Source organism: Aulonocara sp. 'chitande type north' Nkhata Bay, linkage group LG11 (assembly GCF_057382095.1).
Source record: "Aulonocara sp. 'chitande type north' Nkhata Bay isolate Kocher_YH1m ecotype deep benthic linkage group LG11, A_spYH_male_GT1.1, whole genome shotgun sequence".
Taxonomy (NCBI): Eukaryota; Metazoa; Chordata; class Actinopteri; order Cichliformes; family Cichlidae; genus Aulonocara; species Aulonocara sp. 'chitande type north' Nkhata Bay.
Window position 1 is genome coordinate 897,806 of NC_141354.1, and position 72,089 is coordinate 969,894.

Here is a 72,089-nt window from a genome sequence, read left to right on the forward strand (position 1 = left end):
CCACATTAACATTACTGACACTCGCAGACTTTTAATAGTCATTCTATAAATGCTGTTCGTTTAAATGGTAAATGATCTGTATTTATATAGCGCTTTACTAGTCCCTAAGGACCCCAAAGCGCTTTACATATCCAGTCATCCACCCATTCACACACACATTCACACACTGGTGATGGCAAGCTACATTGTAGCCACAGCCACCCTGGGGCGCACTGACAGAGGCGAGGCTGCCGGACACTGGCGCCACCGGGCCCTCTGACCACCACCAGTAGGCAACGGGTGAAGTGTCTTGCCCAAGGACACAACGACCAAGGCTGTCCAAGCCGGGGCTCGAACCGGCAACCTTCCGATTACAAGGCGAACTCCCAACTCTTGAGCCACGATCGCCACCATTTAAATGGTCTTACCTGTACACACTGCATATCCACCGGATTCCAGCCGGAGTGGATTCTGGAGTCTCCCACGCTCCTGTTAGTGATCCTCCATCTGGATGGATGAGAACAACCTTCTGAACAATCTAGCAGGAGATGGCCAATATCTATGGGACTGATTTGTGCTAATAACGCCCATTGTATGGACTGATAACAGCCGAAGTGGGTGAATAAAGTCACCCAGTAGCTAGCTGTGCCATTACCCAGCATACATCACTCCCTCCGTAAATGCAATAAACGATACAAAAGTATCGTTCTACCTGTTTTTCAGGTAGTTGATTACATTATATAATTTATTGTGTTCTGTATACGTCACTACAATGTGATTTGGAAAATGTCTAAATATACCGACAACAGGCACTTCCGCGGCAATCTCTTCAATTGGAGGACCCTTCACGTCAATTCCCGACGCGAGAGGGGTACCCTGTGCGTCCATAAGTGAAGCAGAGGGAGCCTGACCATGCGTCACACGTTTGACAAGTTGGGAGTGAGAACGTGTTGTATTTTCCCAAACCACCCGGAGCCGCAGTATAAGGACAAAAGGGCCGCATGCGGCTCCAGAGCCGCAGGTTGCTGACCCCTGGCATAGGGGTTCACAGCGAAAGACTGCATATTTGCTGTTTGGTCTCTGAAGCTGGTTTTTGCCCTGTTACGACTGTGATGTCTCTATACATAGAATTTTGTGTGTCAAAGCATGGTAGCCACAAGCATAATTTCAGAAACTAGAATATGTTACCCTTTCAGATTAGCTTTTTGTTTTTAATCTGTAATTGTAATTTCAGCTTTTCTGTGATTATGTGAAAGATTTCCACATCTTCAATTTGGGCACGCCAAATTAAAGATGTAAGTGTTATATCCGAAGCTAAACATGTAAGTGGCAACCTGATGGAGTTTAACCAGAAGCACCACTCTTGAGATATAATTTATTTACCTCCTTGGATTCTTGGCAAATTGTTGTTGGTTTTTTTTTTTGGGTGCTGTGCCTTTATTTCACAGTATTGCCCACACTCTGTCTCTGCTCCACCACAGCCTAACTTGTTTGGAAATGTTCCCATTTGACTTCATCTCTGAAGAGTTCCTCAACACTTAAGAACTGTGTGCAGTGAAGTGTTGGACCTCTCTCCACAAGGACAAATAATACAATATGTTTATCACAGATAAAGCAGAAAAAACACAAATTCAGCGACTCTCTTCTGGAACAAAGAAAATGTGCTTTTCTCTGCCATTAAGGTTTTTTGTAGCACTCTGTGTGTTTTGAGCCTGAAATGGGTCTGGGCACAATTCCAGCCAGCGGGCAAAAGCAAAGAAAGGGAAAAGGTTCCTTTGAGCTCTGTGTAATGAATGACTTCCGTGAACTTAAATTCTTGGAGTAGTTGTTTATAGAGGAAACATAATGTTCCATAAATTCCTCCAACTCTTTTATAGCTTTAAGATAACATTTTATCCAATTTGACGGTGGTCCCTGTGCTGATTAAAAACCACTTTCAGGCAAACTGTTTTAAACTCTCTCTCTCTCTCTTCCATTCTTACAATGCCTCATCTTCTTCCTACTGACATTACTACCTCCCCTTCTCCTGGTTGATCATTCATATCTCTTGTATTATTTCCCATCTGTCTTTTCATCCCACTTGGTTGCTTTTAATTTCTATACACAAGAAAGGAGCCTCGGGGCTACTTTTGTGTGTAAAGGTTCCAAATAGATAAATGCAGTTCCTTTCTTTAAAAAATAAAAATAAAAAAAATAGAACATCCTTTTAGATGGCACATATATCTTTAATTTTCTTACCCCTTGTTCAGAGATGTGACCAAAAAGATCTGATATATATGCATTGTGAAACCCACTTGCCTATAGCACACATTTATTGTTTTATGCAGCCTCTGCAGCTGTTCCTCTGCAGCCAGCTCACTGTTATATTTCAGTCTGATGAGTATAGCCAGTTGCAGTAGGACACAATCAGTGTGAGGAGAGAAAGTGAGAAACACAAAACAAATTAAAATACAGAATTGATACATCACAGAATAGATCTTTAATAAAGAGTTTGTTTTAAAGAAATGAAGAGGATAAAAAAAATCCGAAAAGGAGCCCGAGAGCCAGTAAAATCAGCAACCAAGCTAATCTACGTATGTAAGACTGCTTTCTTCCATTTGCGCAACATCTCTAAAATTAGAAATATCCTGTCTCAGAGTGACGCTGAAAAACTAGTTCATGCATTTATTACTTCTAGGCTGGACGACTGTAATTCATTATTATCAGGATGTCCTAAAAATTCCCTGAAAAGCCTTCAGTTAATCTAAAATGCTGCAGCAAGAGTCCTGACAGGGACTAGAAAGAGAGAGCATATTTCTCCTGTATTGGCTTCCCTTCATTGGCTTCCTGGTAAATCCAGAATTTAATTTAAAATTCTGGTCCTCACATACAAGGTCTTAAATAATCAGGCCCCATCTTATCTTAATGACCTTGTAGTACCATATCACCCTATTAGAGCACTTCGATCTCGCACTGCAGGCTTACTTGTTGTTCTTAGAGAATTTAAAAGCAGAATGGGAGGGAGAGCCTTCAGTTTTCTATGGAACCAGCTTCCAGTTTGGATTCGGGAGACAGACACTATCTCTACTTTTAAGATTAGGCTTAAAACTTTCCTTTTTGCTAAAGCATATAGTTAGGGCTGGACCAGGTGACCCTGAATCCTCCCTTAGTCATGCTGCAATAGACGTAGGCTGTCGGGGAATTCCCATGATGCATTGAGTTTTTCCTTTCCAGTCACCTTTCTCACTCACTATGTGTTAATAGACCTCTCTGCATCGAATCATACCTGCTATTTTTTTATTTATGTTTTTTTCCGCCTGTCCCATTTGGTTCTTTTGCCATCAGAATTATTGTCTAAAGGCAAAGAAAGATACCTGTCAAAAGAAAATTGTACATAGTGTGATCAGCTACATGAAATGTGTTTTCATTGATCACTAAGCAATCCACATGTCTACGTGACTTTTTACATGAAATCTTGTGTGATAAACAACTAACAGCTTCCTCTTTTCTAAGAACATACAGATTTAGAAAAGGGGAACCTTAGCTCTGAGTTCTTAGAATAACTTTGTTATCTTTGTACACACACAAGCTTGTATAAATAAAGAACGCAGAGAGTGACAGAGCGCGAGTCCGTGAGTGCCTCTTGTGAGTGAGCGCTCTGTGACTTGCCCTCGAGAGTAAAGACAACTGCAGTGTTTGTGTTTTCTAACTCAGGTGTCTCAGCTGAAGAATTGTGGGGTGATTCTTAGAAATCCCCTGTCAATGCAAAACGGATTTACTTTACCAAATGGACCACCATGGAGCGCCAGGACTGCCATAATGAATTAATTAAATACACCATTAAATAATTAATTAAATGTGGCAATAATTAATTAAAATTGGAATTAATTAATTAAATAAATAGTTATGACACATGTAATTAATTAATTATTGACACATTTAATTAATTATTTATGTATTTCACATTTTAATTAATTATTGACACATTTAATTAATTATTTAATGATGTATTTATTTATTTCATTTTGGCAGTCCTGGCGCCTGGCTCTCATCTTGAAATAATTTTATCTGTCAGCCTCACCCATCAAACTCAGGGGGCGGGGTTAATGCTGCCCATGCAGCTTCTCTAACATTTGATTGGTTGCCATGCAAAGTAAGTCAAAACAGGTCGATCCTAGATAATCGATTGCTTGTGTAGACTTGGGGCAGCCAGGTATCCCAGAATGCAGATCAAATCACAGGCAGCAATGGTGGTGGTGTAGTTTTAAAATACCCTGTTTTTCTGTCACCAACTACACTTTTAACAGTGTTTTAGCCGCGAATGTCGCGCCGTATGTCTGGTCAGGTTGTCAACATAGAACATGTTTGCAAAAGTGCTTAGATGTTTTCAGAGATTTCACTAGCTCTGCTAACAATTAGCATGCAGAGTGCACCGAGGGGGTTACGTTAACCGGTTTGTTTACATATTCCACTCTCCGTGTTCCACATGTTGCATTCGCAGATTCTCATTTTCACCGAACGATCGTCTCTTTCCGCCAGGTCTTGTGTCTCTGTGCTTCTGTAACATAAAGAACGAGCTGACATTTTTCTCACGAAACCAGCGATCAGCTCAACAGACCCTCAGTTTACCTGCATGCATCCTCCTCCTCATCTGTCAGCTGTTTAACACCTGCTGCTAATTCAAGAAACACGCCTAGGTTACCTGGTGATAGTCACAGTTTAATTGGGCAGCCGGTGCTCGATATAAAGCAATGTCAGCGCATTTTTCTGCACAAGATAAGTAAATATAGTGTTTTCCCCGAGCGCAGAGCTGCTGGAGCTTGTTTCCTTACAGAGCACTTTATAGGCGAACCAGCTTCATCAGCGGCTGATGTCCAATCACCGGCACACAGCTTTGAAACCTCACCTTAGTTTTAGCTCTCAGTGGTTAAACGCTGGACTTCATTCACTCAGGTTCTGTCTGTCGGGTCACGTTTACTTCGCTGTTTTATTTACAACTGAGCAAATCGGTTTGGCTGAGGTTAAAGTTACGTCTCATAACTGCATAGTTTCACAGACGTTTAATGGTTCACTGGCACATGTGTTAGACTGAACTATTCGCTTTTCTTTATCTGGTGTGTTTTGGATTTAACAGTGAATTTTGAGATTAAACTGACTTTTAAAATGTTTTTATACAAAGAGGAAAGAGAAGGCGCATTTCCACCGAGAGAAGCAGAGTTTGCGACAGCGTTTCATCATGAAGTCTGCAACCTGGACAGAAATATTATATCATCTGTTTTTTAATAGTTATTCAACTGTATTCTAAGCACCAGCTGTCTGTTAGAATGTGATTTTTTTTCTCTCTCTGTTGGTATAAAAAATGCGCAGGAAAATCTGACGTGCATGGCAAACTTCACCGACGATATTTAGGGATGAATAAACACACATCAAACATAAATGAACCATTTGCCTGTCTCCATAATTGAGAGCATTTTCTCTTCTTATGTCAACACTCTCTCTCTCTTTTTTTTTTGCTTTTTCGGTCATGTTATGTTTACCTGTCAAAGGCTTGTTACAAACTATGAAACACATCGTGCAGACTTATGGATGTTAGAAGAAAACTAATACTGCTCATGAAGGAGACTAAAGGCAGGAAGGTGTCCTTTAAAACTAAACATGTTAATAGAACCTCCCTATTTATATCATAGTTTATGATATAGCACGTGTATTTCAGTAATAGCCTGCTGATTTCAGTGTAGTGGTGAACAGTCGCACAGCTCACGTAGGCGTTATCTGTGATACTCCTTAACTATAATTTATCCAAGTTAACTTCAGTTAACCATTCAGACAGTTCTTTTGCAATGAAAAACATAAACACCCATGCTGCCGGTAGGTTTCCTCAGTGCCAGCTGTTAACATTATAGCTGCTTATGCAGTAACCATGGAAACCACGGACTCTGAGTGGCTGGATCGACGGAGGTCAGACAACAATTTTACATGTATGATCTTAAAACAGGACACAGCCACTATATGTGCTGGCCTCATATCAAATGTGAAGGCAGACTGAGTCTATGTTTGACGTTTTTTATATCTAATCTTCCTTTTCAAACATTTAAACAGCAGCGAGTCTGCAGCTGAGGGAATACAAACTCAAATTGTCGGAACAGGTTTGATCGTTTCTTGGATTCATTTGGTGATTTATTAAATGTATAACTGTTATTCTAATCGGCTGCTGGGTCTCTTACACTTTTCTTTATGCTGTATATTTTCACGTCTCTGGAATAGTTGGCAGTTAGATAGTCAGCTGGGAAACTCTGTGTTAACTCATGGAGCTGAGGATATCGTGGATATGCTGACCTCGCTCCGTGGTGTACAGGGCCGTTTACCCTCATGATTAATATTCACTATACAAATATTAGCCGAACATCACAAAGTCTGTATGTGTTTCATAGTGTCGAACAACCTTTGTGCAGTTAAAGCCATCAGTTACTACATGACAGAAACACCAACGTTATCTTAGACAAAGGAGCTTGCAAAGAAAAGCGTCTGGACTTCTTTAAGTTGCTTGAAGACGTTTCACCTCTCATCCGAGAAGCTTCTTCAGTTCTAAGGTCAAATGGTGGAGAGTCCCAGATATAAACCTAGTGGGAGTTTCCCCCCACAGAGGGACAAATTGACCCCCTGATGATCCTCTAATCGCCTGAGCCAAGGTGTGAAACTGGGCGTGGGTCCAAATCAGCCAGAGTTTCGGGTGTGTTCATTGTGAAACCTGGCCCCACCTTATCATGCGAATTCCTGAGGTCAGATGGCCCAGGATGTGAGTGGGCGTTAAGGCGTCTGGGAAGGGATCTCAAAACTGGATTATAGATGGCAGAGAGTTGGTGTCGTAAACCCCCGCCTCTGTTCAAAGATGGTCGCTCACAATGGACATAGATGGCTTCTTTCACTCCTCTTTCAAACCATCTGTCCTCTCTGTCCAAAATGTGAACATTGGCATCCTCAAAAGAGTGTCCTTTATCTTTAAGATGCAGATGGACTGCTGAGTCTTGTCCTGTGGAGGTGGCTCTTCTGTGTTGTGCCATGCGCTTGTGAAGTGGCTGTTTGGTCTCTCCAATGTAGAGGTCTGAGCATTCCTCGCTGCACTGTACAGCATACACCACATTGTTAAGTTTGTGTCTTGGCGTTTTGTCTTTCGGGTGAACCAGTTTCTGTCTGAGCGTGTTGCTGGGTCTGAAATACACTGGGATGTCATGCTTGGAGAAAACTCTCCTGAGTTTCTCTGATACACCGGCTACATAGGGGATGACAATGTTGTTGCGTCTGTCCTTCTTATCCTCCCTCACTGGTGTCTGGTCTTCTTTTCTGTGCCTCTTTGCTGACTTTAAGAATGCCCATTTAGGATAGCCGCACGTTTTGAGTGCTTCCTTTACATGTGTGTGTTCCTTCTTTTTTCCTTCAGGCTTAGAGGGAACATGTTCTGCCCGGTGGTGTAAGGTCCTAATTACTCCAAGTTTGTGTTCCAAAGGGTGATGGGAGTCAAAGAGGAGGTACTGGTCCGTGTGTGTTGGCTTCCGGTAAACTTCGATGTTGAGTTTGCCGTTCTCTTCAATGTGCACGGCGCAGTCCAGGAACGGCAAACAGTTGTCCTTTGTGTCTTCCCTGGTGAACTTGATGTTTTTATCCACAGCGTTAATGTGCGCAGTGAAGGATTCCACTTCTTGTGTCTTGATTTTGACCCAGGTGTCGTCCACATATCTGTACCAGTGGCTTGGTACTCTTCCTTTGAAAGAGCCAAGAGCCTTCCTTTCCACTTCCTCCATGTAAAGGTTGGCTACAATAGGTGACACGGGGGAGCCCATGGCACAGCCATGTTTCTGTCTGTAAAAGCCTTCGTTGTACTTGAAATATGTAGTGGTGAGGCAGAGGTCTAACAGTGTGCAGATCTGATCGGGTGTGAAGTTGGTCCTGTCCTCCAAGGAGCTGTCTTCTTGTAGTCGTTTTCTGACAGTCTCCACGGCCTCCGTGGTGGGTATGCAAGTGAAACGAGAGACTACATCAAAGGACACCATGGTTTCATCTGGATCCAGGGTAAGTTTCTGGACCTTGTCGGTGAAGTCGGTGGAGTTCTTGATGTGGTGTGGGGTGTTCCCCACGAGAGGCGCAAGGATGGTAGCAAGGTGTTTAGCAATGTTGTAAGTGGCTGAGTTTATGCTACTGACTATGGGTCTGAGTGGGACAGCTTCCTTGTGGATCTTAGGAAGTCCATAGATGCAGGGTATGGCATCCCCTGGGTAAAGGTGATATGTAAGGCGGTCAATAATTTTGTCCTTTTCAAAGTCCTGAAGGCAAGCTATAACTTTCTTTTTGTAGCTGCTTGTGGGGTCTCGCTTCAGGGCTTCGTAGGTATTGTTGTCACTGAGGAGGGTAGTGATCTTTGTATGGTAATCTGTAGTGTTTAGGACCACGGTGCATCTTCCCTTATCAGCTGGTAAAACAGTGATGTTGTGGTCTTTGCTCAGGGAAGCGACGGCCTTCTTTTCCTGTATTGTGAGGTTGGATGGAGGGACTTTGGCACTGGAGAGCGTGGCTGAGACTTTCATCCTGATTTGCTCTGCTGTCTGTGATAATTTATTAATCCGTATGGCAGATTCTGTGGCTGTGATGAGGTCCACTATGGGCAACTGTTGTGGAGAAATGGCAAAATTGAGTCCTTTGGCTAATACTCTCTTTTCAGGTTCAGTGAGAATCCTGTCTGAAAAGTTCTTGTCTTCTGAAAAGTTCCTGTCTTCAAGCAACTTAAAGAAGTCCAGACGCTTTTCTTTGCAAGCTCCTTTGACTACGATGACCTGGATGACTGAGAACCTTCACAGACACCAACGTTATCTCTTTTATGCGTTTATACACAGCGTGACGCTGATTACTGAACAAAAACCCAAAGATCAGATGTTAAACAGATTTATTTGCTCTCTCTCCTCTTTAAACATGTTTTTAATGTTAGTTATAATTCAGAATTGGCGACTGAAACACATAGGACACATAAGAACATCAGGAAATAAAACACCGATAAATATAACCTCAGTAAAAGAAGTCAGCGGGGGTTACTACAGCTGTGTACCGGGGCCTGCGCTTTGTCGGTGGGATTGCTTGCGAGGCGAGCGGGTCTATCCCACGCTTTGCCGTGAGACTGGGCAGACATCTCCGAAATCATCGAAGCACTTTTGCAAAGAGGCTGTATCTTGACAAACCGACCAGACACATGAAGATTAAACCACTACATTCTCGGCTAAAAAAATATTAAAACGGTATTTGGTGACACACAAACAGGGTTTTTCAAAGTTCAGTTCTGTTAGCTTCCACATGCCGGTTGTTGTGTGCTAGAAACAATGGCCACCAGGCCAAAGCAATGGTTTTGACTCGATCAGCATTAACCCCGCCCCCTGAGTTTGATGGGTGAGGCTGACAGATAAAATTATTTCGAGATGAGAGCCAGGCGCCAGGACTGCCAAAATGAAATAAATAAATATATCATTAAATAATTAATTAAATGTGTCAATAATTAATTAAAATGTGAAATACATAAATAATTAATTAAATGTGTCAATAATTAATTAATTACATGTGTCATAACTATTTATTTAATTAATTAATTCCAATTTTAATTAATTATTGCCACATTTAATTAATTATTTAATGGTGTATTTAATTAATTCATTATGGCAGTCCTGGCGCTCCATACCCGGCCTTGCCGTATTGGTCTACTTGATTCACCTTTACTCTTATTGTTTATTTTATTTTGCTTTCACTTGCTACACACGGGACAGACATGACTGGGGGAAAGAAAAGGGAGACAGAAAGAAGGAAAGAAAAACAGCGGGAAAGAAGGACGGTGGTAAAGGGCAAAAAACAAAAACCAACAAAACAACAAACAGACAACCTGTATCACCTGTAGCACCTATTAAAAAAGAAAAAAGAGAAAACAAGCAAAAAAAGAGAGCAATATAATAAACAACATCATCGCGATGATCTATGTGATTATAACAGTAAACACAAAATTTTGAATATTAGTGTGCAGCACGTGGGATCGACAGCGCACAGTGTACTTTGAGGTAGGAGCCAAAAAGGGTGTAGTTTGTGTCTGTCAGCACCCGTGTGTACACCTGTGAGCATGAGCGCGCTTGTATTTAAAAGGTTCCTTCATGTAATGATCTGCTAGAGGGTGTGGGGGACCATAGCCCCGTCCTCCAGGGCATGAAGCAGATATGGAGGAGAGCCAGGCTCCACACATCCAGAGACCCTCAGAGCACAAGAGACTAAGGAAGACCAACGGAGGGACAACCGTGCACTCTCCCGGAAAGAGCTGAGGAGAGCCCCAGATGAGGGGTCACTCAGCAGCCGCGGAGCAGAAGCCAGGGGGGTTGCAGTGATGTGCCCATGAGCTCCGCCGGCAGCCAGCTGTGCCAGAGTAACTGAGCCCCAGGCCAAGAGGCTGAGGGCACCCCACCCCCGAAGGGGTCAGAGCAAGCCCCAGGCTTCAGGCCCTGACAAGCAGCCACCAGGAGTGAGCCAGTGCGTACCTGGACGCCCATCCCCGGACACAAAGAACCACCAATGCACCGATGTCTGAGGGCGTCTGCTACTGGCAGGGGGAGAGGTCCGGGGAGATAGGCCTCCATACCTTGGAGGGCCTGAGATGTCCCTCGAGAGGTGGCGTCTGATACCAGACCTGACATATAGACACAGACATACAGGCACACACAGATACAAACATCCATTCCCACCCTCATGCTCTAATATGCGATTACTCAGCACTCACCCAAAGTGGAGACAGACATAAATAGACACTGTACACACAATCACACTCCCCAAGCGTACTCTATACCCCAGGTCTAGGTACCCTTGCCCTTGGACGGGGAAACTGCACCCAGACCCAGGTAGTGTTACCCTCTTCCCTGGGGTGGAGAGAAGCAGACCGCCCGACTCTGCAGCAGCAGGGAGGCCTCACATATCAGACCCCAATCGGACGGCCAACTCCTCCTCCCAGCCCCCCCGCCCCAACAGGCAACAGAGAACGGGGGTGTATGAAGACTCTAAACCTCCCTCCGCCCGCTCATTGTAGAGTTGATGCATGTGTGTTCTAAGGTGCATTTAAAACCCAGGAGGCCATGGAGCTACCTGCCAAAGAGCAGCAGGTAAGCACATAGCCCCTCCTGATAGCCCTCAATGTATACGTGTATTTAAAATTGAGAGGTGGGCAACGACGCCAGGGGTGAGGTTGTACACCCTGATGGTCCTCTGGATGCCATGTAGCGTGCCCACCCCCAAGATCCTATATGTATGTGTTATGAAAGTGTGAGTAATGTGAATGTCTGAGATAAAATTGAGGCACAGGCAGCCAGAAGGGGACAGAGGGGGGATGCCTCCCCTGCACCCTGGTGACACACCTTTACCCCAAGGCCCTTCATGTTTGGGTGATTGTGGTGGAGCGGGAAGAGGGAGCCAGCTGGAGATGGGGAGGAAAGGAATGGAGGGGCAAGTGTCCCCCTCCCTGGGGCCAGCTTCCTCGCTGACCCCAGTAGGCACCCCCATACTCTGCAACCCACCAGGGCAAGGGGGCCCAGGCCGGATGGAGCTGCTGTCTTGTCTTGTGTCATCTTTTATTTTCGTGGGACTGTTTTTATTAAGTGGGCTTGCCTTTTCCTTTTGGTTCGCCTGGTTTTATTCGATTTTATTCTGGACTGCTGCTTGCACCCACGCGTCTGTGATCGGGCTAGAGCGATCCTCTTCCCGAGTGTTGTGCTGGGAAGTTTAAACCACCTCAGTTGCCGGTTCCAGTCTGTGGGGAGCCAGACGGGCCTGTGATCGATGCTTGGACAATTACAACCAGTGAACGTAGGACGTGTCAGGGACCCTGAGAACCAAATAGAGTTGATATAATTGTCCGGTGTATTGGTTTGACAGTGTGAGCAGTTGTTGGTAGACTTATAACCCATCTTGAACATCCGATGACCTGTATAGTGCACTCTATGTAGTATTTTGTATTGAATTAATTGAAGACTGGGATTTCTAATTAAATGAAAGGTTTTTATGCATATCTGAGACCAGAAGTTTTGGTCTAAGTTAACTGATAAATCCGCTTCCCATTTTGCAATAGGAAGTGATATTGATTCATCTGTTTTAGAAAGCATTCTGTATATTTTGGAAAATAATTTTGGGGTTTTAAGAGTAAGAAATTGTACCACACTTGATGGTGTTTGTAGTTCAACTTGACCGAGTTTAAATTTCTTTTTTACTATGGATTTAATTTGTTGATATTCTAAAGATCTTTTCTTGTTGATCCCATATTGTGTAACTAGTCTGTCAAATGGAATAAATTCTGTTCCTTCTAATATATGTTCTAAGTATTTGATTCCTTTACAACTCCAATCTGGAAAGTTTATCATATTATTGTTTTTTAATATGTCAGGGTTGTTCCAGAAAGGTGTACGTTTGCATGGGATTAATGATGAATCCATCAATTTTAGAAATTTCCACCATGCTGTCAGAGAAGAGCTGATACTGACTCTTTTAAAGCATTCATGTCGTTGGATGTTTGAGCTGATAAATGGTAAGTCTGAAATCTCTAGATTATTACAAAGTGCTTGTTCTACATCTAGCCAAGGTTCGTCTAAGAAGGTATGTTTTAGCCATCCTGAGATAAATTGAAGCCTGTTGGCTAAGAAGTAGTGCTGAAAGTTAGGCAGTTCTAATCCTCCTTTATCCTTGGTCTTTTGTAGTGTTTTTAAGCTTATACATGGGGGTTTGTCTTTCCAAAGGAATTTGGACATATATGAATCTAGAGAGCTGAACCAATGTTTTGGCGGTTTAGTTGGGATCATTGAAAATAAATAATTTATTTTTGGTAAGACCATCATTTTTATAGCGGCAACCCTTCCCATGATTTATATGGGTAAACATTTCTGGGCGCTGATGAAGTGTCGGCGATTGCGTCTCAGGAGTTGACCATCACCTGTTTTGTGTATCACCATGTGATAGCTGCGTGGGGTCTCTGCTGGTTTGACAATAGTGGCTGGCTGCCATGTCCCATCTTCTTGTTGATAGCGTATTAGTGCGCCAGCCTGCGGTGTCGGCAGGGGTCGGGCGGATGTGTCATAATGTCTTTTCTGACGGAGTTGACATTCCTCCCGTCTTTCTTGCACAAGGCTTTGTGGGGTGACCTGAGGGCGGAGCTGTGTAGTTGTTGAGGGCAAAATGGAGCGCAATCTACGGCTCATGAGAATTTGGGCTGGGGATTTAAGGCCATCAACAGGTGTGTTCCTGTACTCCAGCAAGCTCAAGTAGGGATCCATCTTGTCCTGTTTTGCTTTTGTCAGAATACGTTTTGCAGTTTGGACAGTCTTTTCAGCTAAGCCGTTGTTCTGGGGGTAACGTGGGCTTGATGTAATATGCTGAGAATCCCCAGTACTCTGCAAAACGTCTGAACTCTTGTGAGCTGTAACATGGTCTGTTGTCGCTTATGACTTTCTTCGGAATGCCATGTCTGGAGAATGTGGCTTTCATCTTGTGAATCACAGCTGCTGTGGTGATGTTTGGCAGGCGCTCGAGTTCAAAGTATCTGCTTAAGTAGTCACAAATGACAATGTAGTTTTCAGAGTTCCATGAGAACAAATCGGTCCCCACAGTTTGCCATGGGTTCTCTGGGATTTCTTGAGACAGCATGGGCTCTTTTTGGTTCGAGCTGCGATGCGTTTGGCAGATGTCACATTTCATAACTGTCTGTTCAATCTGTTTGCTCATGCCTGGCCAGAACATTATGTCTCGTGCCCTGTGTTTGCTGTTTTCGACTCCAAAATGTCCAGTGTGTATTCGTTGCAGCATGTCTTTTCTCAGTGAGTGCGGAATTATTATTCTTTCACCTTTCAGGAGAAGTCCATCTACCTCAGGGATTTCATCACGATGGTTCCAGTACTCACTGACAAGTTCTGGGCACTTTTTGCGTGTCTCTGGCCAGCCTGACCGGATGATGCGTTTGAGGGTGGAGAGTTGTTCATCTTGGGCTGTGGCAGTTTTGATGCATTCCAGTTTCTCTGTGCTCACTGGTGCTGTCCGGATGATTGTGTGCACTTGTGTTTCCATTTCCTCACTTAGTGAGCTGTCACTGTCGTCTATTGACTTTCTTGATAGCGTGTCTGCTACTGGGATCTCTTTTCCAGGCCTGTGGACAAGTGTTATGCTGTACTTCTGAAGAGCAAGCAGCATACGTTGTAGTCGAGGCGGTGCCAAGGCTAGCGGTTTGCGTAGTATACTTTCCAGTGGCTTGTGATCCGACTCAACTGTAATATGATGTCCGTAGATGTAGTCATGAAATCTTTTACAGCCATAGAGGACGGCGTAGTTTTGCTCTGTTTTGTTAAGCAGTTTTGAAGCGTATGTGACCGGCCTTCCTTCTTGCATGACTGTTGCACCTAGTCCATTTTTAGATGCGTCTAATTGTAGAGTTACTTCCTTTTGAGGGTTGAAATATGCAAGCACTGGCCCTGGTTCGGCAGTAAGGGTGTCTTTGATTTGCTGGAAAGCACGCGCATGTTCTTCTTCCCATTTGAACGGCATGTCTTGGTGCAGCAGCAGTCTGAGTGGTGCGCTCATTTCTGCCAAGTTTGGGGCGAATCTGGCGAGATAATTCACCATGCCAAGGATTGTTTCCAGCTCTGCAGCATTTTCTGGAGGTTTCATGTTTTTGATGGCTTTTACCTTGAGTGGGTCTGGTTTCAGCCCGTTGGTTGTGAGCTTATGTCCGAAAAAACTCAACTCTGTAACACAGATGCGGCACTTTTCTGGATTGAGTTTTAAACCTTTCTCTCTTGTGCGGTTGAGCATGGCTTTGAGGTTCTTGTCGTGTTTCTCTTTTGTTTTTCCGAACACAATGATGTCGTCAACGATGCCTGCCACACCTTCCAGGCCTTCATATGTCTCATCAATCCTCCTCTGGAACTCATCTTGAGCAGACACAATGCCAAAGGGGAGTCTGAGGAAACGGTATCTGCCGAAGATTGTGTTGAAAGTAGTCAAAAAGGATGACTCTTCACTTAGCTTGATGGCCCAATAGCCGGAACGTGCGTCGAGGATGCTGAAAAAGTTTGCACCTGTAAGCTTGTGTGTCACATCCTCAAGAGTGGGGAGTGGATAATGTGGTCTCATTATGGCTTTATTTAGAGGTCTTGGGTCCAGGCTCAGCCGGAGTTTGGGTCTTTTCGGGTTCTCACAGATTACCAGAGCATTGACCCATTTGGTGGGCTCTGTGACTTTTTCGATAATCTTGTCTCTTTCCATATTGTCCAGATCTGAATTGACCCGATCTTCGAGGGCAAAGGGCACTCTTCTTGGTGGGCACACAACTGGTGCGACAGTCGGGTCCACGGTGAAATTGCACTCACCTTGGAATTCCCCAATGCCTTTGAAAACATCAGAATATTCGCTCATGATGTCTGGTGCTTCGGTGGGCTGCCCTGCTTCCATGCTCTCCGTTACTGCGTACACAACCTTAATGAGTCCGAGGGCTTTGCATGCTCTGAAGCCTAATATTGGTGGGCCGGTGCAGTCAACAACATGAAACGTCTGTTCTGATTTTCGGTCTTTGTATCTGCTAATCAACTCACAGTGTCCGTTGACTTTGAGTGGGTGGCCCCCATAGCCAAACAGTTTGTCCTTGTCCTCCCTGAGTGGAGTTTGTAGCATTTGGAAAGTGTTGGCTGGTATGATGTTCGCTTGTGCTCCAGTGTCCAACTTGAACGTGAGTTTTATCTTATTTGGTCCCAGTAGTATGTCTGCAAACAGACTGTCTCCATTATCCTCTGCAGCTATGGTGTCTATGAACAGCTCTGGCTCTGAATCGTTAGCCTCTAGTACAGTGTGCACCTCTCTGTGTCCTGTTTTTCTTTCCACGTTGCTCTTAGATCTGCATACTTTTGCAAAGTGGTTGAATTTATTGCATTTCAGACACTGCTTTCCTTTGGCTGGGCAATCAGTTCGTTTGTCGTGATTCCTCCCACATGCCATGCAGGCTTTGTTTTGGTGTCTGAAACTTTCACTTGCTTTGCTGGTTCGTGGTAAGTTTTGTGGTTTTGCGCCTTTGCGACGTATGGCATGCACTTCATGGTTGTCGTTAGTCATAGCTTTTAGCTGTGACTGTGCTAGCTCATAGGAACGGGCTATGTCTATAGCTTTCTCTAGCGTAAGAGTCCGTCCTTGGCTAAGTAGCTTCTCTCTGACGTGAGGAGAGTTGGTTCCAAAAACTATTCTGTCTCTGACCATTTCTTCACTTTTTTCATAATCACAGTCTTTAACAAGGAGTTTTAGCTCTGTGACGAAGTGCTCAAAAGACTCACCGCTGTCTTGCATTTTTTCGTGGAATTTGTATCTGGCGAATATAGGGTTAGCTTTCGGCGTGAGGTACGTTGTGAAGCCGTTGTAATACGTTAGCTTAGCTTCGTCTTCTGTTAGGTTCCACGTATTACTTATATCTCGTCCTTTGTCTCCGATCCACAAAAGTAGAAAGCTGCACTTTTGTTCCTCTGACTTGTCTTTGAGTGGTCCAGAAAACATTAGCTCCACATGCTGTTTGAAGCGGCGCCAGGCGTCGGGTAGATTGGACGAGTCCCAGTCCATTCTCGGGGCTGGTACACCATAGGCTTCCATTTTCTTCCTCTTTTTTATTTATATATTTGTTTTTTCGAGTGGGTCCGCTGAGGAGTTACTCACTCTGACACCATGTTGTGTCTTCACTGCTTATGAAGAAATCGCCTCGGAACTGTCATACAGGTTCTTTTATTCCGTAGATATAGAAAAACGTATCCACACACTGTAAACTGCTAAGCTAGCACATGAACACACAACCGGCGTACCTATCTACTTCAGGTGATTTTCAAAATAAGAGTTCGAACATTACAGAGTTTATCAATGCAATTACACCAGAGAGATTGGTTTGAGTTTTGGAGAAAAAGTAACACATCATCCGCATAAAGGCTGATTTTATGTTCCATGTTCTTGCATTTTATGCCCTTAATTACTGTATTCTGTCTAATTGCTGCTGCTAGTGGTTCAATAAAAATTGCAAACAGTGTAGGGGAAAGTGGGCATCCCTGCCTGGTGCCCCTCAGGAGACAGAAGCTGGAGGATGTTTGGTCATTTGTTTTGACGCAAACTGTTGGGGAATTGTATAATATTTTTAACCAGTTAATGAAAGAGGTTCCAAAACCAAATTTGTGTAACGTTGCAAATAGAAATTTCCAGTTAACTCTGTCAAATGCTTTTTCTGCATTTAAAGAAAATATTGTAGCTTCTTTGTTTTTACTGTATGAGTAGTCTATCAAATTAAGTAATCTACGTGTATTTGTTGATGAGTGCCTACCTTTTATGAAACCAGTTTGGTCAGGATGAATTAAGAGGGGGGTTATTTTCTCCAGTCTCTTTGAGAGAGCTTTGCAGATTATTTTAAGGTCTACATTTATAAGGACTAATGGACGATAGCTTGAGGGATATAGAAGGTCTTTGCCTGGTTTTAGCAGGAGATTAATGTTTGCAGAATTCATATTTGGTGGAAGTCTGCCCTTTTCTTTGATTTTCTACAATGTTCTGTAAAAGCTGGTGCTTTTGTTGTCCAGAATTCTTTGTAGAATGTTTCTGCAGGAAAGCCGTCTGGACCTGGAGCCTTATTATTGGGCATACTTATCGGGGCTTCCTGGAGTTCACCTGGCGTCAGTGGCAAATCCAGCGGCATTACTTGAGTGTCTAATAATTTTGGAACAGTTATGTTGTCCAAAAACTGATCATTTTCATTTTTAGATGGGTTTATTTGTGGTGAAAACAACGTTTTATAGAAATCCCTGAAAATGTTGTTTATTTTTTTCGGGTCATATATTGTGTTCCCAGATAAATCTTGAACAGCACATATAGTTGTTTTTTATTTATTTTTTCTTAGCTGGTTCGCTAGAAATTGACTGGATTTATTACCATATTCATAATTTTGTAAGCGTAGTCTTTGTACTAAGAATTTTGTTTTTTTTAATTAATTATCTCATTTAATTCTAGTTTTGTTTTGTGTATTTTGCTCTATGTTTCCTGATCTTGGTGTGACACATAGCCTTCTTCTAGGGATTTAAAGTTTTTTTTTTTAAATCCTGAATATTTTTGTTTTCTTCTTTCTTTTTATGTGATGAGAAAGAAATTATTTTACCTCTCATCACAGCTTTCCCTGCTTCCCATAGAACAGAAGCTGATGTTCCGGGAGTGTCATTAACGTTTAAATATAGAGTCCATTCTTTTTTTTAAATATTTAGTCTATATATATATATAGACTAAATGACATTTTTGCCCTGAAAGAAAGTGATGTTGGCTTGACACACTTGGTAGAGCACGTCATTGAGACCAGGGATGCCCAGCCTATTAAAGTGCGCCCCCGCCGCCTGCCCCTGGCTCATCAGGAGGCTGCTGACAGAGAGTTGTGTGAAATGATGAAGGCGGGCATCATAGAGCCATCCGATAGCCTGTGGGCCTCCGCTGTGGTGATGGTGCCTAAGAAAAAAAGCCCAAGGATGCGTTTCTGTGTGGACTACAGACCACTCAACAAAGTGACGAAAAAGGACTCTTACCCCCTTCCCAGGATTGATGAGTCTCTCGATTTAGTAGCCGGATCCTCCTGGTTCTCCACCCTGGACCTGCGGAGTGGCTACTGGCAGGTGCCACTGTCCCCTGAATCCAGACCGAAGACAGCCTTCTGCACTAACAGGGGACTATGGCAGTTCAAAGTCCTGAGCTTTGGTCTTTGCAACGCTCCTGCTACCTTCGAGAGGCTTATGGACAGTGTGCTGGCTGGCGTCCCACGGCAACGGTGTCTGGTTTACCTGGATGATCTTCTAGTACACGGGAGCTCCTTTGATGCTGCCCTGGATGCCCTGAGACAAGTGTTGGGGAGGGTGGCGGCTGCAGGCCTGAAGCTGCACCCCAACAAGTGCCACTTCATGAGGAGGGAAGTGGAGTTTCTGGGCCACAAGCTGGGTCATGAGGGCATCAGCACTTTGGAGGAAAAAATTCACACCATTACTGAGTGGCCCACACCAGCGGACCAGAAACAGCTCAAAAGCTTCCTAGGACTGGCGTCTTATTACAGGAGGTTTGTGAAGGGCTTTTCCTCTATAGCTGCACCACTCTTCCGCCTACTGCAGAAGGACCGTGACTTCATCTGGACCCAGGACTGTCAGCAGGCATTCAACACCCTCCGCAGATCGCTGACAGAGTCCCCAGTCCTCGCCCCCCCTGACCCCTCCCTGCCTTTTGTCCTGGACACTGACACAAGTAATGTGGGGCTGGGAGCTGTGTTGTCGCAGGTTGGGCCGGAAGGTGAGAAGGTGGTGGCGTACTTCAGCCGGGTCCTGAAAAGGAGTGAGCGGCGCTATTGTGTCACACGACGAGAGCTGCTGGCCGTGGTGGCAGGGGTGAGACACTTTAAGTACTACCTGTGTGGCACATCATTTGTTATCAGAACTGATCATGCTGCCCTCCAGTGGCTGATGTCTTTCAGGGAGCCAGAGGGACAGGTGGCTCGCTGGCTGAGGAGCTCCAAGCCTTCAATTTCACTGTGGAGCACAGAGCAGGGACGCACCATTCTAATGCAGACGCCTTCTCTCGCCGCCCATGTGCTGCAGCTGGCTGCCGTTACTGTGAGAAGCGAGAGGAGATAGAGCGGGAACTCACAACAATAGACAGAGTAACACAGCTCGCCTGCAGGGCTCGTCTGGTGGTGGATGCAGCGGAGTGGAGGGCACGGCAGGAACAAGACACTGACCTGCTGCCAGTCCTGCAGTGGCTGGAGAGGGAGGAGCAACCCCTTTGGGATGAGGTCACTGGGTTTTCCATCTGTACCAGGGGGCTGTGGGCCAAGTTTGCCGCTCTCAGGCTGAAGGAGGGGGTGTTGGAGCGTGCCTGGAAGGATCCTGCCACAGGGGATGAGAGGTGGCAGGTTGTGGTGCCAAGGTCGCTGAGGTCAGCTGTGCTGGAAGCCTGCCATGGGAGCACTGGCTCCGGCCACTTTGGGGTCTCCAAGACCCTCCGCCGCCTCTGCCAGGGCTACTACTGGGGTCAGCAGTGGAGGGATGTGGAGGACTTTTGCCGCAGCTGTGATGCATGTTCCTCGCACAAAGGGCCACAGGACCAGTCCCGGGCTCAGCTTCAGCAGCAACCAGCAGGAGCTCCAATGGAGCGAGTAGCTGTGGACGTCATGGGCCCATTTCCTCATACAGACAGAGGAAACCGCTATGTTCTTGTGGCCATGGACTATTTTACCAAGTGGCCGGAAGCATATGCCATCCCAGATCAGGAGGCTGAGACTGTCGCTGATGTATTAGTGGAGGGGATGTTCAGCCGCTTTGGAACAGCAGAGACCCTCCACAGTGACCAGGGGCGTAACTTTGAGTCCAAGGTATTTGCTGCCATGTGTGAACGCCTTGGGATTAAGAAGACCCGCACCACCCCACTTCACCCCCAAAGCGATGGACTGGTGGAAACGTTTAACAGGACGCTGGCCCAGCAGCTAGCCATCCTTACCTCAGAACACCAACGGGACTGGGACTACCATCTTCCCCTTATCCTCATGGCCTACAGGTCGGCAGTGCAAGACTCCACCCAATGCACGCCTGCCCTGCTCATGTTAGGGAGAGAGCTGAGAACTCCTGCAGAGTTGGCTTTTGGGAAGCCCCCGGACGCGCCAGTGGCACCACCAGGCCGGGACTACGCAAGGAAGCTGCAGGACCGGCTGGATTCTGCACATTCCTACGCCCGGGAGCAGCTGGCAAAGGCAGGCCTGTGCCAAAAGAGGAATTATGACATCACCACTAAGGGGAGGCACTTCCATGCTGGGGAGCTGGTGTGGGTCTACAGCCCAAAGAGAAAGAAGGGACGGTGTCCTAAACTGGATAGCAGCTGGGTGGGGCCCTGCAGCGTCCTGGAGCGAGTGGGGGAAGTTGTTTACAGGGTGCAGTTGCCTCCTAGAGGGAGGAAAGTGGCAGTCCCTCCCCTCCTTCCCTGAGGGACGTGTACAGAGCTCCCATGACCCTGCACAGAGGGAGCCCCGGCCGGACCTGCGTTCCCCTCCCTCGGACTTTTCACCTCAAAGCCCCGAAGCTCCGTGTACACCACAGGAGGTCAAGGAGGGAACGTAGGCTACCACCCCGCCTCAGAGACAGTGTTGTTCCCTCGGGGACAAGGAACTTATTGCTGGGGGGGGCAGTGTAACGATGGTTAAATGTTATTTTACAGTGACATGTTGGTTATCTCTGCACACTGTTGTTATTTCTTTAAGATACATGTTTGGTTGTGCTGCAGGAAATAGGGAGTTAATGTGTGCAGGAAGGGGAGGGGGGTTCTGGTTGTGGTGGTTGTTGTGTGACTGTGCGGGGCCGAAGTGAAGTGTTGTACGAGGGCTCTCTCCCCAGAGTTAACGGCCCGTTTGCCTGTGTTGCCGAATAAACGGACAGACTGAGATCCAACCGTCTGGTTCTTGTGAATGTTACAATATTTTTAAAAAGTGTATTCCAAGTGTTACAGAGCCTATTTGCATGGCTTTTGAAGATGAAAAAGCTTTATCCCTTTGACCTGTCAATCCATCTGGAGCGTCAGTCACACACACAGGAATAGCATCAATGTGCATGCCTCATCCAGTAAGCAAAAGATTGAGAGAGCAGAGGGGAACACATAAAGATTCCTGCTGAGCTTTTCATGGTGCAATGAGGATTAAGCTGGAGAGAAAGGAGTACTGAGGGTTGTATACTGTATGTGTGAAAAAATATGTATGTTTATACCATACACAAGGTGTATCATAATTACAATTAAACATGATAATCACAGGGGGAAAATATATTGATTATTAAGATTATACACCTGTATTAGAATACAAACTAATCCACAATTCTTTTTAGAGGTATGTGAGAAGCTCTGTCGCTTTAGCTGATTACATCAGGGGTAAAGAAGTTCCCTCAGTGTCACCTGCTGCAGCTCCAGAGTTAATTTTTTTCTGTCTGTCTAAAGGACTGCAGTATTGCTCCTCTGAAGTGTGGATGGTGTTTTGGTTGCCTGCAGCTACTAAGTCGGCCATCTCTGAAGTGTGAAAGCCAGTCTTTAAAAGCACAGGATTGGAATTTTCTTTGGAGTTTTCCAAAGACTGCCACAGACTACAGGATTATGATAGCTAAAGGGTTGTTTTGCTACACTCTGACATAATGAAACAAGCTAAACAGCCACAGGCAAGGCACAGCACTGTGGTAAATCGAGCCAACTCCCCGCATGAAAACAGCTTGTATTTTGAGGTAACACTGCTGCAAAATCTGTTCTAAACTAGATTTTATTTGCAAAAGTACATTCTTCTGTTTAGTTTCACACCATCAGTTATAATGTACCTGTCTTATCAACACAACTCTACAGCTCTACAGCCCTATTTAAAAAAAAAACAAAAACAAAAAAACGTGTAAAGTATAATTAAGCAGAATTCAGTGACCTGGACAGAAGTCATGTAAAAGCTTGGATATAAAAGCTGAAACTGATAAATCTTTTTTTCTTTTTCTTTTTTAATATACGAATCAATTTGGCATTATCTTAGTTAGTCGGAAAACCTTTGTAATGCAACTAAATCGCATGGCAGGATGCTGTAAACGGACCAAACGTCAGAAGTCAGGAGAACAACTGAGAATACAACCATACAACCCAAAAAAAAGAAGAAAATAATAAATACCCCTTAAAACCCAAGTGTACATATTTAACCCAGTGTGACTCCAATGCAATAAGACAATCCTTAGCAATAATGTTCGTAGAAATTCAGACAAAGACCTGAGAAACATGACAAAATACAACAATGCAACCCATTCAATATTATTGTACTGTGAGATATGATATCAGATATGATAGTTATCTATTTAAGAAAGAGGGGGGGGGGGGGGCAGGAGGGGGAAGAGAATAAAGATATGATGCACCAATGCAGACCAGTTCATTGCTATTAAGAAGTTGGATATGGTTATTGTCCGTGAGAGGGGGGCAGAGAGTTCAGGAGCCTCACAGCCTGTGGATACAGGCTGTTGGCCAGTCTGGATGTTCTGGCCTGTATAGACCTGTACCTTCTCCCTGAGGGCAGCAGATGGAAAAGGTGGCGCGCAGGGTGATGTTGGTCCCGCAGGATACTGTGCACCCTCCTCAGACAGCGAGTGGGGAAGATATTACTGATCTCTGGCAGACTTGTTCCAATAATTCTGCCAGCTTCTTTCACCACCCGCTGGAGTGCTTGCTGATCGGCCTTGGTGCAGCTGGGGAACCACACTAGAAATCCATACGTCAGAACGCTGCTGATGGCACAGTTGTAGAAGTTCAACATCAGAGATCTGGGAATGTGTGCGCTCCGCAGTCTCCTCAGGTAGTAGAGGCGCTGTTGGGCCTTCCGTACAACTGAGGTGATATGGTTGCCCCAGGACAGGTCCTCGGTCACAGTTACCCCCAAGAATTTAAAACTGCTCACCCTCTCCACCGCCTCACTGCCAATGAAGAGAGGCAGATGGTTGTTATGACCCCTCTTCCGGAAATCTACAATGATCTCCTTGGTCTTTTTGGTGTTTAAGACCAAGTTATTGTCGTGGCACCATGACTCTAGTTATTGCACCTCTGTCCTATAGTTTGTCTCATCATTGTTGGATATAAGTCCGAGCACTGTAGTGTCATCTGCAAACTTAACAATGAGATTGGACGCGCAGGAGGAAATACAGTCATGGGTGAAGAGAGTGTATAGCAGAGGGCTCAGAACACACCCCTGAGGGGCACCGGTGTTGACCACAAGGGTGGAAGAGGTGTTCTTACCCACTCTGACACTCTGTCTACGGTTAGTGAGGAAGTCCACAATCCAGTTGCACAGAGAGGAGTTAAGTCCCAGTTGGTGGAGTTTGGGACGGAGTTTGTATGGCCGGATGGTATTAAAAGCCGAGCTGTAGTCTACAAAGAGGAGCCGTGCATAGGTGTCCCTGTGTTCCAAGTGCTTCAGTAATGTGTGCAGCACTGTGGCGATCGCATCCTCGGTTGACCGGTTCTCCCTGTATGCAAACTGGTGCGAGTCCAGGGATGGTGGAAAAGCAGCTCTGATGTGTTTAATGACCAGTCTCTCCAGGCATTTGGCGGGAATGGGGGTGAGTGCCACAGGTCTGAAATCGTTCAGACATGTGACATTTGACTGTTTTGGGATGGGAACGATGGTTGCTGCTTTGAAACAGGATGGTACCAGTGAACAGGACAACGAGGTGTTATATATAGAGGTGAAGACGTCCGCCAGGTCCGCAGCACAGTCTTTTAGCACCCGGCCCAGCACTCCATCCGGCCCGGCCGCCTTCCTGGTGTTAATGCTCCGGAACACACGCCTCAGCTCATGAGTGCTCAGGACCGGAGCAGGGTCGGTTGAGGGGAGAGGGGACAGGACAGGGTCGGTGTTCTCCCTGTCAAAACGGGCATAAAAGAGATTTAGATCCTCAGCCAGAGTAGAACTGTCGGCTGAGGGTGATGGTGTTCTTCTTTTGTAGTCCGTGATAGCCCTGATGCCCTCCCAGACCTGCCTTGGGTTTGTGTTGTTCTCAAACCTGGCCTCGATACGCCTCCTGTGCTGCTGCTTGGCAGTCTTGATGCCTCTTCTCAGGTTGGCCCTGGCAGCACTGTATGCCTCCTGGTCCCCGGATTTGAAAGCGTTGTTCCTTGTTCGAATAAGTTGTTGAACTCCGTGTGTCATCCAGGGTAGATTATTAGGGAACACACGGAATCGTTTCCAAGTTGTTACATTGTCCACACAGAAACAGATGTAGTCCAAGACAGTGGCGGTGTAACTGTCCAATGCGACACGATTGTCAGTGTCCTGCACCTTGAATACATCCCAGTCTGTGCAGTGGAAACAGTCCTGAAGCATCGGAATAGCGTCCTGCGGCCATGTTCTCACGGTTTTGGTTGTAATCCCAGTGCTCTTGATCTTTTGTGTGTATATTGGGTGTAGCAGAAGGGAGAGATGGTCTGACAGACCCAGGTGGGGATAAGCCTGGGCTCTGTACGCATTCGCCATGTTGGTGTACACCTGGTCCAACGTTCTATCTCCTCTGGTAGCACACTTCACATTACGGTGGAAATTGTGAAGTACAGATTTCAGGTCCGCGTGGTTAAAATCCCCAGCCGCAATAAAGACACTGTCCGGGTGTGCTACCAGGCTGTTATTGATGCTGCTGCTCAATTGTGCTAACGCTAGCTTAGCATTAGCATCTGGTGGAATGTAAACAGCGCAGATGTAAACGGCAGAAAATTCCCGAGGGAGATAGAATGGACGGCACTTTAACACCAACAGTTCTACCTCTGTACTGCACAGTTTTTCCGTTACCGTGACGTTCGTGCACCAAAGGTTGTTAATATAGATGCACAGCCCCCCGCCAGTCTTCTTACCCGAGTCCGCAGACCTGTCGGCTCGATAGGCGGTGCGGCCTGCTAGATCGATAGCCGCATCGGGAATGGCGCTGTCCAGCCAGGTTTCAGTGAAAATCATGCACGAACAGTTATTAAAAGTCCGTCGAGTGGCGATCTGCAGTCGTATTTCATTAATATACTGCAACAACATGGGAATATATCAGCTGTGATAGAATACAGCATTAATGAATCAATGGTATGGAAGTGGAGGAAGCAAGAAGAATGAGTTGAATAAAGTTTGATTTATCTAACTGCTTTGTTTTGCTTTGTTTTGTGCCTTATAATCCCGTGCACCTTATGGTCCAAAAAATACGTATTTTAATTTTTTTATTTGGCACACTGTAGTTTAATGTTGCAAAGCACCTCTGTTAGATTTTGTATTGTTGATTGTCATTTATGCTTAGAAATATTTAACCATATATGCTTAGAGGTGTATAATCAATTGTGTAGTGATAGGACTGATCTTTAGCAGGCTGTAAAGGCTTGGTGTGTATTCCACACTAGAATGCACACCCACAGTCTAGGAACATCAGAGAGGTCCTATCTTCTCTTTGTTGATATATGGTATAGCAAACACGCGTATATCTCTTTAAGTATAAGAGCCTTTTGTTTAGATAGATCTGCTAGACGCCTGGCACCAGCTTTGGGGAGTCTTCACAGGGTCACATCTTGACCTCACACAAATCACACCACACACACAGACACACACAGGCAAGGTACTCTTTGTGTGTATGTAGACGTCATATGTTAATGAACCTATGCATATTCATGTAACCTCAATAAAAGAACAGTGTTACGGGAGAACGAACTAGAGCAACTGGGGTCAAGCGAAGGAACGGCGGTTGTCCGGTTCTCTCCCGTGCACGAGAAACATGAAGAACTTTGCCTACTCGTGTCTTGCTTTGCTGTGTAATTATATTGTCTTCAACGTTCCAGCGGATAGGTTCAAGCTACAAACCTATCAACCTCTTTTTAACTTTAGTGGATACACAGCAAATTCAAAAGTGTTAAATGTTTTGGTGTTAATAGTCTTCTTGCAAAAGTAGAGTTAATTTTACTCTAAGCAGAGTCACATTCTTTTAATGTAACTCTGAGGTGTAAAATGATAGTAGTTAAAATCGAGTGTTAAAAATGAGTGTTTCTCTGTCAAATCTGGAGGTGTTACAATGGAAACATTAACTCTTGACCTCTTAACTCTGAACTCCTAGAGGGGCTATGACACCAACAGAGTAAATTCACAGACTCCGCCCCCAGCACGGCTCCAATCGAAGCTGAAGTGAAGCCGTTTCAGAACATTTTGCTCTACATATTTGAGTTGTTTGCCATGCTTGGTAAGTCATTTTTTCAAAGATTGTTTCAATTATTTCTATTAGCTTTTACTTCTGTGGCTCTTTGGAGTTGAGACAAAGCTGTGTGAAAGGCATTAGCCATGTTGCTCGCTGATAGCATAATATTCTGTTTTAGCTAGCTGAAAGGTATTGTTTGCGGGCAAATACCACAGCCTTGGGAAAAAAAGGCTTGCATGTGAATTTTCAGTCAAACTTTTGGTCAAATACTCCTAAAACAATGTTTAGAATGTGAAATGTTGGTATAATGGTGCTGCTTGAAGCCTGAAAACGATCGCCCATAAAAAAACAAAAAAACAAAAACAAGAGCAAACACCTGTTGCCTGTGTCTTTGTCTTTTGGGAAAATACTTTACACAAGTAATGGCTCAAAGAGGATTCCTTTTTTTTTTTTTTTTTTTAATGTGCTGCAATTGTTTACTGGATTATTTGTGCCATTAATTAGTGTCAACTAATTCTTATTCGATCTCCACACAGGATATGCTTGTGAAGATGGAATATGGGGGAGAGCAGAAGTGCGTTGAAGTTCCACAAAGGGATGAATGAAGGACATGCATATTGTATTGAAGAAATAAGTGATGAGAATGCTGTTATTTGCATTTACCAGCTCACCTATGTCAGACCTTTTGATAAACAAAATTCTAATGAAAGTGAGAACATGTATACTGTTACATATTTCAGAAAATGTTTTGAAATTGTGGTGCACAGTTCAGAATAAATGTTTTTCAAAAACCATTGCATCTTTTTAGTAAATGTTTATTTCCAAAAGAAATTTCTAGAAGTTCAGAACAGTAAAATTCCCGCTTTTTAGAATGAATTAGAAGACAACTCTTACGTAGTTAAACTAAAATACTCTTTGAGAGTTAATATATAAACTCTTTAACATTTAACACCAAGTGTTAAATTATCAACTCCAGACAGATTTGGTGTTTAACACTAAATCAGAGTTAACGTACCAACTCTCCAAAAAGAGTTAAATTAACACTCTCTGGTGTGGACCCATATAGACACTTTAATAGTGTTGAAATCAAATCCGACAGTGTTAATTTGGACATGCTGGATTTGCTGTGTATTATACATGGTTATTATGGGCAGAAATCTGTGCCATCAGAAACTGAATTTGAATAAGTTAAATTTGAATTTGAATTGCTCAGATTGAATCTGAATTGTAACTTGAATAAATGCTTTTGAAAACTGAATTTGAATTAGTCTAATTTGAAATTGCATTTATGGTTTGAAAATGATCATCACTAAAGTGAAATTGCATTTTATATTTTGAAAATGAATAGATTTGCTTTGAAACTGCATTTTATCCTTTAAAAATTCAGCTCTCGAATAATTTCAGTTTCACTTCTCACCATTCAGTTTCAGTTCTACAATTCAATTTCAGTTCCAAAATTCAGTTTTTTGGAACTTACATCCGGTTCCGGTTCAAGCGCAGATTAATATAACTACGTTTTACTAGTGGACCGAAAGTGTTACTGACGGGAATCTACAGCGTCTTGAGCTGAATTACGACTTCAGAAGTCATTCGTCATGTCGAATGACCAGCGGATAAACTCTCAGGTTGGTAATAAATGTACTACATGTATAAGAACAAGTGTCATGTTAACAAATGATAGCCGTAAGGTAACTTTTATGCTTATTGCAGCTGCTAGCTAAAAACGCTAATTTAGCGTAGTTTGCCCTGAATTCAGCTTTGACAAACAAATATGATCGACTGTTTCTAGTAGAATTCCAAAGTTGTCATCTTGTACCCTCTCAGAGTACCCCTTTGTATGCTTGCAGAGACCCCTACAGTAGGGAAACATGCAAAACGGTGCCCAAACCTTTGTATTTTAGCTTTATTTATGCCTTACACAGCATCCAACTCTTTAGCTAACTTAATAACTTTAGCTAACATGAATAGTTAGTCTAATTCATTAGTGCAGCATCAACTCTAGATCTTTTATCTGCTTAATTTGTTACTGAAAAACAAAGACCTGGTTATGAAACTGCTTGACAGTCAGTTGTCCAAATACTTTTGAGCCTCTGAAACTGCCAGACAGTGTATAAAAATTATAAAAATAGCTACAATTCTTAAACAGTTAATGCCTTTTGTTTTGTTAAAACAATTTGATAAAATCTTAAATTATGGTCCTTCAATCACATGTTTTATTTGTGGTGTATACAGGCAAAATTATATAAAAAAATGTTTTTGTTCAAACCCTCAATGGCCTATGTTTAATTTATCATAAGCATAAAACATAAAGCCACTGGGACTTAGAAATTATTATCTTACAAACAGATCATATGGCCTAGCAGTATTGAGTCAAGTATAACTGGCAGTGAGTAAAACTCTGCAGTTAATAGTGAGACTTCCCATAACATTATTTTAGTGGTAATATTTGAAAGTTATTTTGTCCACCACTTCCCCTGCCAGTGGCGGACTCCCTCAGACATCGGTGCATTGGTGGTTCTTTGTGTCTGGGGATGGGCGTCCAGGTACACACCGGCTCACTCCTTGGCGGCCGCTTATCGGGGCCTGGAGCCTGGGGCTCGCTCGGGCCACTGTGGGTGGTCGGTGGTCGGGACCGGTGGGGTCCCCCCAGCCTCTCGGCCTGGGGCTCGGTCACTCAGGCACAGCTGGCTGCCGGCGGAGCTCACGGGCGCGTCACTGCAACTCCCCCTGGCTTCTGCTCCGCGGCTGCTGAGTGAGCCCTCGTCTGGGACTCTCCTCAGCTCTTTCTGGGACAGTGCGGCTGCCCCTCTGTTAGTCTTCCTTGGTCTCTTGTGTTCTGAGGGCCTCTGGATGTCTGGAGTATTGATCTCCTCCATACCTGCTTCATGCCCTGGAGGACGGGGCTGTGGCCCCCCCACACCCTCTAGCAGATCATTACATGAAGGAACCTTTTAAAAAAACAAGCGCGTCCATGCTCACAGGTGTACACACGGGTGCTCACACACACAAACTACACCTTTTTTGGCTCCTACCTCAAAGCACACTGTGTGCTGTTGATCTTATGTGCTGCACAATAATGTATAATATTTAGTATTTACTGTCATATTCCCATATATCATTGTGATGTTGTTTATTCTATTACTCTTGTTCTCTTCTGCTTGTTTTCTTTTTTCTTTCTCAACAGGTGATCCAGGTGATCGATATATGCTTTTTCTTTTTCTTTTGTTTTTCCTGCCCATTCTGTTGGTTTTTGTCTTTTGCTCTTCTCCCCCATCCCTCTTCTCAGCTGTTTCTCTTTCCCTCTTTCTTTCTCCCGTTCTTTCCCCCAGTCAAGTCTGTCCCGTATTCAGCAAGTGAAAATAAAATAAACAATGAAAGATGAATCAAATGGACCATTATGGCAAAGCTGGGATGGTCAATTTGGTAAAGTAAATCCGTTGGGCATCTTTCTTTGCCTTTAGACAATAATTCTGATGGCAAAAGAGCCAAACGGGACAGGGAAAAAAAAAAAGAAAAAAAAAAGAAAGTTATTTTGTCAAATTTTAGCATGTTTCTTTTCAGTTTGATCTGCCATTACAATCAAACAAAGATGTATAAAGAAGGGATTGTTGGGAATACACTTAGACATCATATTTTTAGGAAGAAGTTCTCCTTCTATTCTGAACAGCACATTAACAACTCTGTGCCTAATGGATGTATGCTGCCTCCCCATGCCGTTAGTTTGCTTAAGAAGCAAATGGCTGTTTTCTCACAAAGGAAATTTCCTGTAGAAGATCTGTTGAGGGAGCTGGAGTTGCAAGTCACCAAGGGGCAGCCAAGAAAATTAAAGAATTTAGAGAGTTCCTGTAAAGAGCAGTGAGCCAAAGTCCCTCCTGAGATGCAAACCTGGTGACCAACATCTCACTGGTGTGCTTGTCAGCAAGGGTTTCTCCATCAATTAATAATAATACTTAAATACTTATTTTACCCGGTGACATGCAAATGAATGTGAATGAATGATTAAATACATTTTTTTTATGGATTTGTGGTTGATATTCAGTCTCTCTACATCAGATAAAGCTACCATAAAATTCGAGATTGTTCATTTCTTTGTAAATTCAGCAGAGGCTCAAATTATTATTTCACTCACTATACAAATAAACTTAGCACAAAAAGTAAGGAAATCTTCGTTTGGTCAGTTATTTATTTTTTTAACAATGCTTCTTCCTAATAAAACTTGTCCTGCTGGAGAGCATTTTGATTTCCCTTTTCATGTGTAAATGGTGCTATATTTGATATAAATAAAAATGTATTTGTGGGTTAAGCAGCAGAGTTCAGGACGTGAGTGGTACCGCCTTATTTGGCCATCGTTTCTGGTAAATCAACGGTGACAAGGAGTACCTGCAAGCATAGACCCTGCTCCAAGCCTGCAAGGTTTGACCGTTTTGGATATGGCCCTATCTATATGGCAACTGGTGTTTAACAAAATCGACTTGCAACATTTTTGTAGTGAGCCCCATGCCTAGGGACAGGTTCCACATCATGGGGGATGTCCAAGAAAGTGAAGGAGAAGACCCCACAAGAAGACCATTCACTCAACCTCTCAGTACTTTTGCAGGACAATATGGCACATGGCTCTCTACCCAAACAATCCAGAACAGACTGCACACAGCAATCTCCAGTCTCATAAGGCTAGAGATTGCCGTCAAAGCCTATGAGACTGGCCTTCTCTTTCAGACCCGTTTGCACAGGTGTCTGCAACATGTGCACTAGAACCTGAACGTTTGGAGGGACGTCATGTTCAGTGATGAGTCTATATTCTGTGTACAACAGGTGGATTGTAGGGTCAAAGTGTGGAGAAGATACCATAAAGTAACAGCTTTTGATGATGATAGTATAGGGCAGCATGTCCCTTGCTGGAAAAATAAGGCTTGTCATCACTGGAAGCCTGACCTCAACCCAGCAGAACACTTGTGGGATCAGCTTGTGTGTGCTGTTTGTGCCAGAGTTCTTCCACATGCTACTGAAGCTCCTGTTTGTTAAATGAAAGAACTGATGACTTGCCAAAATGTCTTGGTTTTTACAGATTTCAATAATCCAGTGCAATAAGCGACACCAAACAAGAGTCAAAAACAACATACGCTTTTTGGCACTGTCAGAGTTTTTTTAATGGTGGGATGGTTGAGTATGTGGGTTAATGAAATACTCAATTTTACTGCTCAACTCATAAATACATCTCCCTTAAAAATGGAGCAAATAAATAGGCTTTCCAGTGATATAAGATTTAAAGCCAAGAAATGTTACAACAAAGAAATAATTCACTAAAGTCCTTTTTCTGATTATTATATATATATTTGTGAGTGTCCTGCTTTTGTTCCTACTACTAGTTTTCTAGTTATTGGTGCTTTCAATTTTAAGTCAGTGGGTGCCTGTTAAACTGACTTGTTCCATTAACCAAACTCTGGTGAAATATCAGATAGACACAGAGCAGTGTGGGAAAATTCTCATAGACATCATATACTTGAACAGATTAAAAAACAAATTAAATCAGAATCAGAATTAGCATACTTTATTTTTCCCTAAGGAAATTAAATGGGTTACAGTTGCTCCAGTACAGTAACAGAAACAGACTAGACTATTTAACAATACAATATATTACAGGTTTAAGAAATAGCACATTATATACAAATCACTGAATAATAAATATCAAGGATTGACAGAGGTGAAACTGTAACAGGCTGCATGCTGGTTGATGCATGTGCACTGGAAGTGTGAGTGGAAATGACATTTGGGCGTCTGTTAGTATAGCATGCTCAAGTCTGTGCATTAAACACTGAAGTCCATTAGTAATGGCTTATATGAATAGAAGTCCTGCTGTACATGCTTATAGCAATACTTTAAAAAAATAACAGCGTCAGCTTTGATCTGCAGTTGCTAAGGGAGTCCAAGTCTGCTCCTGTTAACCAAGAAAATGCACCCAGAGAGGATGTTGCTTATTCATGTGCCTCAACAATAAGTCTGAATAATAAGAGCGCGCCTCTCCCCTGTCTCCACAGCAGACCTGTCACTCCTGCTTCACTGGGCTCATTTATATGTGACAATGTGTATTTGCATGGCTGTGGTATCTGTTCCTGAGTCAGACCTTTAGTACAAACAAGGAAGGAAATAAATGGGGTTAGAACAAGCTGTGGATGCACACACACTAAGGTAGAAGAGCAAGCTGGAATCAATAGCCTAATACATGAAAAGCCACTGACTCTGTTGCTGATGCAGAAAGGGAGACGTAACAGAGATTATCTTGGCTTGATAATGACAACACGATCTTACTAAAATCAATGGAGCATATGACACTGCTGCAGCTTAACTAGGCGGAAATGTGCTTTGCACTTACCAAAGCTCATTTTGAATCAATACACATTATAAGTCTCTCTCTAACCGGAGGTCTGGCAACAGTTTTTGATTATACAAATCTGCAATAAAGGGTCAAAACAGATGGGAGAAAGAAAAACAGGAGCTGGAAGATGAGTTCCTCACTACTCAATTCAGCCGGTCACGTCAATTAAGATGTGAACTTGTACAATTCCAGCAGTTCACATTCAAAGTCCCCTTTTCCACGGCTTTGAAGTTTTTCTAAGCCACTCAAATAGTTCCATTCGCAGAATGTGGAAGCTAAAGGAAGCTTTGATTTTTGGAGTCGGCTTTGCCTGTCACTTTGTGTTACATGCTGGCTGATCTTAAGGCTAAAATGGAGCGACATTACCATGCTGTCAGCCTTTTCTCACCACTCAGTTTCAGTCACTGATTTACCCATTATTGACTGCTACACAACTCAAGTGATTGGCAAACACTGTAGAGGATGGTATTGCACAGGGAAATTAGACTTTGTGCTGCTTATGCATTATTGTTTGATGTTATGTTTTTTTTTGGACAGCCACTAGTTCTAAATGTAATTTTTAGTTTTAATGACATGCAGGAATTCAAAAGCATAGGGACGTATTTCACAAAGTTAGATTAGCTCTTCTTAGGAGCTAGAAAATACAAATGTGGGTAAGAATCAAAGGAGGCCTACACCAATTTATTTGTTGGGCACTGGAGAGTACTACTGCATAGGTGAAAAATTTCCCCTTTACTTCTTAAAAACCAGCTGGCTATTAGCAGCATCTAGGAATAGGCTTACACAAATCAGTCCAGCTGTGATCATTCAATGTATGCAATGAAAACTGAAGGAATTTCAATTACAGCAAAATTTAGTGTCACAAAGTATTCAACCAAATTGAACTTGAAAATTGAATGATTTTGATGAAATCATGAACTATTAGACATTGGTGTGATGTTATTAAGATCATCCTTGATTAGAAATTAACATTATTGTCAAATGCAGTATTCTGAATACTTTGGATTACTTAATATATTGTCATCCATTTTACAACTACATGAATGTACTATTGCTGTGTAATTTATTACTATTACTGAAAGCTACTCGCCATACAAATACCAACTAGATTTTTAAATCTTAAAAAGAACCCCAGTTATTAAGACATGTTAAGACAAATATGCCAGATGTTTTCCTTTTAAGCACATTTTATATAAAACCGATTTACTAGTAGTTATTTACCTAGCACTGCACTCTGCGTAGTAACATCATACGGTTGCACCGCATCATGTTTACAGTAAGCAGCACATGTCGATGGCTTCTGTTCAACCTTTCCAGTTTGAACCAGAGCAAACCGAGAAAGAGGATGAAAATAGTCATCCAGTACTTAGTTTAGATGAAGATGAAAACAATTGTGGGCTTCAGATCCTGGCTTTAACCAAAGCTTGCATCTCTGGACTGTGTCATCAAGGGGGTTATGGGCACATTGGTGATAATATTTGTAGATAAAGTCTGCTACTGTTATTGTTTACCATCATCCAGGAAATTGTCTAGCATCTGTTTGTCTTTGCATTTCTTAGCGTGGTGGCACGGTCACCTTATGGGGAAAAATTGTCGAGACTGCATTTGGTTTCAGTCTTCGCTTATAACCAGATGCACATGTGACCTCTTTTAGCAACTGTGGTCGACTAAATGCCTTGAACGCATCAGGGCTAAAATGACGAGCCTTGGGTCTTGTGGGAGTTGTACTCTACCGCAAGCATCCTCCCATTGCTTTCTTCTTTTTTTCTCATGAGGAAAGCTGTGCAGACTTACATCTGTTCCTTTGTTGCCTTTCAACAGGAAATTACAACAAAAAGCTGCATAATGTGGCATGGCAGTTCCTCTCCTGCAATAACAGGTTAGCAGAATGAAAGCGCCTATACTGCCGACAACCTATATATGTCATCGTCCCAGAATGCACGGAGTGCGCAAAAACATGACCGCTCTCACGGCTCCAAAATAGTTTCAAACAACAAAGATTTAATGAATAACAAAAACACTGTAGTTATTCTCAAGTATGTTTTTATGTAGTGGAGATAATTTGTAATATATTTAGAGTAACTTGTCATAATAGTCGGGGTTCCTGTTAATATAAAATGAGTAACAGTAGGGTGGACATTAGGTAAGGCTGCACTTTTTTGCAGTGATCTCGTATGGAAAACTATTTCTGTAGCAGTAATATGTTTTCTTTTTGTCTGTTAATAATCATGTGGATGATTATTGATTATTTGCAGCTACTAGGTTGTTAATGCTATCCATCATGTCTAAAAATAGCATGTTAATACGTGGAGATCCCGAAGGCTGCTCTAAAAATGATCAGATTATATTTTAAATATTTGTTCAATTCAAATTAGTTTCAATTATCTTGTATAATTTTTTTTAATCCATCCATCCATTCGCTTCCGCTTCTCAGGGTCGCGGGGGGCGCTGGAGCCTATCCCAGCTGTCATAGGGCGAGAGGCAGGGTACACCCTGGACAGGTCGCCAGTCTGTCGCAGGGCCAACACACAGGGACAGACAACCATTCGCGCTCATATTCACTCGCACATTCACACCTAATGGCAATTTGGATTTTCCAATTAACCTATCCCCACAAGCTGCATGTCTTTGGACAGTGGGAGGAAAGCGGAGTACCCGGAGGGAACCCACACAAACACGGGGAGAACATGCAAACTCCACACAGAAAGACCCTGGCCTGATGTTGGAATTGAACTCAGGACCTTCTTGCTGTGCGGCAACAGTGCTAACCACCGTGCCACCATGTTGCCTTAATTTAAAACTTGTTTCATTCAAGCTGAGCAAAGAAATGGTCCTTCTCCAAAGACTCCAGCATCTGAACATCATTAAGCTGAAGGAGGAAGAGAAGGAGAGGCCGAAAGAGTCACAGTCAATCTGGAGCAGGGGAACCCTCTCCAGATGATCCAGCTGCCCCAGAGCCCCTGGGTGGACAGATTCAGAGTGTGTCTGGACCTGGTCCGGCTCCTCCACTTCCTCTCTCAGTCGCCTCTGGGCTCCGTGGCCCTTTGGACTTCCAGCCTCGGCAGTTTGTCACAGTGTCCGGCTCGCTGAAGCTCACGGACCTGGATGATGCCAGCGCGGAGGAGACCACCTGTCACACAGACGCAGACTGTACTCTCCAGTTTCCACACAGAAACTTTACTCTGCCCTGCTCAGCTTGGGGTGTGTGTGAGGGGCTAAACGAGAAGAGGAACATTTACAACGCCTACAGGTATTTTTTCACCTACCTGCTGCCTCACCAGGCCCCGCCCGGCCTCACACACCTGGTAGACCGCATCATGAACGCCACAGGGGAGCTGAAAGCTGACATCAATCAGACACTGGAGGCCTTTGAACACATCCTCCACCTCTATAAGTCTGACCTACACCTGGAGAACCTGTCTCCATCAATAATCAAAGATCACACTGTGATGCGAGGGATGGGCACTTCTGGGAACGTGGAGTACCGCTGCTGGCCATCCTACAGCCAGCAGAGCTGCGTGCTGTCAGTCCACAGTGCCCGAGAGGCAGCGTGCATCTGTAACTCCCACTCTTAGTGCAACAGCTTCACTCTGACGGGGCAGAAGACTTGGACGGGCCGCCTCCTAGCCTCTTTCAGGAGTGGCTTCAGTCACCTGGTGCCTGATGGGACATCAGAAGTTTATGTAAAGAAGACAAAAGTGGGGGAAAGGCAGACGAGAGGGAGCGAGAGAGCATGTGGGAGTACAAGGGAGAGAGGAGACATGACAAACTGGGGGGAACATAGAATGAAACATGAGGACGGAAACAATACACAAGCACTCATACAACATATATAAACACACACACACACACACACACACACACATAAACACAGAGTAAAACGACACATGAGGTAATCTACTAATCAAGAAGGTAAACAGAACATCCTCGTTGATACAGAATAAACTCAAGACTAACAAAGTGAACTTAAACATAAACAATAATACAAAATGACATCAAAATACAAGAAAATTCAAAACACTGGGTCTAATTACCCAGGACCATGACATATCAAGGCTAGGTGTAGCTCAGCGCCCAGATTACATCCTTTGTTGTACTATTACATAAAGATCTGGTGGGAAGCTTTTAGAACATTATTTGAATCATTAGGTAGAAAAAACAGCACGCTTTGCCAGCCTATCGATAAAAATCATGTGCATGATAAGAGATAAAAGGCAGTCTTGATTTCTTCCGTGATATTAACACTTTGCTCTTAATTATGGTGATTTGAGATGACTAGTGGAAATAATTGGGTGGATGAAAATTTCTTAATCAGCTTACCTCTGGACATAATTCACTTCTCTTTTTTTGTCCTCTCCTCTCCAGCAACTTTTGCAGTCAGAATAATCTGAGTGCACTGTTGTGAGAAACATGTTTTACTTTTCCAAGATCAGCTGTATAAATTCACTACAGGCTCCTCTTGTTCAGGATTTATCTGTTTATTTCTTCATTTCTATTAGTGTTATTTCAGTTAATACATTGTCATATATAATGTCTAAGGCAGGACAGGCAGAAATACATACATAAATACTAGGGGTGCAACAATACACAAAATTCACGGTTCGGTTTGGTTCGATACTTTGGTATCACGGTTCAATATTTTTTCGATACAAAAAAATGTTCATGCTTTTTTAATTTGTCATTTATTAAAATTATAAATATATATTTTAACTCAAATGTACAGTTTTTGAATTTAATGTTGCTGAAACAACAAAGGGATAAAATAATAAATCTATCTGATTGAGAAATCACTCATCTTTGGAAAATGGTAAATGGCCTGTATTTACAGTATATAGCGCTTCTAATAGTCCCTAAGGACCCCAAAACGCTTTGCATATCCAGTCATCCACCCATTCACACACTGGTGATGGCAAGCTACATTATAGCCACAGCCACCCTGGGGCGCACTGACAGAGGCGAGGCTGCCGGACACTGACGCCACCGGGCCCTCTGACCACCACCAGTAGGCAAAGGGTAAAGTGTCTTGCCCAAGGACACAACGACCGAGACTGTCCAAGCTGGGGCTCGAACCGGCAACCTTCCGATTACAGGGCAAACTCCTAACTCTTGAGCCACGATCACCCCGGAAAACAGAGTTTATTACAGAGAAATGGCTCTTTCTAAATTAAAAGCTATACTATACGCTTCTTCTGGGCTATATTCTCAGCAGCATATTAAACATATCAGGTCCCCATAAGGAGAATCATGTGCTAACGGCTGTCTAAACGACTCGGGTAAAGTTTGTAGCATGCGTGCTTGTTGCTTTTGCCTGCTTCCACTTGTCTTTGCACTAGGATGATGTCAGTGTACATGTGCAGTCATATTCGTTGTGTTCCCACTAGTGCTGTCAGCGTTAATCTCGTTGAAATGACATTAACGCCACAACACGGCAAATCTCCGTTAACGAGATAATGTCATGGTCCCCGTGCCTGCTCGGCTGGCCCTGTGTGGCTACATGTTATGTTTTGTCTTTTCTCTCTCTCCTCTCTCTCTGCTCGCTACCTGGGCGGAGCTCATTGTGAGCTCCCGGCCTCCACCACCTGTAGGCAATCACCTGTGGCTCCTCACCTTGTTTGCTCCCGCTACTTAAGGCAGTGACTGAGAGCACCTCGCCGCTGGACTATTGAATAACGCTCGTCAGTGCTACTTTAGCCTCAGCCAGTTTTGAGCTCTGTCCGTGAAAGTTCCGTGCTAACCCTTGTTCTCTGTATGCAGATTTCTCGTGTTTGGTTTGGAGACTCTGGACGCTTTTCCCAACCCCGCTCTGCACCCCTGGGAACCCTGGCCCCCTTCTCCTTCACCTGTATATAGTGCACCTGGAGTGTGTAAATAAACCTGTTTTTCTGAGATTTCAGTCTGTGCCGAGTCCTCCCTGCTCCTCCATGACAGAATAGTCCAGCCAACCATGGACTCAGCGGACTCTGCTTCCTCGGCCCCGGCCCCGATTACCTTGGAGGAGCTACTACACCGGCACGAGCAGATGTTAGTCTGGCTCAGTGGAGAGGTGGCCGCCTTGGCTCTGGCCGTCGCCCAATGAACACCACTAGAGGCGAGCCCCCCCGAGACGAGCCCCCCGGAGCGCCCAGCCTCTGCCTCATCTCCTCAGGTAACATCAGGCTTTGCTGCAAGCGCTGCTGCACCACCTCTCTCCTCTGTGTCTTTGGATAAGCTGTTGCCCACACCTGAGGCATTCACGGGGGAGCTGGGGAAGTGCGCGGGGTTTTTGATGCAGTGCGCTATGCATTTTCGCCAATTGCCACATGTCTTTTCTAGCGATGAGGTCAAGATCGCCTATTTCGTTCAGCTGTTACGTGACCGTGCTTTGACCTGGGCGCAGGCTCAACTTCAAGCAAACCCTGTAATTACGTATGCTGACTTCCTTTCCAAGTTTAAGGCTGTGTTTGATAAGGGCTCCAGCACAGAAGCTGCCGGTCACCGCTTACTCAACCTTAAACAAGGTAAGCGCAGCATGGCTGATTATTCTGTTGATTTTTGGACCCTGGCAGCGCAAACAAAGTGGGGGCAGGAGGCATTAAGGACCACGTTACTAAATAACATCAACGACGACCTAAAGGACGAATTAATGATGCGTGAACTCCCTCAATCTCTGGAGGCTGTTACGTCGCTGTGTATTCAGGTGGATGATCGGCTGCGTGCGCGCCGGAGCGTGCGGAGGCACGCATCGTCGGAGCCACGGGCAACAAGAGACCCTTCCCCCGAGTCACGAGGAGCCCGTGAGTACAGCGGGGGCGAGGAAGGAGAGCAGCCGATGCAGATAGGTCGCTCCCGCCTTTCACCCGCGGAACGTCAGCGTCGGTTCTCCGCTGGTGAGTGCCTGTATTGCGGCCGTAAGGGTCACTTTATCTCCACCTGCCCGGCTCTGGCAAAAGAGCGCGCCCACCAGTAATGGAGAGGGTACTGGTGGGCGACCTGTATGGTAAACACTCCCATCCACGTTTAACATTGCCCGCAAAGCTCACGATACAGACAGCGATTCACCCTCTTTCTGCATTAATAGACTCTGGTGCTGAGCAGAGCTTCATTGATATCTCACTAGCCACAAAGCTGAACGTTGCTACCACAGCTTTGCCTAATCCTGTCACGGTTTGCGGGGCAAGCCGTGTGGATTTGTAGTAGGACCAAAAGGACGGCAGTTCTGGTGCAGGTGGGTGTTTATTTATGATAGTGGGTCGATACAAACAGCAAGGGTGGCAAAACATGAAACTAGAAACCTAAACTGGGTAAACTAATAAGACAAACCAGAAACGAAGATGCAGGGAGGTCCGGGGAAATACATACGGGGAGACGCAGGGAGACCGAGGGGAAACAATACAGACGAACCAGCAATTACTATGACAGAAGACACAACTTAAATACACTCAGAGAACACAGGGAGATTACATACAGGTGGGAACACAGCTGGGAGTGATCACGTGACGAGAGTAGGGAGACAAACTGAAACACTCACATAAGACGCAGACCTTCACAATAAAACAGGAAACACATACACGCAATGACATAACACACCAACTTAACACAGACTGGGGGACACAGAACATAGGAACATGAACCATGAAACAGAAGAGTAAAAACACCCAAGGTAACCAAAACCACAGAATACTAATAAACTAAACAAACACGGAGTCGCAGACTCCGGATCATGACAAATCCGCTCCGTGTGTCTGCCTTATCAGGCCAACGTTTGCCAGACATCACTCATATTACTGAACCCTTGTCTCTCACACTCTCCGGTAACCATACTGAAAGGATTAGCTTCTTCGTGTTCAAGACACCGTTTGCACCACTTGTGTTAGGTTACCCTTGGTTGGTGCAACATAACCCCCAGATAGACTGGAAGAAAGAGCGTGTTACGGGGTGGAGTGTGGAATGCCACATGAACTGTCTTAAAACTGCCACCCCCCCGGTCACTCAGCTAACCACAGTTGAGCCCACAGAGGAGTGCGATTTGTCCGCTGTTCCCTTTGTCTATCACGACCTGGCAGCAGTATTCAGCAAGGACAAAGCAAAAATGCTCCCCCCCCCACAGGCCCTACGACTGTGCCATTGACCTCCTCCCGGGGGCGCCGCTTCCCTCTGGCCACTTGTATAGTCTCACCCAACCTGAGAGAGAGACAATGGAGAAATACATCACCGACTCGCTGGCCGCGGGCATTATGTGGTCCTCTTCTTCTCCTGTGGGTGCGGGGTTTTTTTTCGTCAGCAAGAAAGACAAAACCCTCCGGCCGTGTATAGACTATGGCCTCAACAGAATCACGATCAAAAACAAATACCCGCTGCCCCTTCTCTCCTCTGCCTTTGAACTACTTCAAGGGGCTACAGTGTTCACCAAACTCGATCTGAGAAACGCTTACCACCTAGTGAGGATTCGAAAGGGAGACGAGTGGAAGACGGCATTCAATACACATCTTGGTCATTTTGAGTATTTGGTAATGCCCTTCGGTCTGACGAACGCCCCTGCTGTTCCAAGCGCTAGTCAATGATGTCCTCAGGGATTTTATTAACCGCTGTGCTTTTGTCTACCTTGATGACATTCTTGTTTTTTCAAAGACTGTGAAGGAGCACGAAGTCCATGTGAGACAGATTCTCCAGCGCCTGTTGGAGAACAGACTCTTTGTGAAGGCGGAGAAATGTGACTTCCACGTAGACTCAGTGGCGTTCTTGGGGTACATCATCGCTCAAGGTAATCTGAAGCCTGACCCGGCAAAGGTCCAAACAGTCCTAGACTGGCCCAAGCCCCCAAATCGCCTGCAGCTCCAGCGTTTTTTGGGCTTTGCCAATTTCTACAGGCGCTTCATTAAAGATTATAGTAAGATCGCATTGCCTCTCACAAGACTTACTTCCCCGAAGGTGTCGTTTCAGTGGGACCCGCCAGCCCAGGAGGCGTTCGCCTGCCTAAAGGAAAGGTTTGCCACCGCTCCTATCCTTCAACAGCCTGACCTCAACCAACAGTTCGTGGTGGAGGTGGATGCGTCGGAGACGGGGGTTGGGGCAGTCCTGTCTCAGCGCTTTAAAGGTAAACTCCACCCGTGTGCCTTCTTCTCTCGCCGCCTCACACCAGCGGAGCGGAATTATGACATTGGGGACCGAGAGCTGCTGGCTGTGAAACTCTCACTAGAGGAATGGAGGCACTGGCTAGAGGGCGCTGAGCATCCCTTTATTGTATGGACAGACCACAAAAACCTGGAGTACATCCGGTCAGCGAAGCGTCTCAACTCCCGGCAGGCCAGGTGGGCTCTGTTTTTCTCACGGTTTGACTTTTCTCTCACCTACAGGCCCGGGTCACGAAACGTAAAACCTGACGCCCTTTCCCGGCTGTTCACCGTTACGGAGAAAGACCCTGACCCTAAGCCCATCCTCCCCTCCTCCTGCGTGTTCGGAGCAGTCACTTGGACGATTGAATCCCAAATCCTCGAGGCGCAAGTCACCGAACCCGACCCAGGGACGGGCCCACCAGGGCGGCTTTATGTTCCCACATCCGTCAGGTCACGTGTTCTCCAGTGGGGTCACACCGCCCGCTTTTCCTGCCACCCTGGACTTCATCGCACGATCTCCTTCTTGCAACGTTACTTCTGGTGGCCCTCCCTGATAAAAGACACTAGAGACTATGTGACCGCCTGTCCCACGTGCGCTCAAAACAAGTGTCCCAACCAACCGCCGTCCGGGTTGCTCCAGCCTCTCCCCACTCCTGGCCGGCCCTGGTCCCACATCGCCCTGGACTTCGTCACGGGGCTGCCGTCCTCTTCAGGTAACACAGTAATACTAACCATTGTGGACCGTTTTTCTAAGGCTGCACATTTTGTTGCCCTCACAAAGCTCCCGACCGCACTGGAGACTGCTCAACTGCTCACGGCACATGTGTTTAGGCTGCACGGCATCCCTGACGACATCGTTTCCGACAGAGGCCCTCAGTTCACCTCGCGGGTTTGGAAAGAGTTCTGCATGACCCTGGGTGCAAAGGTTAGTCTTTCATCTGGTTTTCACCCTCAGACCAACGGACAGACGGAGCGTGCCAACCAGGAGCTGGAAGCTGCCCTTCGCTGTGTTGTCTCCCACAATCAAGGCACCTGGAGCGACCAGTTACCGTGGATTGAGTACGCTCATAACAGCCTCACGTCGTCCGCCACGGGAATGTCGCCGTTCAAGGCTTCTCTGGGGTACCAACCGCCGCTGTTTCCTGCTCTTGAAGGCGAGCATGCGGTCCCCTCTCTGCAACACCACCTCCGAAGGTGCCGTCGGGCCTGGCGTACTACCAGAGCGGCCCTGCTCCGAACTAAGGAGCGAAACAAGGCCCTCGCTGATCGCCGTCGGACCCCTGCCCCTGCATACGCCGCGGGTCAGAAGGTATGGCTGTCCACTCGCTTTGTGCTTATTCGCGCTGAGTCCTAGAAACTGGCGCCCACCTTCCTTGGGCCTTTTGAAATTGACTCTGTTGTCAACCCGGTGTCTGTTCGCCTGAAGCTGCCGCGCAATATGCGCATACACAACATCTTCCACGTCTCTCAGGTCAAGCCCGTGCTCTCCAGCCCGCTGTGCCCCCCTCTTAGGGCCCCTCCGCCCGCCCAGCTTGTGGATGGTCAGGAGGTGTACGCCATCACTCGTATTATGGACTCTCGGCGCCGGGGACGGGGTTTCCAGTACCTGGTGGATTGGGAGGGCTACGGGCCAGAGGAACGATCCTGGGTGCCCCGGTCGGCTGTCCTGGCCAAGGAGTTGATCCGGGACTTCCATCGTCGGTATCCGGGTAAGCCTGGTGGGTCGCCGGGAGGCTCCCGTTGAGGGGGGGGGTACTGTCATGGTCCCCGTGCCTGCTCAGCTGGCCCCCTGGCTACATGTTATGTTTTGTCTTTTCTCTCTCTCCTCTCTCTCTGCTCGCTGCCTGGGCGGAGCTCATTGTGAGCTCCCGGCCTCCACCACCTGTAGGCAATCACCTGTGGCTCCTCACCTTGTTTGCTCCCGCTACTTAAGGCAGTGACTGAGAGCACCTCGCCGCTGGACTATTGAATAATGCTCGTCAGTGCTACTTTAGCCTCAGCCAGTTTTGAGCTCTGTCCGTGAAAGTTCCGTGCTAACCCTTGTTCTCTGTATGCAGATTTCTCGTGTTTGGTTTGGAGACTCTGGACGCTTTTCCCGACCCCGCTCTGCACCCCTGGGAACCCTGGCCCCCTTCTCCTTCACCTGTATATAGTGCACCTGGAGTGTGTAAATAAACCTGTTTTTCTAAGATTTCAGTCTGCGCCGAGTCCTCCCTGCTCCTCCGTGACAGATAACTGCGCTAACGCACTAGTTCCCACCAATGTAATTGAGCATTGGGTGGCACATCCGACATACTGTTTTACTTTTGTCCATGACGCGCTTACCTTCAGGGTCATACGTCACATGAAAACCAAAATAGTTCCAAACGCCAGATCTGAATGAGGGTGGGGGAGGTTCAATTTGCCATGTTGCAAGGAGAGCTTAACTTCTGTCTCGCTAACTTGCCCTGAGCTCAGTGATTCTGGGTTCGATCCACTGAGCACTCAACACAGACAGCATCGTCAGAAGGAAAGTTGATAAAATAAATTTAAAAATTTTGTATTGTTCAATACATATGCGTACTGAACCGAAAGCACTGTATCAAACGGTTCAATATCGATACGAGTATCGTTGCACCCCTAATAAATAATAAACTGTTTGCTGCTACAACTACACGTTTCTTTTCCAACTATTTATTTATGAGTGACGTATGTATGTATGTATATATATGTATATATTGTACTATTCTTAGTTAGTGTATTGTCTGTCTTGTCTTAATGTTGGTTTAAAATGGAGCACTGTAACAAAAAATAATTTCCCCCAGGGATCAATAAAGTATTCTGATTCTGATTCTGAAATACCTACATAAATCAACAATCCTCTTGTGGTGTGTGTTTGTCTTTGTTATGAAGTGTACTTGTCAATGAGGATGGGAAGCTGCAATAACATCCCCCACGAGCCAGAGGCAGGCAGAGATAGATCTGGTGAAACCAGGCCATCTGCAGCCCCCAAGAGTACTGAAGACCTAAGAGGACAGGCAGCCAATCCCGCTGGAGACCAGGCTCCTCAGTGCAAGCTGAGGTCAGGGTCCCAGGGGCTCCAGGTGCCCAGAAAAGCTGGCAGTATCTGCCCCCCGCTTTCAGACAGTTGACTTACTTGTGGTTCATAGGGTTTTTAAAAGTACAATGTGAGGCAAAGTACTCTGTTAGGGTCATGAGGTCTTTAAGATAAGATGGGGCCTGAATATACAAAACCTTGTATGTGAAAATTCTGGATTTAACAGGGACCAATGAAGAGAAGCCAATAGGGGAGACATCTATTCTATACATCTAATACTGTATAGACCTCATAATGCTAAATTATATTCAGTTTTAAATTTTACAGAGTTATATCGTGAATGTTTGATGTGGAAGAAAGAGTCGGGTACAGTGCTCAGATTCTGCACTGAGTGGAATTAGCAGAAGTGAAAACCTCTACTATTTTTTTCAGGGAAGCCATACACTATGATGACTGTTTGCCATTATGTTGCCTTTCAAAATTGTGGTATTCTCTTAATGATGAATGCAGCTTCATCCATAAACGAGGAAGGGACCATCAAAAATGCAAGACTTACTAAATAATTTTATTTCCTGTATGTTAGCTGTAAGGTGATCCAGCATGGTACTGTGCCACTCTCTGACTACCACTTAGCCTGCTTTTGGAGGAGATTTTAGATATGATTGACAAAAATTTGGATGTATTTGATATGCATCATTCTGGTTGAAACACTGCGAATGTCTTCTTAGGTTCCAAGAGAAATGTTTCTGGCAGAGCTCCTTCCGTGCAACACACAGCTTGGGCAGACAGAGTTATGGGCAGCCAGCTAAACCCAGACACCCAGAGTAAATAGCATTTGTGATGGGATATTAGCCTGAGCTGTTCTCTCATTTGGAGTGTCTGTCTCATTTCATGCTGACATCTAAGAGCTCAGGAGGTGTATTTTCAGGCAGTAAGCATCCACTTTAAACCGCTGGATCTGATCACTTCTGGCATCTGTCAGTCACACTCTGATAATGTGTAATGGCATCTGGTGTGAATATGCAGGTAATGGCCTCAGTAAATGAATGCAAGGTAACCTTTACCCCACTGGAGAGCCACAAAAAGCAATCAGAGGTGGCATGGAGGACTTGCTAATGATATTTGCGGCTACTCAAACAGACACAGTAATGGGCTCTTTATATGCTCTGACAGAAACTGGCACAAAATGTGGATGAGCCCTCTGTGGTTCCTTGTCACAGCTAATGTCAGAGGTTGGAATTTATGTATGAATATTTAAGGACAAACATGTAGACAATAAACAATGAACAAGAAGTCTGTAAGGAATGTTCCATTTTTTTTTTACTCCAAAGCTCAAAGTAAGGCAAGTAAGTATTTTTCAGGGCAAATCCAACCTAAAATTGAATCCATATAAAGTATGTGTTTATAGAATCCATATAGAATTTTAAATCACTTCATTTTAGTATGTCATTTATACATTTTTTTAAATAAATTGTTATTTAGTAGCTGTTATTGGTTCATGGTATCATTTTGAAAATTTAGTTTCAATGTAATGTTTTAATTGAATTTTATATAAATGATATCAAATCACAACAACAATCACCTCACAACTGTATACTGTAAGGTAAAGACCCTAAAATAATAGAGGGAAACTATCAAACAACCCCCTTTCACCAAGATTTAACAGACAGTGGGAAGGAAAAACTTCCGTTTAACAGGAAAAATCGTAAGCAGAACCAGGCTCAGGGTGGGGCAGCCATCTGCTCCGACTGGTTGGGGGTGATTTGAGAAAGACACATTGTGTAAGAGATCAATATTAAATAATTATTAAATGCAGAGTAGTGTATAAACACATAGTGAATGAATCATGGGAAGACCCCAGCATACTAGACATAAGGAAAGGGAGGTTTGAACCTGATCATGCCCCAGACTGTGTAAATGATTCATCTTTAGCTACTACAAAGCTTTTCCCCTCCCCCACCTCGGCGCCTCAGACCATATCACTGTCATGCTAATGCCTGCTTACAGACCGCTCGTTAAAGTCACCAAACCGGTTCGTAAGCGGATAAAAGTGTGGCCAGAAGGGTCTTCAGAGGCTTTACAGGACTGCTTCAACACCACAGACTGGAACATGTTTAAGCAGGCTGCCACCTATAACAACACCACTGACCTCCAGGAGTACGCAGAGACTGTTACTGCCTACATCAACAAGTGTATTGAGGATGTAACAGTCACGAAAACCATAACTGTCCGGGCCAATCAAAAACCATGGATGACAGGAGAGGTCTACAGGCTGCTGAAAGCTCGGAATGTTGCCTTCAGAGATGGAGACGAGGCAAGCCTGAGGACAGCTAGGGCCAACCTTTCCCGTGGCATCAGAGAGGCTAAGAGACAGTACTCCAGGAAAATATCTCATCACTTCAAAGACAGCAGAGACTCACGGAGCCTGTGGCGGGGCATTCAGACCATCACAGATTACAAGCCCCCACCACAGACCTGTGATAGCACTATCCCCCTGCTGAACGAGCTGAACACTTTCTTTGCTCGCTTTGAAGTCCAAAACAGCACCACTGCACAGAAGACCCCACCCCCTCCTGGTGACCAGGTGATGACTCTGTCCCCGGACAGCGTGAGGAGATCCCTCAGCAGGATCAATGCACGTAAAGCTCCGGGTCCTGACAACATTCCTGGTCGTGTACTGAGAGACTGTGCAGTGGAACTCACTGATGTCATCACAGACATCTTCAACATATCACTCATCCAGGCTGTCGTCCCCACATGTTTTAAAGCCACCACAATCATTCCGGTTCCAAAAAAGTCATCTCCCTCCTGCTTTAATGACTACCGTCCTGTTGCACTTACTCCCATCCTGATGAAGTGCTTCGAACGACTAGTCATGCAACACATCAAGACTGTCCTGCCCCCCTCCCTGGATCCCTTCCAGTTTGCGTATCGGCCAAACCGCTCAACCGATGATGCCATCTCCACTGCACTCCACTCGGCACTCACACACCTGGACAAAAAAGACTCATATGTTCGAATGCTGTTCATAGATTTCAGTTCAGCATTCAACACTATAATCCCCCAACAGCTCACTCAAAAACTGGTCCAGCTGGGGCTCAACACCTCACTGTGCAACTGGCTGTTGGATTTCCTCACCGGAAGACCTCAAGCAGTACAGGTCGGCAGTAATACATCCAGCACCATCATTCTAAACACGGGGGCCCCGCAGGGATGTGTGCTGAGCCCCCTCCTCTTCACTCTGCTGACCCATGACTGCACTCCATCATACAGCTCCAACCTCTTCATCAAGTTTGCGGATGACACAACGGTGGTGGGTCTCATTAGCAACAAGGATGAGACCGACTACAGAAGTGAGGTGAGACGCCTGGCCACGTGGTGTGCTGACAACAATCTCTCTCTGAATGTGGAGAAGACGAAGGAGATTGTTGTGGACTTCAGGAGAATGCACACCCAACATGCTCCTCTGACCATTGACGGAGCGTCTGTGGAGAGAGTGAGCAGCACCAAGTTCTTGGGTGTGCACATCACAGAGGATCTCTCCTGGACGTACAACACCACAGCACTGGCCAAGAAATCACAGCAGCGTCTCTTCTTTCTCCGCAAACTAAGAAGAGCAGGAGCACCAGCCCCCATCATGTACACTTTCTACAGAGGCACCATCGAGAGCATCCTGTCGAGCTGCATCACTGTGTGGTTTGGAGCCTGCAATGCGTCCTGTCATAGAACCCTCCAACGCATAGTGAGAGCTGCAGAGAGGATCATTGGTGTCTCTCTCCCCTCCCTCCAGGACATTTACAGCACCCGTCTCACTAAAAAAGCCCTTTGCATAGCGGCTGATCCCACGCACCCAATGCAAAGCTTCTTCAAGCTGCTGCCGTCGGGGAGGAGACTGCGAAGTCTCCAGGCCAGGACCAGCAGACTGAAGGACAGCTTCATCCATCAGGCTGTCAGGAAGCTTAACTCCCTCCCGATTCTGCCCCCTCTCCCCTCTCTCCTCCACGGTCTCACTGAACTCTGTCACACACACACACACACACTCTGACTCACTCACTGGCCTGCACCAGTTACCAGTCACTTTGTGGAGCATTGGACTGCCATTACCTCATAAGACTCTGTTGTTACACTACCACTTACCGTACATTACTAAATCTCCATTTGCACTATTTGCCTATTTGCACTACTCTGCCTGGTTTACACCCAATGTCATTTACCCATTATATTGTATATTGTATAGCTTTCTTGTTATATGTAAAATTGTATTGTATTTATTTAAATTTTTACTTTTTAATTATTTTACCTGCATTTTTTAATCACTCTTATATTTAAATGTTCATTTACTATTTTATCTAGGGATTGAGAGTAACGTAGTTTCTATTCTCTGTATGTCCTGTACATGTGGCAGAATTGACAATAAAGTTGACTTTGACTTTGACTTTGACTATTGCATATTTCTGCCTTAACCTGAATGGCAATTTTTTTTCATGTCACATTTTACTTAAAGCTACACTATATTGCCATATGTCTTTGCTTGAACTCAAGAAACAAAGTCAAGAATTTAAACTAAAGTTTTAAAATAGGCATTAACAGTTTAATATGATAGATACTTTGTTTGTGGTTGTACTTGTTTGTGAAGTTGTCTGAAATACTCACTACTGTTTTTAGAACATTGTTTGATTTTTAATCTTTGTTATTTTTTTCATGATGACATTTCAGTATACACCGCTCAAAAAAATTAAAGGCACACTTCGAAAAGATCTCAGTGGGGAAAACAATCATGCCGGGCATCTATACCAATATGAACTAGGTAATGTGTTAGGAATAAAAGGATGCCACGTCATTTTGATGCACAGGTTGAGGGCCAAATTCAAAAACACCCCAAAATTCACAGTGAAAAAAGGATGCACAGGCTAGTCCAATTTCATGCCAACAACTCAAAATGCTACTCAGAGTTGCCTGACTGTAGAGGTCTATGCTTCCCCACACCATCACTGACCCCCCCCCCCCCCCCCCCACCAAACCAGTCATACTGAACAATGTTACAGGGAGTATCATGCTTTCCACAGCTTTTTTAGACTCTTTCAGATCTGTCATGTTCTCGGGGTGAACCTGCTTTCATCTGTGAAAAGCACAGGGCACCAGTGGTGGACCTGCTAATTCTGTGCACTGTAGAAGTAGCAGATACAGGTCCTGCCGATGGGTTAAGGATCTTCTACGGCCCGATCCAGCTCTCCAAGAGTAACTACCTGTCTCCTGGAATCTCCTGAATGCTCCTGAGACTATGCTGGAAGACACAGCAAACTTTCAGACAATGTCACGTATTGATTTGGCATCCTGGAGGAGTTGGACTACTTGTGGAATCTCTGCAGTTATCACTTCATGCTATCAGTTGTGACACTGATTCTAGCCAAATGTAGAACTAGTGAAACTGATTAACAACCCCATATGCTACTTAACTGACCAGATCAATGTCTCACAAGTTTAACAGACTTGATGCCAGTCTTATGTCCCATGAATTTTTTTTTGAGCAGTATATTTAAGTTAAAGTACCCTGTGGCTCCAATCGCTCACTGTGACGCTTTCTCTTTTAAACCCTTGTAAAATTCACACTCTAGTTCTGCACCTATTCAGTTATGTTTATGTCTTGCAATACATATTTATATGTTCTGCATCATTTTGTTCTTTGTCTCTTCCCTTCTTTTACTGTAAAGATAGCTGAAACTTGTTCGAGTCTCAAAGTTCTGGTGGCATTTTAGTTTCCTTTTGTAAATGCTTTGTAGGATATAGATGATTCTCATTTTTAATAAAGCCACAGAAAAAAGTGAACTAACAACTAGTTACCATCTAAATTAACCACAAATTAGAATATGAAATAGTTATAAAACCTTTATTAATACAACTAGCTCATTTCAAATGTGCCTTTAAATGCTTTATTAATCATTTACATAGACTTTTTAAAATTATATCATGAACCGTTAACAACTCCCAAATAAATTCTACAAAACTATTTGGTAGCATTTTATTGTAATGTCACACCATTAAACATTAGTGAGGTATCAGCGAGGGCTCCTCCTTAGTATGCCATTTATAAATACAGATATGTTTTTCCATCTGTTACTGTTACACTATATACAGATATCACTGCAATTACATCACTACTAGTAATAATCATATTCATAATAATATATCTTTATTTATAAATGGCAAACTAGGGATGATTAATGCTATATAAATGATGAATTCAGCACTTGCTAATACTTTATTAATACCTTAATAATGCTTAATAGTGTGAAATTACTATGAAATACAAAGCAACTATTTACATCAATGTTTCTAAATGACAAGCTAAAAGGGAGTATTGGTTTTTAAAAGATGAATTAAGTTTTAACTAATACCTTAATGATGTTCAATACTGGGTGGGTATTATAAAGTGTCACCCAACATGGATTTGTTTTGGGTTTTTACTGTAATGTCTGAAAACTCCCTTACTTCTTTAGGCAACTTTTTGTGTATAAATCTTGTTTTTGCTGTGCTCTTGATGGTCAGTATATATTTTTACATTGATGTTATGTTAAACATATAGTTCTCATCATCCTCTCACTTTTCAAGTACCTAAAAAAGTTGGAATTTCAACAAACCTCTATGTTAGACAAAATTTGGAAAGACCCTGAACATGGTGACACTGCAAAAATATTTTTATGAGATGTAATAGGTGATATATATGTGAATTAATAAAGCAAAATCAGGCAAGCTGTAAATGATTATGATTAAGGTTAGTTATTCATTTGGAATAAAAATGGTTTTGGGTGCCACATTCAAAGTCAGTATTTCTCCACTATTCCATTCTCTTTTTCCTCCATTCTCTCTCCTTGCCTCCTGAAATTCACAACTGCTCCTACTGGGATTATCAATCCTTAATCAGCCCTCCCCACTGCATTCATGAGACAACTCAATCGGGCTAAGATATGCTAATCTTATTCCTCAGATGATTATGCCATGGAGTCAACATTGATCTTCCATGACCTCAGAAAAACACAGGCCCCCCAGTCAAAAAGACTGATGGTGATGTGTGTGTGTGTGTGGTGTGTAGTGGGAATAATCTTCTGCTGTGAATCAGTGAAATTTTTGAGGACTCCTGAACTGCTGTGATCGATTTCAGACCAATGAGACAATGGAGTGGCGCAAAGAACTGATAAATGCTTTGTGCTGTACAACAGTGTGGGATTTCTGATGTATTGCACTAATATATAAAAAGATTAAACTGGGAAATTTCATGGCAAACTGATTCAGTAAGGGTGAAGAAACATTTAGGTTGCCATGGGACCAGTGTTGGGTAAGTTACTTTAAAATAGTAACTTAGTTACATTACTAGTTACTTCTCTCAAAAGTAACTCAGTTACTTCAAGTTACTCATTACTTTCAAAGTAACTAGTTACTAGGGAAAGTAACTTTGGTTTTACTCAGAATTCTCTTGTTAATGTGTTTCTTCCATAACTTTGCCAGTCTTCTAGTTTGCTTACTTGCCACAAGTGCACTGTGCCACCTACCAATAGAAAGGAAAAGATAATGTGCATATTTCCACGAGAGAAATCCCACGCCTGGACCGTCATTGACTGCTGCCATGATTCTAGCCTACGTCACAGCGTCATGTGCGCCTTTTACATCCAACACAAAAACTGCAGTCGTGGTGCTTTCGATTGTACTCAGAACTCAGAAATTCTGCCTTCTGAACAGGAAGATGTAGGCAACACCAGACTGCAGATGAGCTACATACATGGCTGGACTGGGACAGAAAATTGGCCCGGGCATTTTGACTAGAGACTGGCCCACCATTATAGGAAAAATCATAAAGCCTTTGAATGAAAATAAACACTGTTGTGACAGTGATGTACACTGTTTTGATGGTATATACAGTGGGGCAAAAAAGTATTTAGTCAGCCACCGATTGTGCAAGTTCCCCCACTTAAAATGATGACAGAGGTCAGTAATTTGCACCAGAGGTACACTTCAACTGTGAGAGACAGAATGTGAAAAAAAAATCCATGAATTCACATGGTAGGATTTGTAAAGAATTTATTCATAAATCAGGGTGGAAAATAAGTATTTGGTCACCTCAAACAAGGAAAATCTCTGGCTCTCACAGACCTGTAACGTCCTCTGTAAGAAGCTTTTCTGTCCCCCACTCATTACCTGTATGAATGGCACCTGTTTGAACTCATCATCTGTATAAAAGACACCTGTCCACAGCCTCAAACAGTCAGACTCCAAACTCCGCCATGGCCAAGACCAAAGAGCTTTCGAAGGACACCAGGAAAAGTATTGTAGACCTGCACCAGACTGGGAAGAGTGAATCTACAATAGGCAAGCAGCTTGGTGTGAAAAAATCAACTGTGGGAGCAATCATCAGAAAATGGAAGACATACAAGACCACTGATAATCTCCCTCCATCTGGGGCTCCACGCAAGATCTCATCCCGTGGGGTCAAAATGATCATGAGAACGGTGAGCAAAGATCCCAGAACCACACGGGGGGACCTGGTGAATGACCTGCAGAGAGCTGGGACCAAAGTAACAAAGGTCACCATCAGTAACACACTACAACGGCAGGGAATCAAATCCCGCTGTCAGGGTCCTGGGTCTGAGCGACCCAGGATCCCTGAGCAGTTATGAATTATATTATTAGTATTATTATATGTATTTTGGTGTTGCTTCCCTTCTCTGTGCTTGTGTGTATGTATATATATATGTGTGTGTGTGGCTGAGCACCTGTTTATAGGCGGCGTCAGGCCTGGAGGGTGTGGTCCTGCAAGGGGACTGGCCACACCCGAAGCCACACACCTGCTGCTGATCAGGCCTCGTCGGGGGAGCTACTTAAGAGAGTCTTGGAGCTCCCACCGACGCGGGATCATTCCATGAGACTCCACGTTAGTCTTCTGCTTAGTTAAAGTCTGAGTGTATGCCTACTGGAATTAAGTGTCTTGACGGCTGCCTCTGTCATTTTCCCCTCAGGAGGAGCGTGGAACATCGGAGGGCAGCAGGCACGGGGTGTGTGTGGACACACGAGAGTGGAGAACACGGAGCACGGACTTTTTGGGAAGACACGACACGGGAGTCACGGGAGAGCACGGGGATTTACTGTTATTGTTTCCATCACTGTAAATAAACGCACTGTTTATACACAGAGTACCGCGCCTGGGTCCTCCTTCCCCACTCCTTCCACGGTGTGCCATGCCGCACCGTGACACCCGCAGTGCCAGACGTGTTCCGCTGCTGAAGCCAGTGCATGTCCAGGCCCGTCTGAAGTTTGCCAGAGAGCACATGGATGATACAGCAGAGGATTGGGAGAATGTCATGTGGTCAGATGAAACCAAAGTAGAACTTTTTGGTATAAACTCAACTCGTCGTGTTTGGAGGAAGAAGAATACTGAGTCGCATCCCAAGAACACCATACCTACTGTGAAGCATGGGGGTGGAAACATCATGCTATGGGGCTGTTTTTCTGCCAAGGGGACAGGACGACTGATCCGTGTTAAGGACAGAATGAATGGGGCCATGTATCGTGAGATTTTGAGCCAAAACCTCCTTCCATCAGTGAGAACTTTGAAGATGAAACGAGGCTGGGTCTTCCAACATGACAATGATTCAAAACACACCGCCCGGGCAACAAAGGAGTGGCTCCGTAAGAAGCATTTGAAAGTCCTGGAGTGGCCTAGCCAGTCTCCAGACCTCAACCCCATAGAAAATCTGTGGCGGGAGTTGAAAGTCCGTGTTGCTCGGCGACAGCCCCAAAACATCACTGCTCTCGAGAAGATCTGCATGGAGGAATGGGCCAAAATACCAGCTACTGTGTGTGCAAACCTGGTAAAGACCTATAGTAAACGTTTGACCTCTGTTATTGCCAACAAAGGTTATGTTACAAAGTATTGAGTTGTATTTTTGTTATTGACCAAATACTTATTTTCCACCCTGATTTACCAATAAATTCTTTACAAATCCTACCATGTGGATTCATGGATTTTTTTTTTTCACATTCTGTCTCTCACAGTTGAAGTGTACCTCTGGTGCAAATTACTGACCTCTGTCATCATTTTAAGTGGGGGAACTTGCACAATCGGTGGCTGACTAAATACTTTTTTGCCCCACTGTATGCATCAATCTATCAATCGTTTGTTGTAAGATTCAGATAATTATTTTTTAAAAGCTAGACATTTTAAATGAGAATAAGAAAGAAAAGTATTTCTTTGTGCCCCCCTTTCCCTGTTAATGCCCTACCTGGCCCCCTGGCAACACTTTGCTAGATTCGCACCTACACAGTTACCAGCTGTCAGCTACCTAAAAAAGGATCCTGGGGTTATTGGTCTCTCAGAAACAGTTCATAACTTCCCTTCAACTCATTCATGTTACCTAAAAGGTAAACCTGTTTCTCCATCACCTGTTCAGCTCTGATGATCCAGTAAGGACATCTCCTGGTTTCATCTTCATGTTTCCCTCTCACCAGATAACCAAACCATATCATGACCAGCAGCTTTTTTGCAGCTGTGGCGCCAGCAAACATCAGCTGATACTAGAAATTAATATTAAATAAATTCTAACAATAGCTGATCAAGCTTAAACGTGCTGCTGTTGTTTAGAGCGACATCCGCTGGTTTCCTCTTTCTTGCGCAAAGTGAGCGATAAACAAACAAGAGAGCCGATCAGCTGATCATTGATCAGTTTTCATGATTGAAGTAGAAACGGGAGAGGGAGGGGGTAGAATGAAAGAAGAAGAGGCAGCTGTGCAGCGTAAAGACACAGAATAACTCCAGCTTTGTGCCTTTTTCATTGTAGCTGAATTACGGGACAAACTGTTCCTTTTCACCTCAATAAGAAACGCGTAATATTTTCTCTGAATACCAGACGGGACGGTTGGCAACTCTAATAACTTATGAACAAAATAAAGTTCAACATCATTAACTTCATAGCACCCACCCAGCTCTATAGAAACTCCGTCATGCTAGCTAGCACGCAGTACGGAAAAAGTCAGAATAACAAAAATAAACTCCACCTAAACTTGGTTTATATCTGACACAGAGAGACTGCAGGTCATAACTTCTTACCTGAAGTTAAGTTCACACTTGGACCGGCGGCCGCCTCGGGTCTCTTTTCCTTCTGCGTCCCTTTTCTTTCATCCACCTGCTGGCTTCCCCCACCTACTAATGTTACTGAATCTGTGGAAGCTCCGTGATAGCCACCAGACGAAGTAACGAGTAACGACCCTATCTAAATCCGAGTAACGACTAACGCGTTCCTGATTTTGGCATAATAACTAGTTACCGTGCTCGTTACCACAATAATAACGTAGTTACTGTAACGCGTTACTTAATAACGCGTTAGTCCCAACACTGCATGGGACACAGAACCTTATGGTGAAATCTGTTTAGATTCATCCAGGGTTAGCAGGGATACCTTGAACATGCAAGCACTTCTTATAATATTGTTATAGTTATTTTCTGTGAGCAAAGAAAAAAGAGATTAAAGCTTCACACACTGAAAAATTACGAAGGATATTTTGAGGTGCACCCGTTGTAAATGGACTAGTTCTTTGTGAAATGATCAGGATCCACACAGTGTTCCAGGGTCCCTCTGAGCACCTTTATTTTAAAATACAGCATTCCCAGTGCTTCAGCACCATATATGTTCCAGCCGGGAAGCCAGCTTTCCAGCACCTTCCCACACCACACACCGCTCATTTCTGGGCCTAGGCACTAAAAAGAACATGGTTCATTAGTTGTATCCCTCTCACCTAGTGATTTGTCGGTTGTGAATGAAATGGCTCTTAGAGACGACTCTTTGAAGTGAACGACGCGAGCCGGCTTTTTTCTTTCTCTCACCCTCTTTTTTTCCGCTTCCCTCGAGCCTTGTGCTTTGCGCTGGGAAGACGGGATGATTGCGGATGATAAAGGATTCAGAAAGTTAATTCATGCAGGCCCATATGACAGAATGTGCATCTTCTTTTTGTTTTCCTATTTTTTCATATTTATATTTAATAGGGTTGAGTTTGCAGTGTTTTGTGATGTTTCACTTTAAATTTGTTTAAAAGGAAAAAGCTGAAAATTTAAATAGTTAAAAGTTGAAATGTAAATAGTTGGTTTTTGTATTATATGAGTTATCTATTACATTTTATGTGGAGTGAATAAACAAAAGTATATTTACGGTGACCCCTAGAAACAAAGCACGTACAAACTCCAAAACACGTACGAACTCCAAAACACGTACAAACTCCGAAGCACGTCCAAACCCCAAAGCACGTCCAAACTCGAAAACATGTAAAAACTCCAAAACATGTACAAAACAACAGAAGTGCTCCAGCATGCTAGGGGCAGTGTTGAGCTTTTGTTACCTAGTGGCTACACAAGCCAGGAAGTACCAACGACCGGATTTGGTGTGTGGTAGTAACAGGTAAATGAACATTTTTTAAAATTATTTGAATATGTATGAGTGCCTGTGTATAAATACACAAACATTACACATATGCTTTCAATTGTGTAATTTAAGTGATCTAGGTAGCTCTGTTTTGGAAGTTCAGTTAACGCTAGAAATGTGCTTTGGAGTTTGTACATGCTTTGGAATTTGTACGTGCTTTTTGGAGTTTGTACATGCTTTTTGGAGTTTGTACATGCTTTGTCTCTAGGGGCCACCATATATATTTATATATAAACACAGGTTTTTTTTTTACATTAGTAATTCCTTTTGTGCATAATTTTATAATGTTGTTAAAGCAACAAAACAACCTGAAGAGTTGGTTGGGATCCGAAAGACCCGGCTCTTCTTAATGAGTCGAGCCAAAAGAGCCGGTTCTCTAAAAAGAGCCAGAAATCCCATCACTACTCTCACCTGTCCACTCCATCCTCCCGGCACAGCCCCGTCAGCTTACCGTACCACCCCTCCAGCAGAGCCAGAGACCACACCCCTGCCACACACCTGCACCACCCGACTGAGGCTGTGCCGACATCGGCTGAACCTTGCGAGAGTCCACACTGAGGCTGTATATGTTAGGATGCCTGGATCGTTGACCCAGCGAGTTTTCAGACCCCTTAGCGACTTTTTTCTAAAAAAAAAGTCGCTAAAAAAAGACGTGAAAGCGCATATCGCTTTTACTCTCAACAAGCAGCGGGTGCTGTAACGCAGTCAGTTCTTCTTTTACTCTTTTACTGTTATGCTGTCTTGTGGATCACAAGGTTTAAAACTACTTATAAACACACACACACAAAGTAACTCCACCAGAGTGCCTATTTCAGGTCACTTTTGCCGGTCCAAGCCCGGGTAAAGGAGCAGGGGTGGAACTGTGACATAAAAAAAAACAATAATTGGTAAAAGAAATTTAATTTGTAGTTCTAAATAAACTCTAAATGCATTTAGGACGTTTTTTACTCACTTTATGTCTCTTCCACGATGTTATTTCTCTCTCCAACAACATAATTTACAATTAGATTAGCATGACCAATTATGCAAATTAGGCGATGACGTCATTTAGTGACTTCTAGCGACTTTTAGGACAACCAATAGCGATTTTCCTTACTGAGGAGTTGGCAACACTGGTTTTCTGTTTTACTTTGAAAGTCTGTGTCTCATGTAAATGCGTCTGGTTTTGCTTCCTTTGTCTCGTTAGGCCTGATTTGCCCCAGCTGTGTTTCCCTCCTGTTACCCATTCCCCGATTGCTCCCTCTGTGTTTCTCTGTGTCTGTGTCGTGATCTACCCTCATTCATGCTGTGGCTGTCTGGCTGTCTGGCTGTGTGTGTGTGTGTGTGTGTGTGTGTGTGTGTGTGTGTGTGTGTGTGTGTGTGTGTGTGTGTGTGTGTGTGTGTGTGTGTGTGTGTGAGTTTATTTGGATTTTTGGTACGTTTTGCCATCCAGCAATAAAAGCTGAGTTTTGAAGTACACTTTTGCCTGCCGTGAGTCTGCACTTTGGGTCTACTACTCCTGCCTGCACACAGCGACACATGACAGTATAGACCAGTCTTTCTTTACAAACAGAACTATGGGGCTACACCAGACGCTGTTTGACTCTTTTATTACTCCCATTCTCAGCATTTCAGCAACTTCCTTCTGAACAATTTGCCTCTTATGTTCAGGTAACCTGTAAGGCCACGAATGCACCATCACGCCAAGCTGCGTTTCAAAATTCTTAAATAGTGCTTTTCCACTCTTTTTTTTTTTTTTTTATAAATTATGCAGTTTAAAACCTCTTAAGCCCCCAGGGAGTTTCTGAGCTTCCTGCTCGAAAATGTAATGCCCAAATTTAATTGATTATTCCTCTGCAATTACAAACTCTGTCTGACACTTCTGAAATTTCATCAGAGGTGTAATTATTGAAGCAGAAATTACGGTGTCAAAGTTCCTGAGAGTGGAACACAGAAAAAGTAAGTAGATTTTATATTTTTTATTTTTAGCACATAACCCTTCTAAAAATGTGTCAGTTAACATGAAAAAATGAATAAATTTTATTAACAGGCCTACAAATGCTTTTTAAAAAAAAAAAAAAAAAAAAAAATATATATATATATATATATATATATATATATATATATATATATATATTTTTTTTTTTTTTTTTTTGAAGAATTAACCACACATTTACATGGCAATGGCCCTTTTCTGCTGTGGGCATGGAGCGTTTAATTGGTCTCTGGTCCTTTAAACTCTGAGGGGCTGTAACTTTGGTTTCTTTTGGTCAATTTGCATGATTGACACCTCTTTTTAATCATTTGAGCCAATAGAATCACAGTAATGATGTCGCGTTCACGTCACTTCAAACAATCAGACGTTGCAATGCCAAAACCCACGTGGGCCCAAATTTACTGCATGTGGCAACTGTCCAGTCACGTGTCTGTGGGTCTAAAATGGAAGTTGTTGACGGAAAATGGCTCTGATGCGGCTAGGTAGGCGTGGTAACTACTGATAATCACGTGGCTACCGACGAAAATTACGGAGGAAATCTTTCGGACTCGTTCGAGATCGAGATGGGAGTGCGACAAGGCTGCGTTATTTCGCCATTCCTTTTTGTGCTTGCTGTGGATTTCATCATGCGAGTTCAAGGACACGACGGACGACGAATTGCAGATCTTGATTGAGCAGACGACATTGTGCTACTCGTATCAAGATTATGTTACCAACAAGGAGGTTCTTCATGTGGCGTTACTTAACTTCTCTTAAAAGGAATGGATAATTGTGTCATGGAGACCCGCCCGAGGGACACGGAGTCATGGACGACCAAAACAGACGTGGAGACGGTCATTCATTGCGGACCTGAAAGCGGTCGATCTTTCATGGGACAAGGCTGAAGATGTGGCTGTAAACTGAGCTCGTTGGCGATCCCTTGCCGCCCAATGCACCATCCGGCGCAGGAGGAACTAAATAAGTAAGTAAGTTAATCTCTCATTGCACTCTTAAATGAGCAGTTGGAGTTTAAAAAAGAAATCATGGAATCCATTTATAAACCAAAATGTATCTGTTAAGTCTAATTGTTGAATGTTGTCATTATGTTCTTAAGTTTGTACACACACACACACACACACACACACACACACACACACACACACACACACAGTGCCTTGTCTTAGAACCATTTGGGGAATGGTTCTAAGACAAGGCACTATGTGTGTGTATAGAGAGGTGCTCAGGATCGAAGGAATGTCTTGATCCTACTGCTTGAACCAAGACTGTACAAATTTAAGAACATAATGACAATGGTGGGCGTTGCTTTGCTGTGATGTGTATTGTGTGAACTGTTTTCCCAATAAAAGGCAGCAAGCGGAGGCCGTTGTTGGGGCCATTCGTTATGAGATTCGAAGTGCGTTTCTGAGATACTGACGAGGCCTCCCTTGCAGGTAAATCGATCGATCGCTGACTGTCTTGTTTTCTTCATAATGAATAACTCTCTAAACCAGCAGGGCTTGTGGAAACACAGACCCAACAGTATCCTAAACGTTTGACTCATCAAAGTAGACACCTTTGATAAGAGCTGAACACACCTGTGGCATTCTTTCTACAATAGAATTCAAATTTTCTTCAGAAAGTTCTTCCCATATCTTTTGCAGAAGTTCCTATAAATGTGTGGCACTTGTAGGTTGCTTTGCTTTCACTCTTCTGTAGAGTTGATCCCAAACAAGATTGATAGGGTTTAAGTCTGGACACTGTACTGGCAAATCCATGTTTTCAAGTTAAGTCAAGTCAAGTAATGTTTTATTGTCAACCCAACAGTATACACAGTTATGTTCTGTGTCATCATCTTGCTGTTGGATGAACCCCTGACCAACTAGGTGCATACCAGATTGTATTGCATGATGCTCCAGAGTAGAATAGAATAGAATTCAATAGAATAGAATTCAACTTTATTGTCATTGCACATGCACAGGTACAGGGCAACGAAATGCAGTTTGCATCCATCCAGAAGTGCTTTAGTGATATAGATATATTACAATATATATTAGCAATAATATAGATATGTGAGTATATTACAGAAATGGGTCTATTATGGTATGTTATAATGTACACGGTATGAAGTATGTTGTGAATATTCTATAACTAGGGATGGGTACCGGTGTCCGGTGCCATGATGGCACCGGTTCTGACATAAACGGTAGTAACCAGACCGAAAGCAGCGCACATTTCGGTGCTTTATTTCGGTGCTTTTTTTTCCTGAGCTGTGATACACTTCTACCCAATCATTTTACGTTTCCGAGGATAGTAGGCGGGGCCAGGTACGTACGTTCTTTTATGCAGAGCTACAGATTAAAAATGCCCAAGGCGAAGCGGTCAAAAGTCTGGCTGTACTTCACAGCAAAAGATGCAAACTCAGCAGCCTGCAACAAGTGCTTTAAGCTGATACTGTCAAAGGAGGTAACTCCTCAAATCCGATGAAACACCTGGCGACGCATAGCGTTTTTTTTTTCCAAAAACCAAGAAATGCGCTGTATTTGATAGCTTGCTGCGAGACCTCACACCGAGCGCATCTACTGCGGTGTGGTGCCTGTTATCGGACCCGGAGTTAGCAACATACCCAAAAACACGAAGAGGAGAGTCCTGGCCCCTAGCCCTGCCAGTGTAGCAGAAATGATGACGGATGATGATGCAGCAGCAGCCGTTCTTCTCTGCGTGAGTAATTTACGTTGAGTAGGCTAACCACGTTATTAAATTAATGCATGTAAGGTGAACTAGCAAACATCATCATATCTACATGCGGCTGTCTTCTTGTTTGATGGCAGATACTCCCTTCACCCTGGCCAAAAAGGCTAAAATGACCAAAGTAAAAGAGGGAAACAGCTGAACATGAGAGGTTTTGGACAAAGTTTGTGTTTTTTCCATTTTTTAAGCACTGCTTCCAGCCAAGAGTGATACCATATATGCCCTATAGCTGCAGAAAAGGCTAACATTGTTATCTTTTTACAAAAACCAAATCAAATCAAATCAAATCACTTTTATTGTCACATCACATGTGCAGGTACATTGGTACAGCACATGTGAGTGAAATTCTTGTGTGCGAGCTTCACAAGCAACAGAGTTGTGCAAAATACAATAATGTAAACAAGCAAAATACAAGAATGGCTACATCTGAAACTAATAAATATATGTACAATATATAATAGTATATGCATTTCTGGATGTGTATAGTAAATATTTTCCTAAGTGTGTGTGTGTGTGTACACATATTTTACAAATTAAATAGAGTAAACAATAAAATATATAAAATATATAAAATATACAGAGTTGAGACATGTGCAAAACAGTGGCATTATTGTACAGTATGGAGTGCATAATGTTAAAGTTCCAGTAGTGAAGCTGAGGTGTCTATGACGTGTTCAGCAGTCTGATGGCCTGGTGAACCAGCTGAACATGAGAGGTTTTTGGACCAATTTTGTGTTCTCCATTCTTTAAGCACCGGTTTGAGCACCGTTTAAGCACCGGCACCGTTTCAAAAGTACCGATTTGGCACCGGTATCGGATAAAACCTAAACGATACCCATCCCTATCTATAACTATAAGTATGTACAGGCTGTAGTGAGTTCAAGCTATGTACAGGATATGAACAGGATATAAATATGAAAAACTATACAGAATATGAAATAAATAACTTTACAGAATCTGAGATATACAGCTATACAGAAATGGGAACTATGCAAGTTGTAAACATTTGTAGGGTTAAAAATTATCGAATGTACAGAATGATTATTTACACAGAGCTATACGGTTGTGCAGTTAAGATAAGTGAGATATAATTCAGAGGCTATATAAAGTGCTAGTGGTTGTGAGTGGTGGTTCAGTCCATGTTATTATTGTGTGTTTGAGGGTACTGTCAGGGTCCTGGGACTGGGCGACCCAGGATCCCTGGGCAGTCATGGACCTGTGTATTATTATGTATTTTTGGTGTCGTTTCCCCTTCTCTGTGCGTGTACATATGTGTGTTTCTCTGTGCTGTGTTAGTCTGTGTCTCACTCATATGTTTAGGTGAGGTATGGGTGTGTATGTCTGCGGGTGTGCCTGGAGGATGGAGCTCGGCCACCTCCAGGCCTGAGGGGTGTGGCCCTGCGGAGGGACTGGCCACACCCGAAGCCACACACCTGCCGCTGATCAGGGCTCGTCGGGGGAGCTACTTAGGAGAGTCTTGGAGCTCCCACCGACGCGGGATCATTGCATGAGACTCCACGTTAGTCACCCTGTCTAGGTTTTGTCTTAAAGTGTATGCCTGCCATTCCAAGTGTCCTGACAGCTGCCGCTATTGTTTCCCACAGGTGGAGCGTGGAAGGCTTGGGAGAGCAGCGAGCACCGGGGGGTGCTGACACGGGAGCAGAGAGCACGAGGGAGACACGACACGGGAGTCTGGGGAATACACTGGGGTTTATTGTTACTTTCCATCACTGTAAATAAACGCACTGTTTATACACAGAGTACCGCGCCTGGGTCCTCCTTTTCCCCACATCCCCACGGTCTGCCAGCCAGACCGTGACAGAATGATCCCGCCACGTGTGGACCCAGCGGTCTCTGAGGAGAGGCTCAGGAGGAGGCTCAGTCCATGTGTTAACATGGGTCAGATGTCAGGAGGCAGAGTTCAGGAGTCTGACAGCTGTGGGGAAGAAGCTGTTCCGGTACCTGGTGGTCTTAGTCCGGAGGCTCCTGTAGCGCCTCCCAGAGGGCAGGAGGGTGAAGAGTCCATGTCAAATCAAAATCAAATCAAATCAAATCACTTTTATTGTCGCATCACATATGCAGGTACATTGGTACAGTACATGTGAGTGAAATTCTTGTGTGCGAGCTTCACAAGCAACAGAGTTGTGCAAATACAATAATGTAAACAAGAATGGCTACATCTGAAACTAATAAATATATGTACAATATATAATAGTATATGCATTTCTGGATGTGTATACTAAATATTTTTCTACGTGTGTGTGTGTGTGTGTGTACACATATTTTACAAACTAAATAGAGTAAACAATAAATAAAATATATAAAAATATACAGAGTTGAGACATGTGCAAAACAGTGGCATTACTGTACAGTATGGAGTGCATAATGTTGAAGTTCCAGTAGTGAAGGTGAGGTGTCTATGACGTGTTCAGCAGTCTGATGGCCTGGTGGAAGAAGCTGTCTCTCAGTCTGCTGGTACGGGACCGGATGCTGCAGAACCTCCTTCCTGATGGAAGTAGTCTGAACAGTTTATGGCTGGGGTGACTGGAGTCCTTGATGATCCTCCCCGCTTTTCTCAGGCACCGCTTCCTGTAGATGTCTTGGAGGGAGGGAAGCTCACCTCCAATTATCCGTTCAGAGCACCGCACTACTCACTGGAGAGCTTTGCAGTTGTAGGCGGTGCTGTTGCCATACCAGGTGGTGATGCATCCAGTGAGGATGCTCTCAATGGCACAGTGATAGAAGGTCCTGAGGATGCGGGGGCTCATGCCAAATCTTTTCAGTCTCCTGAGAAAGAAGAGGCGCTGCTGCGCCTTCTTCACTGTTTTGTTTGTGTGTACTGACCACGTAAGATCCTCAGCCAGATGTACACCAAGGAACCGGAAGCTGCTCACTCTCTCCACAGCAGCGCCGTTGATGGTGATGGGGGTGTGTACTTCTCTGCACCTCCGGAAGTCCACTATCAACTCCTTTGTCTTTGCGACGTTGAGGGTGAGATGGTTGTCTTGACACCAGTGGGTCAGGGCGCTGACCTCCTCTCTGTAAGCCGTCTCATCACCATTGGTGATAAGACCCACCACTGTAGTGTCGTCCGCAAACTTCACAATGATGTTGGAGTTGTTAGTGGCCGTGCAGTCGTAGGTGTAGAGTGAGTATAGGAGAGGGCTCAGTACACACCCCTGTGGAGCACCAGTGTTCAGTGTGATGGGGGATGAGGTGATGCTGCCCAGTCTGACCACTTGGCGTCTGTCAGACAGGAAGCTAAGGATCCAGCTGCAGAGGGAGCTGCTCAGTCCTAGATCCTGCAGTTTCCTGTCCAGCTTTGAGGGAACGATGGTATTGAATGCTGAGCTGTAATCTACAAACAGCATTCTCACATACATGTCTCTCTTCTCCAGGTGGACCTGTTGTGGCGGTATGCGAAATGTAGAGGGTCCAGTGAGTCGGGTAGTGCAGAGCGGATGAAGTCCCTGACCAGCTTCTCAAAGCATTTGCTCACGATGGGGGTCAGGGCTACAGGTCGCCAGTCGTTAAATGAGGAGATGGTGGAGGATTTGGGTACAGGGACGATGGTGGCCATTTTGAAGCAGGCTGGGACTACAGACAGAGAGAGGGAAAGGTTGAAGATGTGTGTGAACACTCCAGCCAGCTGAGCCGCGCATGACTTAAGGACGCGGCCGGGAATCCCGTCCGGACCAGTAACTTTGCGTGCGTTCACCTTCCTGAAGCACTTCCGCACATCCTCCTCAGACACAGTGTGCGCACTGACGTCATCCGCGGTGCGCACACTGTCCGGTCTCATGGTGTTCGCTGTGTCGAATCTAGCGTAGAATACGTTTAGATCCTCACACAGAGAGGCCGTGGTCTGCGGTGTGCTGGTTTCCCTCTAAAGTCTGTGATCGTGTTTAGTCCCTGCCACATACTCCGAGGGTTGTCAAACTGTTGCTCGACCCTGTCCCTGTACTCACGTTTGGCTGCTTTGATCGTCTTCCGGAGTTGGTAATGTGCGTGTTTGTAGTCCGATGTGTTCGCGGAGGCAAAGGCGGTGCTCCTTGCCGCCAGTGCCGCGCGAACATCTCCGTTAATCCAGGGTTTTTGATTTGGGAAGGATTTAACTGTTCTGGATGGGACGACATCTTCCACGCATTTCCTGATAAATCCGCAGACTGAGTCTGTGTACTCATCAATGTCCATAGCAGCCACGTGAAACATTTCCCAGTCCGTGTGATCAAAACAGTCCCGCAGCGCAGACTCCGATTGGTCTGTCCAACAGTGCACCGCCCTCCGGGTTGGAGCTTCCTGTTTCAGCTTCTGCCTGTAGGCGGGCAGGAGCAGGATGGAGCGGTGATCTGATTGGCCGAATGGGGCGCGGGGGAGGGCTTTGTACGCATCCCGGAAAGAGGTGTAGCAGTGGTCAAGTAGCCGGTCTCCACGAGTGTTGAAGTGGATGTGTTGGTGGAGTTTCGGTGAGACTTTCTTCAGGTTTCCCTTATTAAAGTCCCCGGTCGTGATAAACGCTGCCTCTGGGTGTGCGGTTTCCTCGCTGCTGATCGCGCTGTACAGTTCCCTGAGTGCTCGGTCATTGTTGGCTTGTGGGGGAATGTAAACAGCCGTAATAATCACTGCTGTAAATTCCCTCGGTAGCCAGAATGGCCGGCACTTAATCATCAGGTACTCCAGGTCCGGTGAGCAGAAGGATTTGACCGGGTGCACGTTCGCATAATCATAACCATGTGATGGGTGACTGGGGTCTTTGATGATTTTTCCAGCCCTTTTCAGACACCGCTTCCTGTAGATGTCTTTCATGGCAGGAAGTGGTGCTCCGGCGATGCGCTGGGCAGTTTTCAAGACCCTCTGCAACGCCTTCCGGTCCGAGGCAGAGCAGTTCCCGTACCAGACTGTTATACAGTTGGTCAGGATGCTCTCGATGGTGCAACGATAGAAGTTCACCAGGATGTCTGAGGACAGGTGGTTCTTCCTCAGAGTCCTCAAGAAGAAGAGGCGCTGATGAGCCTTCTTGACCAGCTTGGAGCAGTTGGTCGTCCAGGTGAGATCCTCGGAGATGTGGACTCCCAGGAACTTGAAGCTGCTCACGCACTCCACAGCCGTCCCCTTAATGTGGATGGGTGGATGTGGGTCAGCATTCCTCCTGTAGTCCACGATGAGCTCCTTGGTCTTCTCGGTGTTAAGCAGCAAGTTGTTTCTGTCGCACCACTCAGCCAGACGATCCACCTCCTCCCTGTAGGCGGCCTCATCGTTGTCACTGATGAGGCCAATCACCGTGGTGTCATCTGCAAACTTAATGATGGTGTTGGAACCATCAGCAGGTCTGCAGTCGTGGGTGAAGAGGGAGTAGAGGAAAGGGCTCATCACACAGCCTTGTGGTACACCGGTGTTCATCGTGATTGTAGATGAACAGTGGTTATCCAGCCGGACATGTTGGGGGCAGTTGGTCAGGAAGTCCAGTAACCATTTGCAGATGAGGGAACTGATGCCCAGGTCTGTCAGTTTCCTGATGAGTTGTGAGGGGTGGATTGTATTGAATGCTGAACTGAAGTCTATAAACAGCATTCTGGCGTAGGTGTTGTTGTTGTCCAGGTGTGAGAGGACAGAGTGCAGTGCGATGGAGACTGCATCATCTGTGCTCCTGTTCTGGCGGTATGCGAATTGGTGGGGGTCCAGGGTGGGGAGGAGACAGGATTTGAAGTGTGCTAGGACCAGCTGCTCTAAGCACTTAGTGATGATGGGGGTGAGTGCTACTGGGCGGTAGTCATTGAGGCAAGATGGGTTGGAGTTTTTGGGTATCGGGACGATGGAAGTGGATTTGAAGCAGGCCGGTACCACAGCGTGGGCCAAGGACAGGTTGAATATGTCTGTGAGCACTCCTGCAAGCTCCCCAGAACACGCTCTGAGAACACGCCCGGGGATGCCATCAGGACCTGCAGCCTTGTGGACATTGATCCTGCTCAGCACCGCTCCTACATCGGTAGGGGAGAGAGTCAGAGGTTGGTGGTCTGGCGTCACGTCTGCTTTGGTTGTGGTTGTGGGGTTCCCTCGCTCAAAATGAGCATAGACGTTGTTGAGCTCGTTGAGGAAGGAGACATCAGAGGATGCAGGGGAGGGTTTGGTGGTCCTGTAGTCTGTAATGGTCTGGAGTCCTTGCCACATGCATCGGGGGTTGGAGTTGGAGAAGTGTTCTTCTACCTTCTTTTTGTAATGGTGTTTGGCTTTTTTGATGCCCTTCTTTAGATTAGCCCTGGCTGTACTGTAGGCATGTGCATCTCCTGACCTAAAGGCGGTGTTGCGGGCCTTCAGGAGGAGACGAACATCCCGGTTCATCCAAGGCTTCTGGTTGGGGTACATGGCTCCAGCCTGGCTCCAGCCAGGTTGGAATACACATGGTCTAAAGTCTTGTCTCCTCTGGTGTGGCAGGAGACATGTTGGTGGAATCTGGGGAGGACTGTCTTTAAGTTGGTGTGGTTGAAGTCGCCAGCAACAATAAAAGCAGCCTCGGGGTGTTTATTCTGGTGTTTGTTAATGGCTGCAGAAAGTTCTTTCATGGCCAACCTAGCATTAGCGTCGGGGGGTATATACACGGCAGTGAGTATGATAGAAGTGAGTTCTCTGGGGAGGTAATAAGGTCTGCATTTGACCATTAAAAACTCCGCATTAGGTGAGCAGTGACTCTCAGTAGTAGTGGAGTTCACTGTGGTAGCTGTTTTGGTTCAGGGTGCCTCTCTGTACAAGTCACTGACCCTGGATCCAGCAAAACAGCTCCAGACCATCACACTTCCTCCTCCACGTTTGATAGTTGATGCCACACACTCTGGAACCATCCTTTCACCTACCCGACGGCATACAAAGGTCCTGCATGATAAACTGAAGATTTCAAATTATGATTCATTAGTACATAATACCTTCTTCCAGTCTTCTGTAGTCCAATGGCGGTGTTTTATGGCCCAGGCAAGCCTCTTTGTCTTACTCTGACATCTTAGCAATGGCTTTCTTGCTGCAACTTGTCCTGTCAACCCTGCAGCTCGAAGTCTTATCTTCACAGTTGAAACTGAGACTTGCTTACTATGATCACTGATTAGCTGTGCTTGAAGCTGTTGTTCTGTGAGCTGCCTATCACTCAAGCTGTTTACTCTTAGGAACTTGTCCTCTGATTCAGTTGTGGCTTTAGGTCTGCCAGACTTTATCCTGTGAGAGTGTGTCCTAGTTTGAGTGCATTTTGATGGTGTACTCACTGACACCTTGACTTTCTTTGCAATGTCTCTGTAGGGAAACCCTACATTTTTAACATTTTCTACATTTCGTGTTTTCTGGAAAAGGCTTTTTTGTATAATTCTGAAATATACATTATTTTTCATTTTTTGGGTAACGTAAACTTTTTTTTAACCTCTGGCAGTTCACCACTTACCTTATTACCATTTTGAGCTATTCATTGGACTTGAACAACTTGAATTGTAATAAATAACTGGAAAAATTGGTGTTCTGAAACTTTTGACTGGTAGTGTAAATGCATTATGAACAACTCAGGGTTCTGTATCTTATCTAAGAAGTGATTAGTGCAAAGAGGAGCAGCAAGAGAACGAACCACCAACCTTGACCCCACCCTACCTCCTGAGCTACAGCCACCCCTGGAAGTGTTAGTAAAAGTGATATTTTGACATGACCACCCATATTAGTGAAAGTTAAATGTCAAGTTAAGCAATATGATTAGCAGTTACAGTGAATACCTGTCCAATTCCATCACCATCTGAATAGTACAATGAACAAAAGTGCTGGACTCATTAAATTGGCTGACATCACCAAACCAAGACCATCCTTCTGCAAGACTGGAAAACCAACTAGTTTTAGCAAACAACTCTGACAAGTTGGTTTTCTGATTTACTTCATATTTTGTGAGTCAATAAAAGACTGAAATAATATAAATATAGGATTTTTTTTACAGTGAAAATGAATATCACACATCTTAGTGATCTATTTTTGGCAGCTGGATAGTTTCAGGATTTTTCACAAATGTGATCTCTTATCTTATCAAACTTAAGGTACTGTATAACTGAACCTCAATCCATCTGGACCAATCTCTGTTGTTACATAGATCTTGCATTTTATTTTTAATTTTAGATGGTTAATCAAAGACAGAGAAAGATGTGTGAATAATGTTGAAATATCAAGGACTGTTTTAGGTTGAAGTTATGACATATATAGTGATGAGCAAGAGCTTCAGCACATCAAATACTTTAACTGATGAATTAAATGCTACTAAATTATAAACTAATATGTCTAATACATCATGCGGTGTTAACAGTTACAGTTCTATTACTGCATGTACTCTTAGGGTGCTACTGACAATTATTCATATTCAGTGTAAAACATTTCATTTTCAGTTCAGTTACTGTACTTTTGGAAAGTAGAAGGAATTATACTATAATTTGACAAGGTGTATCAATATATTTAATTTGATCATTATTATTTTTTCATAATATAAGAATTAATCAATTCACGTATGTACTGATAGACCAATGTTCCGTCATATCATAAATGGACTAATCAACTCAATTGATTAAGAGAAGGCTCACATAGTCACCCGAAACATGTATCATTATTTGAGAAAAGCATCATTTACTTTTTTATTTTGTATGGTATGATTTTAGCTCCTGCTAAGTTGAGAAACAGTATACTGCAGTGTATATTCTACAAATTTACATTCCAGTAGTATCACCTACGTGACATGAGCTACTTCATCTCACCACAGACAACATATGCAAACATTTCTTTCTTTATGAGCTGCACTGCACACAGCCCTGGGCCTCTTACGGGTGCATATTTTTGCTTTAGCAGTTAAATTGAACCAGGGATGAATTAGTTCTACAATTTATTGGGCTTAAGCTGCAGGGCCTGGGCTGTTTTTATGAGGGTATTTGGTATTACTTGTGCACATAGGAGAGTTTGTGAGCTGAGTCCTGTGGTCACTCTGAACCAATACAAGTGATCATGGTTTACTCACATCTGAATGGCCTGGCCCTAACCTGAAGGACAGTGATGTTTGTGCTAAAGCTGTGTACTGTATTTATTCTTATTGTATTCTAATTTTTGCCTCATAACTTTTGCACTGTCCACTCCTGCTGTGACAAAACAAATTTCCCACGTGTGGGACTAATAAAGGTTATCTTATCTTATCTTATCTTTAGTCTGCTGTGTACAGAATATAACGATTTTTCCCAAAGACCAAAAAAATCTGGTCTATTTTTATGTTCAAGCTCAGCATCATGGAAAACACTTGTTGATATGTGAGGTGACACTAGATGGCAGTATGACTCAAGTAAAATCTGCATCATTCATCCTCCTCCCCTTTCTCTTCTCCTCCTGCAGCCCTTTTCTTCTCCATGTTGAAGCTGCAAACAGCATCTTTAATGGAATGTCAAGAAAAGGCAGCATTGTGCCTGCCTGTTTGAAATACAGAGGCAGTTTAAACAATACGCTTCCCCTGTTCAAAAAGCTAACGCATTGCTGTGATTCCGAAGGTGTTCTCCATTTACTTTCACTAACTCCCATAAACTTCCTATGGTTGCTTTCCTCAATGAAGGGATGAAGTAGGCTACTGTTTTTGTTTGTTGCCTTTTTGTAAACACTCCTTAGTAACCCAGTGTTCCATGTTAACACAAATGTTAATATATTCTTAT

General features: G+C 44.4%; 1 pseudogene; it reads left to right on the plus strand.

Annotated features, from left to right (window-relative positions):
• The first annotated feature begins 35,935 nt into the window (after window positions 1–35,935).
• On the plus strand, window positions 35,936–37,499 carry LOC147318285 (extracellular tyrosine-protein kinase PKDCC-like; annotated as a pseudogene).
• Window positions 37,500–72,089: the final 34,590 nt, after the last annotated feature.